General features: G+C 55.7%; 1 protein-coding gene across 2 annotated transcripts; it reads left to right on the top strand.

Annotated features, from left to right (window-relative positions):
• Positions 1 to 7,217: 7,217 nt before the first annotated feature.
• SDC3 (syndecan 3) lies at positions 7,218 to 43,291 on the top strand. Of its 2 annotated transcripts, none has more exons than XM_054691003.1 (5): positions 7,218 to 7,367; positions 32,784 to 32,901; positions 33,784 to 34,394; positions 36,211 to 36,502; positions 37,424 to 43,291. In XM_054691003.1, the coding sequence occupies exons 1-5, from the start codon at positions 7,230 to 7,232 to the stop codon at positions 37,588 to 37,590; spliced, it is 1,326 nt and encodes a 441-aa protein (XP_054546978.1). In that variant the 5' UTR covers positions 7,218 to 7,229; the 3' UTR covers positions 37,591 to 43,291. The 2 variants fall into 2 exon arrangements, with proteins under 2 accessions (XP_054546978.1, XP_054546979.1); XM_054691004.1 differs by lacking the exon at positions 7,218 to 7,367 and adding an exon at positions 25,699 to 25,803.
• The last annotated feature ends 24,671 nt before the right edge of the window (positions 43,292 to 67,962 follow it).

The raw sequence follows: 67,962 nt of genomic DNA, 5'->3' as shown, positions 1-67,962 counted from the left end.
TGCTAGGTTTGGGGTCCCTGGAATTTTCATCAGGGGTCTCCAACCTGGGATACCCCATCATAAAAAGGGTGAACTGATTCAGCCCCAGGCCAGCAGGCTCCACAGTGGCCGGCTGCCTGGTGCTCCCCCGGGGCCCTCCGCCCCCAGTGCACAGGGCTGCCAAGGGAAACAACAGGAAGGGCGCGACTTCTAGGCCAGGCCGCGCCGGACATGGTAGCTCCACCTTGCTCTTTCTAGGATCGCGCCATCCCTTTCTAGGACACTGGGCCGGGCCACAGGAGAGGCGCGTTGTCCCCGGGTGTTAGCCCGGATTCACCTGCTGTCAGCCCTGCCGTCCCGCAAGCAGAGCCCCCGAAGGCCTGGCGCCCCAGAGCCTGGCTGACCTCCCGCTGGCTGCCTCGAGGGAAAACACAAACCGGCCCCGCCCAGCTCTGGCTCCTGATGTGCGGGCGCCCATGTTTCGTGTCGCTTCTCTGCAAAGGCAACCAGTGCGCAGCACAAACACCGGCTTATCCGGGCGGACCGGCCGGCTGGGCCCGTTTCTCCTTTCTCCAGGGAGGCCTCCAGGGCCAGTGTCTGCCCCTGCCTACTCCTCCCGTTGCCAGTCTCTGGGAACTTCCCCAAGCTCCTGGGTGCCCAGGGTGGAGGCGTGAACTCTGAGTGGAGGCTGGTCTGGAGCGTGCCAGTCAGGGAACGACGGCAACACAGGCGCCAGCTGGGTCAGGACAGCGGGTCTTGCCCGGGACGGGGTGCCGGCCCGCACCACCTAGCTCGTGCTCCGGGGCCGCGGCGGGGCGTGGTCTGTCACCCCAGCTTCCAGAGGAGAAGAGTGACGCACCTGGGTTTGTCCCCAGAGTCCCCGGCCCCGCCCGTCTCCCTTCCCCTGCCATGCTGAGGAGGTTCGGGCGAGGCAAGCTGCCTGCTCAGGGCCACCGCGATGGTCAGGGACACAGCAGGGACCCCCTGCCTATTGCCCTCGCCCTGCCCTGGGCTGTCAGCTCCATCCACGGCAGGGTCTGCGCCCCTCGGGTCCAGAGCGGGGCCCGGCAGCCCCAGGGTGGGCTTGAGCTCGTCCCTAAGAAGCCCCAGGATCCCCCCAAACACAAGGCTCATATATCAAACCTCTCCCTGACACTTGTGCTCACGCAGATTCCAAGGCCTAAAGTGGGGGCTGGGGGGCCAGGGCTTCTCCGCATGCTCAGCACCCCCTTCCCTGCTCCGGGTCACCCTCCTCCGCCCCCTTTTTTGCTTGTCGCCCAGCTGGGCTGCTCTCCACCCAGGATGAGGTGAGAAAGAAAGTATTTTTAGAGAGGCTTTATTTTCTTCCAGGGAAATGACTCCACATGTACCATTTATTCCCAGGCCCGGCGTCCGTGGAAGGACTTCATGTGGCATCGCCCTCCTCCGGCCCCAGCTTCCCAGCTCCCCTCCTGCTTGCTCTCTCCTCAGCCTCCCCAGCCCTGCACGCCTGCCCCCCCCTCGCTGGCCGAGGGCCCCCAACACAGTCCAGCCCCATCTGCGCTGACCCCTGACAGGGCCCTGAAGAGGGTCTAGGTTGTACAGTAGGTCTCACCCCCAGAGCTTTTGTCATCAACAAGGCAGCTCGTCTGGCTGAAGAGGGTGGGTAAGAGGAAGCCCCCGGACAGGGAGGGAAGCTGCTGGGGTTCCAGTCCCAGCTCTGCCACCAACTGACTTGAGTGACCTCGAGCCCTTTTCTGGCCTGTTTTCTCACTAGTAAGATGGGCAGATGAATTGGGTGGAGTGGGAGAGCAATGTAAGACCCTGCACAATCTGTCCATCTAAGTTGTAGTGACCACCCCCCTAGAATATTCTGCTCCTCATCCATACACCTGACATTGCAGCCTGGATGTGTGGCTGAGGGGACTCAGCCTCAATGTGGCCACTTCAGAGCACGCACTTTCCAAGTTTCAGTGGTGACACCACCACCACCTTGAAGCCTTCCTAGATTTCCTCCATGCCACCTAAAACCTCACTGTGGTGTTACCCCTTCCTTGCCCAGCTTCTCCGCTGACTTAGCTAAACTCCAATGAGGGTATCAGGTTGGGCCGTGGGCTTGCATTCAGAGGCAGATTTGTTGTAAAATGAATGAAGCTTAAGCTTCAGTCTCCCTCATTTGCACAGCCCACTTCCCAGGCCTTGCTTCTACTTTTGTATCCCACACCCTTCAAACTGTATAAGCCTCAGGCCCCCAGAGCCAGGCCTATTCCTGTTTATAGAGCCCTCCTCTTCCCTCAAGCAGTGCCCCCCACCCCCGCCACACCCTGTCCAAACTCCTCACCCCTGCTGGCCTCGGTCCTGGACCAGACCTGACCCAGAGACTAGTCTCTGCACCTGTGGGTCCCACTTGGGGTCTCCTTCGCTTCTATTGTCCCCTCCTGCAAAACATTCAGTTCAAACAAAATCAGACTGACTCCCTTCCTCTCCCCCACACCTTCCCTGGGGATCTCCGCGGAACTCTTTGAGTTCCACAGTTTGCAAACCCCCAACTCACAGATCTAGGAGAGGCCAGAACTCAAATTCTGACTCCATGTGTGGCAGCCACGTACCTGGAGGGGTGTCACCCCATCTTGAAAGGACCCACTAACACACAGTGGGGCTCAGGAGAGCTCACGCATGGCCCTGTGAGATCCTCACACAGGCCAGGCCCCTTGGAAGGGCAGAGGGCTCCCCAAGGATGGAGACTCCCACAGATGGAGGCCAAGCCTTCCCACTGCCCCTGGCTCCTCCACAGGCCCTGCAGCTCTTCCAGCAGCCAGCATCTCCCTCTGTGGGGCCAGATCAGAAGTCCTCTTGCCAGAACCTGTTCTGGTTTCTGAGTTTTGGGGGTTACTCGGATATTCTCAGAAGCAAACCTGGACCCTGGCCTCCATCCTGAATCTTGGGCATGACTGGAAGTTGTGATGGGGGCGGGGCAGGGAGGAGGGTGGCCTGGGAAGACAGAGACTTGTTTCCCAGGCCTTGTGAGTGCCTTGAGCCAGAGACCTCCTTTAAGATCTAGAAGTTCTCCTGTGCCAGAGGGGGCGGCACAGCGGGGAGCTAGAAGTGAAGGCCTTCCTGGCTGTGAACTCAGGCAAGTTACCCAGCTCCTCCCAGCGCCAGTGTCTCCACCTTAAAGTAGGGCAAAGTCAAGAGCAAGAGCTCCCAAGTGTTAGCTTATTTAGCCTTCACCTCGGAGCCAGGTGGCTTGTGGTGTGCAGGTCACAGGACTGCAGCCAGGGCGACTGTCAAGGGCTCAGAGGATGCCTGCTAGTAGGAGGAGCCCTTCTAGAGCCTGGCTCTCACTGAGTGGCGTTGCTGAGTTCCAAAGGGCCAATCCGTAGCCAAACCTGTGGGCAGGGTAGGGAGGTGCAGGTGGAATCAAGTAAGGATTGCTAAGCACCTACTGTGTGCCAGACCTGGAGATGCAAGTCTGAACTAGGCAACTCAGGCACAGAGCTGCCGGCTGAGCCTTCCCCTCCGCCTTTGCCGCCCTGGCAGAGCCAGGAAGCGGGACCAAGGGCTGAGAGGGCTGACTGTGGTGGGGTGATGGGAGGTGAGGCCTGGGTGAGAGGTGAGCAGGGCAGGGTTATCTGGCTTCCAGGCTCCTCTGAGTTGGCCTGTGTCTGTGTGATAGTGTGAATCCTCTCACTGGCTCTCATTCATCAGACACTCCAGACACACCTTGAACATGGCACGACCATTTAATGTCATGAGCCTTGCTCAGCAGCAGAGCTAGCTTGGGCATGGCTCTTATTGTCCCTGTGCCTTGGTTTGTCGTTTGTAAAGTGGGGTGACCTCAGCGTGCTTTGCAGGGCAGTGCCTGGCATGCACGCAGTCTGGTTGAGCTCTGGGGTTACTGTCCTTGTGACAACTGAGGTGCTTCAGCTGCTGGGGAGACAGTAGAGACTGAACTTGGGGTGTGTGCGTCAGGATGGGGCATGTCCAGAGTGCTGGGTGGGCAGGGGTGAGTCCAGCTATGTCCAAGGGAGTCAGGAAGGCTTCCCGGAGGGATGGAGTGGCCCCTGGGAGTTGCGCTGGGAGGGGGCAGCGTCAGATGCCTGTGTGGGTGAGGGTGGCAGAGGTAAGGGGCTGGAGTGTGCTGGGTGTGGTTTGAGTGCACAGATAGGCCTGGGGAGGGCGACTAGATGGATACACTGTGTGCTGGCCAGGAGGTAAATGGTGCATCAGAGCGCCCCAGAGAAAGCCTAGCCAGAAGTGGGGGTGAGGATTGGGCAGCAGCTCCTCCTCTAGGCTTGGGTCTCCCTGTGACTGGTGCCTCTGCGGAGCAGTAGGTGGCGCTGCTGGCCTGCCCAGCCAAACATCCCCCTCTGCCCTCTGCCCAAGGCTGTCAGGGCAGAGCGGCTGCTGCTGCCAGAAGTCTCCAAACTGGCAGGAGCCTTCGGAAAGGTAGGCCTTGTTTGCTGCCCGTTTCATGCCCAGAGCCTGTCCTAGGATCTCCTTGATAGCTTGCGTCCCGAGCCTTGTATACCTCCTGAGACAGGGCACTCATTACCTGTCAGAGCACCCCCAGCCATCTGTGGCCAACTCTAGCTGTTCAAAAGTGACACCTGGCTAGTAACACCCACCCTAACCCTGTGCTTTGAGAGCTCCTCTGAAGCCACCTGTCCCCTGGGCCTGTGGCAGCCCCTCTGGGAGGGGACTCGATTCCTGCATCCCTTCCCTTATAAGCATTACCCTAGACACCTTGTGAATCCCCAGTACAATGTCAGGGAAGAGCTAGTTAAATCTTCAGAATCTGGCACCTGGTAGTGGGCCTGGCACACTCCAGGCACACACAGGAGAATGAGTGAATGAATCAATGAACAAATAAATGAACACTGTGTGGTCATTATCTCCTTATTACAGTTGGGGTGGGGGAGGTGTAGGAGGCTCAGAGAGGTCAAGTTATTCATCCAAGGTCACACAGCTCATCGCTGGTAGAAGTGAGATTTTAACCAAGGTAACTGCCCAACCCAGAGCCCACTGGGCCCCATACTCTTCAGCTCACACCCACTGGGTCCCCCCAGTCCCTGGGCCCCAACTTGGGGTGCCTACGGGTCAGAATTCCATAAGATTTGGGGATGGGATTTCCAGAGGCTGGGGACCTCAGAATCCCGGAGAGTTTTGAATCTCAGAGTTGGAATGTTTCCCTCTTTGCTCTCTGGGATCTCTGGTGCCCTGACAAGCAGAGGGCAGCTGGCCTGGCCCTACATATCCTTCAGGGATGGGACTCTCACTCCTTTTTTTCTTTTTTTTAAGATTTATTTATTTATGTATACAAGAAGTGGGGTGTAGGCCAGAGGTGTGGGGATGAGGGGGAGGTGAGAGGATTCACCAGAGACAGAGTGGGGAGCCAAACAAGCAGATTGACTGAAATACACTGCTGAGGGGAGCAGAGGGCGAGACAGGAGGGTCTGCTGCACCATGTGGGTAGCTCCCTGGCCGGCTGGGGATTGAACTGGTGCTGCAGTGGCTGGTGACAGCTTCATAGCGCTGTGTCTTTAACCCCTGCGCCACCAGGGACACCTTCTAATTATGTTGAGTGAAACTTTGTCCTCTGGACTTCCTTTCAAAGGACTGAAAACCAGTCCAGATCCTTCTCCAAACACCTCCACATCATGACTGGTACCCAGAGTTCCTCCCCACCCACCTCCAGCTCTTTCCCCTCCTGGCTCTGTTCGTCCTGGTTTCAGTTCCGTTTTTCTTAGGGGGATTGTGCCAGTTTCAGCTCAATTCAATTTCTATCTCTGGATGGCAGCCCCCACGCTGGGTGTGGGGATGTAGGGCTCAGGAGGAGAGAGGCCAAGGGCAAGGATGTCCACATGCCCCGGGCCCTCTTGGCCTCAGTTCCCCATCTTGTAAGTAGAGAGATTGACAGCACCTACTTCAAAGGGGCACTGAGAAGAAAGGAGATAACCAGTGCCTACTGTGCCACACCTGGCATGTGGTCAGGGCTTACTGTTTCTCCCTCTCCCCTTCAAACACCTGCGGGGGTGGGAGGATACGCTCAAAGGCATGGGAAACACAGTCATTGACTCAAGACATTTGTATTGCACACCCACTGTGTGTCAGGCCGGCTCACCCTCCGCTGGGCCCCTCCAGTTCTGTCCCTCATCTCTCCACCGGCCCATGGCTCAGACTTCCGAAAGGCTGGGGGCACAGCAGTGAACCACCATGTCCCTCCTCCACTGCTTGCCCTGGCGCCCAGGAGCCGGTGGTGGGGCCTGAAGGTGCAAGTGGAGCGCTTAGAATGGAAGATGCCGATAAGGGACAACACAGCGTCCACACAGGCCCTGCTTCCAGACCGCCTGCACGGGAAGGAGGGGTGCGCTCCACCGCGCCAGTCTCAGGGAGTTGGGGTGTCTCTCCTGCGGTCACACAGCCGGCGGGGCAGCCCTGCCACCCCGGGTCTGCGGCGTTGCCTCTGCAGACGCAGTGACGGGGCCGAGACGCCCACACCCCTCATGCGCCTAAGGGAGACCGAGGCCCGCGCTGGACCGAGGCCGCCCCGCCATCGCGTTCTGGCTGCCTCAGAGCGCGCGGACCCGCAGGAGCTCTGGCCCGGCCTGCAGCCAGGCTCGAGGAGCGGGTGGGGGGACGCCTGGGGGCGCGGTGTCGAGCAGCCCCAGGGAGCGAAGCCCGGCGCGACCACACAGACGCCGCCCGCCCCCTGAGATCCACGGACGCGCCGGGCCGGTCCCCGCGCTCGGGCGCGGGATCCCCCCCTGCCAGACCTCGCGGCGGCCGGCGGAGGCCCGAAGGCGGGGTCCCCGCGCTCCAGAGCGCGCTCGCGGCGCGGCCACCGGCCCCCTCCCGCGCGCCGCGCTGCTCCCGCGGCCCCCACTGCGGCGGGGCGGCGCGGGCCGGGGCCGGGGCGCGGGGCGCGGGGCGCGCGGGGGACCCGGAGCGCGGTCGGGGGCCGGGGCGGGCGCGCGGGGGGTCCCGGGGGCCGGGCGGCGGGCGGCGGGCGGCGGGCGGCGGGGGGCGCGCTCCGGCCCGCCCCGCCCCCGCGCCCCTCCTCCTGCTCCGCCCGCGCTGGGGGCGGCCCGGCGGCGGCGCACGCTTCCTGCGGGCGCGGCCGCTGTGGGCGCGGAGCTGCGAGGCGGAGCCGGCCGCGGAGCCGGAGCCCGAGCCGAGCCGCGCGTGGGTCCAGCCGCCGGGCCGCGCCGCCGCCGAGCAGCCGCCCCGCGCGCCGCGCCTCGGGAACAAAGGCGCCCGCCGCCGCCGCCATGAAGCCTGGGCCGCCGCACCGCGCCGGGGCCGCGCACGGGGCAGGCGCCGGGGCCGGGGCCGCCGCCGGGCCCGGGGCCCGCGGGCTGCTGCTGCCGCCGCTGCTGCTGCTGCTGCTGGCCGGGCGCGCCGCGGGGGTGAGTGTCGCGCGCCCGGACCCCGCGCCGCCCCCGGCCCCTCCCCCGGGCCTGGCGCCCCTCGGCTGCGCGCCCCCCCCGCCGCCTGCCTCCGGGGGCGCCCCCCTGGCCGGCCGCCTCGGGGGACGGGCGCCCCCGCTGCCGGGGCGCCTGGTTTGGGTGCCCGGTTTTCCCTGCCCCTGGGGACCCCTTCCCGGAGGGAGGCCAGGGCGGGAACCCGAGCGCGCGGGGCGTCAGCGCTGCGCCCCCGCCCCAGCGGCTCGGGGGAGCGGCCCCCTCCGGGGCGGAGCGGGGTCCCGGCCCCGCTCGAGAGGCCGGGGGGCCTGACGGCCGGCGGGGGGTCGCCGGGCGCGGGGCCCGGGCTGGGTGTGTCTTGGGTCTCCATCGAGCGTGGGTTTGGCTTCGTGGGTGTGCCCAGATCGCGGCCACTTTTAGGAAATCGGGTCGGTTCCCCCTGCTGGGGAGGGTGTGCATTCGGCTCTGCGCGAGGCCGGCGAAGGTAGTGGGGCTCCAGAGAGGGGGAGGGGTGAGGGTGACTTGTGTGAAGGTGACCCGAGAGGGTGAGTGAGGGTGACCCTGTGTGTGTCCACCTCAGTGAAGAATACTGGGACCTGTGGGGTGTGCGCCCATGAAGGACGAGGAGCGAGGACGTGCCCACCGCATGGGTGGGTGTGTGGTGGTGTCAGGTTGACCCAGTGTGCGTGGTGTGTACCCAGCCGAGGGACCGGGTGGGTGACTGCTGGCCATGGCTGCCTGTGCCTGCAGGGAGTGAGTGTGTGGGGGAGACACCTCTGTGGTGGGCGTGTGCTTGGCCCCGGGAGTGTGTGCGCCTGCGTGTGTGTAAGTGCATGCACGATGTGCATGCAGGTGCGTGGGTGATCCTGTGCAGAGGGCATGGACCCCTGAGGGGATCCGAGAGTGTGCAGGTGGAGGTGTGTGTGTATGAGGTGACCGCTGAGTGTCCCTTTGAGTGACCACAGCATCTGTAGGGTTAACCTGCCACCCAGCTTCATTAGGGGGAGCAGGGGCAGGTGGGTATAAGGAGGAGCCCCTTTGATGGCACTGAGTCCTAAGTGAGTTCCCCTGTGGGCATGTGTCCAGGCCTTCAGCTGAGGTCGGCTGAGGCTTCTAGGCTCATCCTCCGGGTTGGTTCCAGTGGCCATGCCTGCTGCCCCTTTCCTCAGGCTATAAGGACCCAGGCCTCTCAGGTGACCCGGTACACACCCTGCCCCGCAGGTCTCCCTGGGCCTGAGTGGCAGCCTGTATAACGGGAGGCAGGGGCTTGGAGGTTGCTTCTTGGACTGGGGAACTGCCCATCAGCCGTCCCCTTCTGTGGGCAGCGAGCTGGGGAGAGGGAGGGCGAAACCCCAGGTTCCACTGTGCCCGGCTGTCTGGATGCCTCAGTCCTGACTCTCCCTGAGGTGGGGAGAGGAAAGGGGTTTCCTGGGAGATCCAGCCCACCCTAGAGGCTGGGTCACTTTATCAGCTACACTGTAGTGGAAGACAGTCTTTGCAATCAAAGACTTGGAGATCACACAGCCTTGGGTTCAAATCCTGCTACCACTACTGATTCTTGGTGTGACCTGGGCCAGTGATGAGCCACTTGAGTCCCCACTTCTCTGCAGAATGGGACTGATGACACTGTCCTCAGAGATTAGACCAGATGATGTGTGATGTGAAAAGGGGCTTCGGTCTGGCAGGAACCTGAGCTGTGTGACCCTGGGCAAGTCACATCCCCTGCTGAGCAGCTCTTTCTTATTCATGAAACAAGGCTAATTCACGCCCCAGGAGGTGGTGGAAGGAACTCAGTGAGGGCATCATGAAAGGCCTGGTGTGCAGTAGGGCCTCAGGGAGGTGGTTGCCCCTTGGACCTGAGGTCCAGATAGAGTGGGTGGGGTTCAGACCCTACACGTGGTGGAGATAAAGCAAGCCTATGGTCTGGGCTCTGGGGTCTGGTCGCAGAGGCTCTTGGTAGGCTTCCCTTGGAGAAGGAGGGCAGGGCTCCAGAGCAGGTTGGGGAGTCCCTCTCCTGGCCTCATGCCCCCCCACAGAGGACAGACTGGGGAGGCAGAGGGCTAAGGGGTAGTGCCCATGCTACAGCAGAGGAGGAGGGTGATACCTGTGGCAGGAGGGACAGCCCAGGAGAGCCCCAACCAGGATGGCTCTAGGGGTGACCTCCATGTGGGGGTCCTCTGAGGACATCACTGGGATAGGCCGTGGCTGGCTCAGGGCAGGGGAGGGACAAGATAACCCCTAGGTCTGCCCACCAGCCTGAAAGGGAGCATGTGTACCTGGTGAGGGTGGGAGACCCAGGGTCTCAGTGGGGATAGTGGTCCCATTCATGCTGCAGATGGTGACTTGTGGTGTGTGTGTCTCTCTTGGCATTTGTTTTGAGGAATCTTCTCTTCTGAGAGATCAGGTGACTAGGACTCTGAGGGACAACTGCCTTCAGTGCTACCTTGGTCACCACCTACAAAGTCTTTAAGAGTATGGGAATCCTGGAAATTTTAGCTTGGAAACATGTTCTTTTAGAAGTTGGGTCTGGAAGGATTATAGGTGTCAGTCTTGTTTGAATATTCCCAGTGATGGGAGTTCACTGCTTTGTGGCTGTGTGACCTTGTGACAGTTACTTAACCTCTCTGTGCCTTCATTTCCACCTCTGTAAAATGGAAAGAATATGAGAATGAAAGCCATGCTATGGAAAGCTCTTAGCTCAGTGCCTGGTACATAGTAAGCGCTCAATACATGTTGATTTCTTGTTCTTTTGCAAGGTTGGAATTCTGTCCTTGGGAAGTGGTGGGGATCTCCTCTGGAAGCTTGAGGGAACCTGGGGGGAGAGAGGGGAAGTCAACTGGGTAATTCTTTTGAAGCCCCACCCTGGAAGTGGGGCTGCTGGTGGTCCCTGCTCCCCTATTTCAAGGTCCCTCCCTACTCCTCTCTCCTCTAGCTCTGGGTGACTGTGAGCCTTTTTTTAGAAGGACAAGATTGTCCTCACTGTAAGTATGAAAAGTTGGGGACCCTGGGACTGATCCTAGCCAGGTCCCAAAACAAACACCATAGGGCCTCTGGGGAGGGTCCCCTGCCGTGTGATTGTGCATGAGGGATTTTCTTTTGTTTCAGCTTCCTCATCTGTAAGATGGGAATAGTAGCAGTGCAGGCCTCATAGGGATGTCGTGAGAAGAAAATGAGCTCCGGGGGTGGACTGAGCACAGCCTGCCCCATAGAGAGTTCTTGGATAAGGCCTTTCTAGGAGGGGTTAGGGAAGGCTTCCTGGAGGAGGAGGTTTTGCTCTAAGGTACAGGGGCAAGGTGTAACTTGCCCTGACCCTTCACTCTCTTACCTGTCAACTGTGAACTTGCAGGACTGTTAAGGGTGCACAATATCTTCCAGGAAGAGTTGGGATTGGAATCCCCCTGTTTTCTGCTCCCTGGGGAGTAGCCTGGTATCTCCAGCTATGGATTTGGTGTGCTTTTTGTTCTCTAGTGCTAGAGATGGGTGTGGGATTGAGCTCTACTGGAGGAAAACAGTTAGGCTTTTTGAAAACAAATGGCTCCTTCCACCTCCTGGATTGGGATTTGGGGTCCCTGGGGCCCCAGGGCAGCTCTAGGCATGGGCTCTGGAAAAAACCTGGGTAGCAGAGGGGTCATTCTGAAGGGGAGACACAGCTCTCCCCAGAAATCAGGTCCTGGAAGCCTCTCTCCCACCTCTCCTATTGGAGCTGGGACCTCTCCCCCAAACTACTTGGGGAACAGAGATGGATCATTCCAGAAGGGACTACAAGAGGATTCCTGAAGGCTGGAGCAGACTGTAGGCAGCTGGGGTCAGGCAGTGGTGAAATCTTCACCCCCTGGCCTGGCGTGGCCTGAGGGCATGATTTGGGAGACAGCCTTCATCCTCCAGCTGCTGTTGCTGGATCCTGGCTTCCCAGCGTTTTGTATATTGGCTCGTTTAATCCCAGGATAATCTTTTATGGCAAGGATTATTAGAACCCCCATCTTACAGATGAGGAAACTGGGGCACAGAAAAGTTGAATGTCCCTCAAGGTCACACAGCTGGATTGGCCCAGGGCCTGGCAGACCAAGTCCACCCGCCCTTACTGTGTGACTTCCAACAAGTTACTTCAACCTTCTGGGGCCTCACTGGCCCCTGCTCCCTAAATTCTGCCCACATTACTATTACCTGTTTCATAAGTGCCTGCTTTTTACCAGGCTCTGGGCCAGGCATGTCCATATCTTACCTCATTTAATTCTCCCCCCTGACTTGGGGGTGGGTGACATTCTTCTCCAAGAATGCTCTTCCAAGCCTCATGGGGCTGTCCTCCGTGGAACCAGCTACTGGGGCGCTCATGGGAATGGATGGAGAGAGCTTGCTGACTGAAGGAGTGTCGGTGAGACTGTGCGTGTGGGGGGCTCTTGTCTGGGTCATGTGGTGATGCACAGGAGATGGGAAGCATCCAGACCCTCAGCTTGCGAGGAGTCTAAAAGGCCTCCATCTCCCTGGACTTGCTCTGAAAGTCTTGTGCATTGAGGCTCACTCCCTGCAACAGTGACCCTGCCTTTAACCCTCTCTGCCCAGTAGAGATTTGTGTGGAGTCCAAATCTAAGTTCCTGCTGCCCCATCCCTTAGTCCTGGCCTCTTACACCTAAGGCTCTTTCTGGCCTCAGTGACTGAGGCACAGAGACTGGGGGTGATTTGGTGAAAGTTGCACAGCAGTCAGGAGCCATATCAGAAATTGTTTTTTTGTTTTTTTTTTTGCTAGAGGCTGAGCTCCCTGGGGCAGGCTCTGTGGCTGCCTTATTCTCCATGAAGCCCTAGAGCCCACTTTGTGCCTGGCCCAGAACTGAGTGGTCTGAATGAATGAGAAGTGAATGAATGAACGAGGAGGAAGCCAGGACTTGGAGCTTTGGTGCCCAGGCCGAGGCTTTGTGTTCTCTCCCGTGGAGGTGGGCTGGGGACAGTGAGGCTGGCAGAGTCCTGCTGGGTCAAAGACGTGTGCCAGCGGGCTGGGAGGCGCCAGGGGCCTCATGGGTTGGGCCTGTGGTCTGAGAGCCAAGGTGTGGCCACCACCGTGTCTGGGTGGGACAGAGCGCTGTGGCTCCAGGCTCCTGCCCAGCTGCCAGGAGCCCTGTGATTTTGCATCTGGGGGCAGGGTTTGCCAAGCCAGGAGCTGTCTTGGGCTTCGCCTCTTGCTCTCTCTCCCATCAGGGAGTAAGGACTGGGCTGGCCTGGAACCAGTTTGTCTTGCTGCCCCTCCAGGCCTCTGTGCCCCAAAACATTCCACCACATTCTGGGAACATCAGACCTGGCCTGGTAAATATTTGTGGACTGACAGCCCACACCCCCTTGCCTTGGCTTCCAGCCTCTTAAAGATTCTAGGAGGCTGGGTAGCCTCCACTTCCCGCCCCTTCCTCCAGAGCAGGCCCTGGCCAGAGGGGCGGCCTCTCCCTTCCCCCACTGACCAGGCCTAGTCTCAGCGCCAAACAGGAAGCAGTGATTACAGGGGGTGACTGAGCACAGTGGCTGAGGGCCCGGCTGGGGGATGGGTGGGGATGGCCCTGACAGATGATCTGGCCCCTTCTCTGAGTGTGGCGGCAGCGAATGCCTGTGCTGACTTTTCCTACCCGGCACGGAGTGAGCGCTCCTCCAAGCCCAGCTGGTTGGTGGCTGCCTGCTCCCCACCACTGGGTCTCCACCTGGGCCTTGGTGCACGTCTATTTTGGGGTCTCCAAGCCTGAGGGTGTAATTTGAGGTAGTTGAAGGGCCGGGGACTCTCGAGCCAGTGGAACCAAGGGTGAAATCCTGATTCTGAGAATTTCTTCCTATGTGACCTTGGCAAGTTCACTTAACTCTTTGAAGCCTCGATTTCTTCTTCTTTAAAATGGAACAAAGAAAACCTTTGCCTCAGAGTTTGACAATGAGCAACATGCAGTGGCCGAGCACCTGCTGGGTGGGCTGCTCCTGCAGATGGGGCTTTTTCCCATTTACCTCTTGGGGGTCACTCTTTTCCTGCCCCTCTCTTAGTCTCATTGAAGAATTGCTTTTGGGGGTCGGGGTTAAAGTTTTCCCTTGGAGAGTGTGGAAACCAAGTCTGAGTGATCGTGGATGACCCAAGGCAGAAGCCTCAGGGTGGGGCGGCCCTGAGGGGAGCACTGAGGCCAGGACTTTGCAGCTGGAGCAGGCAGGATTTGGGTCAGATTAGAGGAAGCACTTTCCAGTGGCACAGCCTGCAATCTTTGAAGAGAATCTGGAGCCCCAGAGATGGCCTGGGGCTTTGCCCAAGCTTGAGGCAGGTTTCCAGCTGTAGGTGGTCTCACTGAGCCTCTGACTACTCTGAGGCTGATGGCTTTCCCATCATTTTGGAGACGGCTCAGAGATGTTAAGACACCTGCCACAGCTCACACAGCTCAACTCCTTCCCACCCCACCCCAACCCTGCCCCAACTTGCCCCTGCTCTGAGAGTAGCGAGCAGGGTCTGGGCTAGTCTGGGACCAGCTGATCTGTCCACCTGGTGGAGATCAGTGCTCAGTTGCTCCCACTGCTATGCTGGGGTTCAGTCAGCCCCCGTGACGACTTTGTCATCACCCTGCCCTTCAGAACTGGGGTTTTCTAAAATGAGTAGGTGTGGGGGTAAAATGCTAGTTAGGGCCTTCACCCTGGTTCTGAGATGGGTCAGTTCATACCAGGCTCCCCTAGAGCTTCCTGCCCTGCCAACCAGAACCCCCTCCATTCTGCCCCACCCCTAGCCCTGCTCACCAGCCCAGACTTTAATAAGGGTAATTTAGAATCAATCACCAGCGGGATCTGGGAAATCTAATTGCAGCAAACTGATTGCCAATTCGATTGCGGGCACCAGGGGGCTGTGGGTGGCTCATTAAGCCTGCCCCCTCCCTGGGCTGGGGTTTGGGGGTTGCTGAGCAGACGAGGCTCCTGGAGAGCTGGGGGGCTGTTACACTGGAAGCAGGGGAAGGATATTTTTGCTTCTTGGGGTGCCTAACAAAGTACACCCTGCCACATACACCCTCCAGGGTCCGAAGCTGGGGTGTGGCTGCCCTTCACTCACACCCTGTGAGTGGGCTCCACTTCCTGGGAACCAGGTTGCTGTTGAGGGCGGGGTGGGGGAATCTGCATCTGCCCTCAAGACCCCGCCTGGTTCAGGGAGTGGGGTCGGCTCCGAGCCTAGTGTGCGCTGTACACCAGGCACAGCTCTGGTGCGTAGCTCTGAGTGCGCAGCCTGCTTTATCTCAGCTCTCACCATGACCCCTGAGGAAGGTGTTGGTGCCCCTTTCACAGATGGGGACACAGAGTCCCAAGGCTAACCTTGTGCCAGCCTGCAGCTTGCCAGCATTTGGAGTCTGCTTCTGGGGATGCTGGTTGTCAGGGCCACCGAGCGGCCCGAGGGGCACATGGCTGTGCGTGCTCACGCAGGGGAAACCTTTTGATGAACTGACTCAGTCATTCTGTAAATAGCCCCAGCTGTTTGCTGGCCCCAGAATGGGGCTGCGCTTTGTAGGTGTGTTCCTTGTGTGTCCTGCGTCCTGTCCGCCAGCTGGGCTCAGGTAGGTGTGTGTTTGTGGCAGGTGTGTTGTGCCTGTGGGAGGTTGCAGGGGGGGGCATTGAAGAGAAACAGGAGGGAGCCCTGCCACCCCTTCTGAGGCAGGTTTCAACCCTAGCTCTGCCACAGAAGCTGGTAAACCTGGGCAAAGACTCCTCGACTCAGCCTCAGCCTCCTCTTCTGTCAAATGGGCCCACCCGGCCTGGCTCACTGGGCAGGGGTGGGGAGCAGTGCTGCGTGAGGTGCAGCTAGTGAAAAGGAAGCTGCTGCTGGAGAGAGTTACTGTTTTGCTTATTTTAATAATTAGATTTTCCCTAAATTTGCTGCATCCTGCTGCTGACTTGTTGAGTGACCGTGGGCCACTCCTTCCTGCCCCTGCCTGCACTGCCACATCTGTAACTTTGGGGCGACGGGCCTGGGGGCCTGGCTGGGAGGGCAGCAGGCCTGTGTGTCTCTGGGGCTCCTCCTGGGCCAGGGTGGGGCCGCCCCTCTCCCTTGTGCAGCTGCTCCTCCAGGCCTCGGGGACACCGTCAGGCAAATCCCCGCCAGCTGGGTGGTGAGTCCGTTTCTTGGTCAAACAAGGAGCCCCGCGCAGTCCAGAATCTGGGGCTTTGTTCCCACTCTCCTGCTGACCTGCCAGTTTCCAGCCGCCATTACAGGCGGCCCGTCTGTTTCTGGCCTGTGTGCTAGGGACCCCTGAGAGGGCTCAACTTGGTTCTTGACCTCAAGAAGCTCCAGTTAGGTGAGGGCGGGAACCAGCACCCGAGAGGTGTTGAAGGGGTCCGTTGGAGGAATGAAAGGTTGGATCTGACTTTGGAGAACCGGGAGGGTGGGGAGGGCCCCATGAGGAGGCAGCACATCCCCAGGCAGAGGGATCAGGGCGGGCACAGGCTCAGAGGTGGGAAAGGGTGTGATGTACTAGGGAGCTAAGTGTTGCTTGGAGACTTTCGTGTCTTGCGTTTAAGATATTCGCTGGGTGCCCACTTCCATGCCATGGGGTATTCTGGCGCTCAATGGTGGAACCCAGCCTCCTCCCTTTGCCCCCTGCACCTGCCCTGCCATCACCCAAGACTCTTGGTGTTTTTGGGGGCTCAGGGCACAGTCAGCATCTCCCTCGACTTCATGTCCATCCATGCGCTGTTCCTTCTCCCTGGACTGTCCCCTTCTGCGTGAACTCCTACTCATCCTCCGCAGCCCGGCACAGACGTCCCCTCATCGGGGATTCCTTTACCCTCCCCTCTTGCCAACTCCCAAGCCCCTCCTCAGCCTCTCTGTGCTTGAGGGTTCTTTGCCAGGGCTGCTCTGTGTCTGGTTCCCCGCAGAGTCAAGTCGTTACCACCTCCGAGTCCCCACTTGGATACTGGTTGCAGCAACAGCTCCATCCTGACATCATCTCCCTTTTCAGCCCTCACTCACCCTTGTTATTTTGCTTCATTTCCCAAATTCTGACATCCTACATTATTTCCTTTTCATGCTTTCACACATCCTCACAGTTTCACTTCTGGTTCTCCCCTGTTGCCACACCTTATCCTTTTCTCCCTGTTCCCTGCTCATGTGACCCCCAAGTGTGGAGGAGAGGAGGGTGGGGACTGGCAGCAGGGAGCTGTGGGGTGGAGGAGGACGCAGAAGGGGACTTTCCCCTTCTAGAAGGTGGGCATACTGGACTCATTCTTGGTCATAAGGGATCCCCTCCACCCTGCCTCCCTCCCCTCCCTCCTGCCCGCCCTCTCCTCTGTCTGCTCCCTGCTCTTCTTTCCCTGCTTGCTCCCACCCTTCTCTCTCCCTTCCCCTGCTGCGGCTCCCCAGAGGTCTCTGCTCCCCTCCCTGGCTCAGTGGGCCGGGACCCAAGGGATCCCCTGGGGGATAGGCGTCTCAGGGACTGAGGGGATGGGTAGGGTCTGGGTAGACCCTTTATTCCTTCCCCTTTTGCCTAGACCCTCCCCCCATGCCCTTCATCTGCCCCTCCAGAAATATGGCTCTAGGGCCGAGAGCTGCAGGAAGTGAGCCCAAAGGCTGATGGATGGAGCTTGGCTGTTCAGGGTCCCCCAGGACGGTGGCCTCTGGGAGGCCTCTGGAAGCTGGGCCCTGGCTTGGCTGAATCCTGCTCATGTGATGTGGGGAAGCTTGGAGACTTGCTGGGAACTGTCTCAGACCCAGAAGGAGGGGTTCCAGCTCAGTGTTTGGGGGTGCTCTGCAAGGTTGTGGTTAAGCCCAGGGGGAACATTTTCCTATGTGGAGCTAAGATTACATTTCAGTTTAGGACTCTGGGTAGGGTTGGGGTTTGTGTGTGGATTTGTGAGTGTGTGTGCGTGTGAGTGCGTGTGCATGCGTGTGATGGAGTCATCTGGGTATCTGTGGAGGGAAGTGCCTTTGTAACCCATTCCTTTGTCTTCAGCTGTTTGAGTGGTTCATGTGTGAGGCCAGGCCAGGCCAGATGGGATCAGGAGTCCCCACACTGCTGTCTCTCCCCTCCTCTTAGCCATAGATGGCCTCCCCCAATACTGTGGGTGCCTGTGGATATTAGCAGCTCCTGGGAGAATAGTGGAGGCAGTTGGGAGACCCTCTCCCTACCTCAGGAGGGTCGGGACACGTGCAGCATAAAAATGCACACTGCGTGGGCCCATTTGTGTGCGTGAAGGAGCGTGCAGACCTGAGCTCACACCGTGTCCCGTATGCTTGCACGGAGATAGACCCGAGCACACCTGAACACACTTGGGCACCCAGAGGCAGGTGTCGTCTCATGTGTCCTCATGCCACATGCAGAGCCCGTGCACACACACAGCACACCGACCCACACGGCACCTGAGACGTCCTGCAGGGTGTACCTGCAAGTGCACCCAGAAATACTTCCAAATGTGCTTGCACACATGACCCTGCCAGCCTGTACACACACACACACACACACACGAGTTTGTGCACACCAGTACTCAGAGCTGCCAGAAATGTGCCCGTCCTTAATCCTAGCTCTTAATCCCAGAGTCTGGGAGCCCAGGCCAGAGGGGCAGCTGGTTATCTGGCTCCTTAGGGGTGATTAAAGCAAGGGCAGGAGGGGGTACCGGGGAGGGGGACCCGGGGCCTTGTCTTCTGTCTGACCTCCGGGCACACTGCAAGTTAAAACTTGGGTTCCTTCAGAGATTCTGTTACATGTCACTGACCGCACCTGGGGTACCAACGTGCTGGGGAGAAGGGCGAGGCGTGTGCCGGGTCAGAGGCTGGGGAGGCAGCCCCTTCATGTCGCCCCCTGCCCGGTGTGGGACCTGAGTTGAGTCTTCAGCGGGGGCACTCCCGGGGTCTCTGGGAACCTGGTCTTTGGACTAAGTGGGATAATGGGGCCGGCTGGTGATGCCCAGGAAGCAGGGTGAGTGGGGTGGGGGGGGGGGTGCTGCCAGCAGGGAATGAAGCTGAGCTGGGCTGCAAATGCCGGGGCCCCGGGGGCATGGGGAAGCACACAGGGCGATGATGGTGCTGCCATATCCCGGGCGTGTTCTGGGTGGGGGTCAGGGCTGCCGAGTGGCTGCAGCAGCTGGAGAGCTGCCCTGCCCGGGGCCAGCAGTGCTCCTGCGGAGGCGTGCGCTGAGGTCTTGAGAGGGTGCTCCTGGCGGGAGGGCTGGGTGATGGGGACAGCTGGTGGCGGGACTGTCGCTAGCCTGCTGTGGAGGGAGCGACAGCCCACACTACCAGGGCACTCTCGCGGTACCCGGAGTCCCCCCATCCCGTCCCTCTCCTACCCCCACCTCCCTCTGTCTCAGGCCGGGTTAGGTATGGGTCTTTAAGGGGGCCCTGTGCTAAATGGTGGGGAGAGGGTGGTGTGGACAGCAGCTCTGACTGGACCTCCCTGTCAGCTGCCCGGTAGGCGTGGGGCCTAGGGCCCCACAGCTGGCTCCCAGGCACCAGCCTCCACGCAGCCCACCATGACTCGTGACCAATGGTGGTAACTGTGGGGTGCAGTGGCATGAGGAACCTCTTTCCTGATGTCTGGCTCTGCGCCCTGCTTTTCCAGTGCAGGCCCTTCTCCTGACGGGCTCTCTCTGCTGCAGTTCCCAGGCGGGGCCGCTTGGGACTCCTTACCCAGACCTCCTGGGACCCTGCTTCGGCCTGGGGGCTGGAGTTCCCCTGGCGGGGCTCCCTACAGGGAGGGGTGTGCGGGTGTGTGTGGGGGCTCTGGTGGCAGGAGCCCAGGGCTGCTGCTGCGCCTGCTGCAGTCTCAGGCCGCAGGCCAGCTGAGACCCAAAGCGCTGTTTGTTCAGGGAAGTCACTTCCAAGTCAAGTGCGAGGAGAGGAGGGCTCGCCTCCCCCTTCGGGCCCCTAGGTCACCGGTGGGTGTTAGGCCTCTGAGCTCTGGGGAGGACTCTGCTGGAAGGTAGCGCCCATGGCAGTGCCTGGGAATGGCCTGCAGGGGGCTGGGGGAGAGCAGAAGAGGCTCTGGGGCTTTTGGTCTCCCTGTGCCCTGTAGCTGGGATTGAGGGCTGAGGGATCGGGTCAAGTTCTTGGCTTCCTCTCCTCGGGATCCTTCGTGCCCCTTGCAGTGCTGTGAGATCACACCCCCCCTACTCCCCACACCTTTCAGTGACCAGATGAGGGGCCAGGGGTGAACTAGAGGCAGCAGACTAAGGGGTTCAGGCTTAACATCTAATTCCATCTGGGAGGGGTGTTGGGGGACTGAGCACCTGTCTTACAAGGCCTGGCAGCTCGTGCCTCAGCCCAGCCCTCGGGACAGAGGGGCCTCTCTGCAGAGACTGGGGAACGGAAACCGGCTGGGGCTCCACGGCTGCCAGCTGGGCTGGGCGGAGGCTGGTGCCTGGGAACTAAGCAGAGGTGGGGCGGGGCTGAGGAGTGGGCTGTGGAGATATGTGTGTCCTCATCACTTCCCTAGGCTGCCGGGGGAGACGGTGCAGGGGATAGATAGACTTGTCTTCACATCAAGAGGTGCTTCACCACTGAGCCCCGGACATGCCTGCCCCCTTCCCTGGCAGGGGCTTATCCTCGTGGTGGGGGCATAGCAGAGTCACTGAGGGCTAAAGCTAGAGACGCTGGGGTGGAGAGAGCAGATACTCTGGCCAAACCTGCCCCTTCAGGTGGGCCCACCTGACAAAGTGGACATTGGCAAGCCCAGAGGAGGCTGTTGCTCTCCCACTGTGGTCTGCAGAGTCAGTGTTTGTTCTTCTGGAGGTGGGAACTAGGAGGCATCCCCTGGGCTAGATTGAGGGATGGGTAGCTGGGAGAAGGGGTGAGCAGGGATACGGCTCACCTCTCCTGAGTATTTGAATTAGAAAGTCAGAAAATAACAATTGTTGGTGTGGATGTGGAGAAATCAGGTCCCTGGAACACAACTGGTGGGAATGGAAAATGGTGCCGCCACTTTGGGAAGCAGGCAGTTCCTCCGAAGGCTCTGCTGTGTGACCCTAAGCAAGTTTCTCACCCTCTGTGATCCTTGATCTCGCATACATTCATTTTTTTTTAACAAGAGCTTTATTGAGATTTCACTTACCACATAATTCACCCCTCTAAAGAGTGTAATTCAGTTTTTATAGTTCATCCAATTCAATTTAGTGTGTTTACAAAGTTGTGTGACCATCACCACTTCTACACGTTTTTATCACACTCAAAAGAAACCCTATACCTATTAGCAGTCACTTCTATTTCTCCCCAACTTCCCAGTCCTAGACAATCAACCTGCTACAAATTTGTTTATCCTGAACATTTCATATAAGTGGAGTCATACAATATGTGGCCCAATATGTGGCCTTTTGTGACGAACTCCTTTCCTTTAGTGGAATATTGTGGTAGGATGTGTCAGTACTTCATTTGTTGTTGTTGAATACTATTCCATTGTATGGGCATACCACATCTTATCCATTTATTACCTGATAGACTCTCATGTTGCTTTTTGGATCTTATGGATAATGTTGCGTGTGTGTGTGTGTGTGTGTGTGTGTACATGTATTTTCATTTCTCTTGGAGGAGAATGACTGGATCATTCTAGCTGTTTAACCTTTGGAGGAACTGCCTGCTTCCCAAAGTGGCTGCACCATTTTCCATTCCCACCAGTTGTGTTCAAGGGATCTGTTTTCTCCACATCCACACCAATACTTGTTATTTTCTGACTTTCTAATTGCATCCATCCTTGCCGCCATTCACCCCTCAGGTATTTACAGAATGTCTATTTTTGACAAGGCAGGGTGCTTGCTGCAAAACTGGGAAGAAAATTTATCTCTCAAAGAGCTGTTTGGAAGAGTCAGTGGCACAGTATCTATAAGCCCGCCAGGTGCCTAGTGACAGGAGATAAAGGTTGTCAACGGAGAAGCTGGGGATGGTCAGGAATCACAGGGGTCCCCTGAGAGCAGAGGAAAAGAAAAAAGTCAGCTGCATGCTGACCACCCACCTGTGCTAGCCTGTGCTTCAGGTCTCGGGTCCCCTGGGTGATGTTCCATTTGCAAATGGGAGAACTTAGGCTCAAGCCAGGGAGCTTGTCCCAAGGTCGCCTGATGGAGAAGTGGCCAGGCTATGAGGCGAAAGCTTTATTTGCAACACCTCATGTAAGCCTCCCAATGTCGGTGCTATTGTTTTGTCCATTTTATAACAAAGAAACAGGCTCAGAGAGGTAGACTTACCTGCCCAGGGTCACAGAGCCAGTGCTTGGATTTGGCCTAAGCAGTCTGACTTCAGTGGCCCTTTTCATGGCAAGACCCTGCCTACCTTTCAGGAATCAGGAGATGAGGTGCGGGCTTGGGGTTCAGTTCAACCCACCCATGTCTCTGTGTCACCTGGGAATGACGGTGGCCTTGGAAGCAAGGGCAGCCTTAAGGCAGATCTCTGGAAACTCTGCTAGTCTCACCTCCAATTTTTTGGTCTGTTTCTTTGCTCTTTGTCTTAGTTTCCCATCTGGGTGGTGGTGGTGGTGGCCCCAGAGGCCCCTGTGAAGTAGGCCTTCTGAATCTGGCTCATTCTGTGCCTTGAAGTGGAGTGGCTCAGGAGCCAGAGGGATAGTCGGGGCGGGGAGTGGGGTGGGGGGACGCATCTCCATTGCATGTGAGTTCCTGCTGGTTATAAATAGCCTCGCAGACAGGAGGGGGACCACAGCCCAACTCCTCAGGCAGCTGAGCTTGGAAACACATGCACACACACCCCAGTGCTGTGTTTGGGCAATGTATGCTGCCATGTACCTGGGAAGCTTTGGGGAGATTGTCAGAGCCATGCAGTGTCCCAGGACAGCTGCAGGGGTCACACTCCAGCAAGGTCTGTTGGGTTCCCTGGAGTAGGACTAGGGCTTAGCCTATCAGTCTCTGGAGCCCCCCTCACCTGGCTTCAGGTGGCCCCCAAGATCAGGCCAAGGATCTCTGTGCCTTTCCGGCTGGCCCTTCTTTAGGGCATGGCAACCAGGGGCCTTAGCTCCCATTCCCACTTGCCTTGCCCCCCCTCAACTCCATCCTGACTCCCAGTTCCCTGTGACCTCCACCAAACTTGCTTGGCCTCTCTGAAGCCCTGGGGGCCCGTCTCACCTGCCTCTGTCAGAAGGGTGCTGAGTAGGTGCTCAGTAAATACGATTTTCCTCCTGGCCCAGGCTGGGTGTGAATAGCTGGAATTGTAGGCTCCATAGAGGAGCCTGCTGATCTGCACATTTTTGCATATGATTTGTATACTCATTTTAGGATAAAATGCTGAGATAGGTCTCAGTTTCTCTTCCCTCCTCCTGACTCAGTTGGAGTCCTCCTGGTTTTATAGATGGGGAGACTGAGCCAGAGGCTCTGTCTGAAGCCACACAGCAATTGGGGGCAGAGGTATGTGTGTGTGGGGGGTGATGTGTGCCACTGTTCCAGAAATAATCTGGGTCCTGGCAAAGCAGGACAGGCCCGGAAGACCCGGTCACTGCCCCCAGGAGCTATAGGCAGGGACACAGACAGACAGGAAGTAAATAAACAAGCTATTTTCAGGTAGGCAGTGGTGAGCCCTGAGGACAGTGGTGGGGTTTAGGTGGGTTTAGTGGTCAGGGAGGGCCTCTCTGAGGAGATGACCTTTGAGCAGGGACACGGTGCCACGTGCCAGCACCCACTTGCTGTCTAGTGGCTGCTCAGCATATCCCAGATGGCACCCCTGTTCATGGCAGGGCATCCTGAAGCCCTGTGAGGTGAAGGGACTTGACCAGGGCCTCTGCTTGGAGGTGGGATGCCAGAAAGGAATATCCAGCCCCATTCAGTTTCTCCTCAAAGAGTTGTGGGCCCAGGAGCGGTGGGCCCTGGCGGGTTTGTTGGTAGGGATGGTTGCAGAGCCCGGGGACTCAATCCCAGAGGTACCTGCTGGTGAGTCATGGGTGGTGGGTGTGGCTGTTCCCCTGAGTCGGCCACCTGTCGTGGCTTGTCCTGCATGTCCCCTTACTCCCAGACACTCAGTCAACTGTCTGTCTGCAGAGTGTGTGTGTGTGTGGAGGGGGTAGATGCTGATGCTTGCCCTATGCTTGAGGAGCTTCCAAGTGAGGGAGGCTGGTGAGGCCTGGGGGTAAGGATGCTCCCAGAATAAAGAGCATGGTCCTTGGGGGGCAGCTAATTATGGGATCCACCCTGGCCCCAGTGCTGTGTGAATTTGGGTCAGTGCTTTACCCCTCTGAATTTTGGTTTGCCTCTCTGTGAAATGGGGAGTATTATCTTGCTGGTAAGATGTTTGTAAAGAGAATGAGGCAGTACACTTCTGGAGGGCCTGGCACGTAGTGGGTGCTCCTTCTTGGGAGCTGTGACCCTTGTTCATGGTAAGCGAAAGGCCCAAACCCCCTCTGGAAAACTTCCTAGTGAGTGACTGTTGTACAGGCTGGAGCTCTGCCTACATTCTCAGGGGTTCACCGAGCCCAGCATCTGGAGGCCATCCTGCTGTGTCCCCCAGATGGCTCACAGCCCTGATCACCTCATCTGTGAAAGGGGACAGTGGTACCTGCTCAGGGAGGCTGAGTTGCATTAGTGAGACCCATAGAAGGGCCCAGGGAGAGATGAGCGCATGGTTGGTGACCCCCCCGCTCCCAGTAAGTGACAGCACGGTGGAGGCAGCGTCCCCAGGAAGGGCTTTCTGCATTGGGCCAGGTGACTGGTCAGCAAGGGGAGGCTGTTTGAGCTCACTGGGCTGCATGACACATAACCTGTTCAGCTGCTCATGGGAACCCACTGGTCTAGACTAGCAGCTGGCACACAGTAGGTGCTTAGTAAATACTGCTTGAGCAGACTAGCCAGCTGAGTAGCTGCTGGCCGGGCCGAGATGGGGAAAAGTGTTCCAGGAAGCAGGAACAGCATGTGCAAGATCTTCAAGTGTCCTCCCTCTCAGAACCGAAAGGGCCTCAGTGTGGGGGGTGGGGGGGCTTGGGCATGGGCAGCTGGGAGCTGGAAGTGGGACCTTGCCTCAGTGGGTGGCCTTGCTTTTAGACACATCTTGGGGACAGGAACAAATGAACAGTGTGAGACAGGGTGGCCGAGAGGGTGATGCTGGAGGGCAGGTGGCTCGTGCTGATGGTGTGGTGATGGAGGGGTCCCCACCCCGAGGAGGGGCTGGCTTCCCGGGGCTGGGCTGTCATCCTTCATCCCAGCGCAGGTGACAGAGTGGGCAGCTGTAGGGTAACTGGCCTGCCCTCCCCCCTACCCGCAACTGGGACAGCCAGGAGCTGGGCTGGTGGAAAAGTGGCAGGCGGGCCAGGCGTCTGGGGGTCAGTGCCAAGAGGGAGCCTGCCAGGCTAGCCTGTCTGCAGTAAGGCGCTGGGGTGCCAGGCCCTGCCAGCTACCTCTGAGGCTTTTGTGTTCATTTCCTTTCTGCTGGCCCCTGTTTCCTCAGAAGTCCCAATGGGGTGTCAGTCAGCAGAATTTGGGGCCAGGGAGTTTAGCAGATGAGAATGGCAAGATGGGGACTCAGAAAGAATGTGTTATTTCTGATAATAAAAGAGCTCCGAGTTTATCATAGAAAATTGGGAAAATGCAGGAAGGTTTTGAGGAAAAAAATGACAAGCTGCCTGAAATCACACTGCCCAGAGAGCGCCTCTGATAACTGTTCGTGGAATTCAGTGTGGAAATCCACTCTGGTAGCGAGTTAATTAAAATGTGATCAAATTCAATTGGGGGGGAACCTATTTTTTAGTCATAATGATAATAGTATTAATAGCCAGTATTTATCGAGCAATTCATTAATGTGTAGGCACGTGGGGTCTCTTCAAGGGAACCCCATGTGGTCGGTGTTATTATCTTTATTTACCAGGAGAACCAGGTGCAGGGAGTTAAGTGCCTGCCCAGAGCCACCCAGGTGCTGAGAGGCAGGCCGGGGCTGCGTGCCTCCTGACAGCCCAAGTGTCCATCCCCCCACGTCCTCAGATATTCTTTGAAATAAGAAAAATAAAGGGCTCCTGTTATGCACGGCTGTCTACCTGGGTAGGCGCGAGGATTGTGAGGATCACGTCCTGACAGCTGCCTACTGGTCCCGAGCCTCCCTCCCTAGGCCCCTGGAGCTGGGAATGTCAGTTATGTCCACTTTTCCCTTTTATAAATGACCGTGCCTTGGCATTCTTTGACCCGAGGGCTGAATTCTTGGACGCCCAGAGTGTCAGAACCAGAAAAGCGCGTCGAGCGTCAGCTGGACTGTTCATTCCACATGTGGAGCAGTGAGTGGGGAGGAGGGAGGAGGGGCTCCTCTGGGCCAGGAACCTCCCATGGGGTCAAGGCAGGTGGGTGTGTATGGAGGAGGGGGCTCCGGGGAGGGTGGGGTGGGAGCACAGCGGCGGGCCCTGGAGAAGGTGGTGGAGGGGCAGCTGGGGGCTCTGCTGCCAGGATATCCTTGGCAGAGCATTTGGCCGAGGTGGGATGGGCCCAAGGATTGTCTCCTGCCCTTTGAGCTCTCTGGGGTGTTCTCATGGAAGATCTAGAGGTGGGTGTTTAGAATAAGGATGGTGGGAGCGTGTGAGTGTGTAAGCGAAGTGTGGGCTCGTCAGAGGGTCTTTCAGTGACAATGTGTGTGTGGCTTTGCTGATTTTGTGTGTGTGGGTGGGGTGGACTACCAAGGTCGGCCTGGGCCTTCTCTGTCCTTCTTGCTCTGCTCCTCCCCCAGGCCTTCCTGCTCTTTGGACTTGGGCTTCTGGCCCCTTCCCCAGCAGATGCTGTGCTCACGCCCCTCCCCCCTCCCCGCAGACAGTGAATGTGGCTGGGGCTGGTTCCCAGCCAGGGCAGCTGTGGATGGTAGGGGGTGGAGACCCAGACCGACCAAGTCAGCCCCTTTACTGGTCCAGGCTCCATTGTGTGGCCACTTGGCCGTCCTGCGGCCCAGAGCCTGGCCCTGGCCCACATTCCTGCGGTGACACTCTGGGTCTCCGGGTTGGAGCTGGTGAGCGTGAGGGGCACTGGGTTCTCACAGCACTGAAGGCTTTTTGGGGACTGGCAAGGACAGAGCCTAGAGGGATCGGAGGGTTCTGCTGAGACTACCCTACTTCAGGAGCTGTCCTTAAGTTGCTGTGTCTTTGGACAAATCACTTTCCCTCTCTGAGTGCTACCCGTTAGGTCATTCTCCATCACTCATGCCCCTTATAGAGGGTGGGATATTGCGGATCTCTCCCCGCTGTGGGCCTGGGGTCCAGATCTGTAGGAAGGGGGAGTTGAACTTGGTGATTGCTCAGGCTAGTTTAACCTTCAGGTGAGCCCTGAGGAGGAAGCATGTGCTTGGGGAATGCCAAGGGGTGCTGGGAAGTGCTGACTGCTGGGAGCAGGGGTACTTTGGGGCATTATCTCACAGATGCTCACAGTGCTTTACTATACATCATTATTGTCCCCACTTAACCAGGACTCAGAGAGGCCAAGTAACTTGCCCAGTATCACCCAGCAGGTCAGCAGAGCTGGACTTGATCCCAAGACTGAACCTAAAGCCGGGCTCCCAGCCCCTGCTCACACTGCCTCTGGTCTCCTGGAGAGTAGGACTTGAGTCTCGCTAATGTGGGGAAGGAAGCTCGGGCAGAATTAATTACACTTGATTTTATTCTTAGCTTTTGCAGCATGATTAGGGCAGTGCAGGGGTGCTGGGTCCTGGCCCCCTGCCAGCTGACCTAATTTGTGTGTCTGTGTGTTTCTGCAACTCGTCCTTTCTTCCCCCTCATCCAGCCTCTCTTTGTCTCTGCACGTTCCCCTGCTGTGTGGCCTTGGCAAGGCCACTTAACCTCTCTGGGCATTAATAGCCTCATCTGTAGCTTGAGTGGAATCATCCCAAAACCACTTCCTTCATGGGGATGGTGAAGCTTAAATGCGATTGTCTTATAGAAGTATTTATAACTAACAAGAAAGGCTACATTTATTCAGCTTTCGGTGTTGAGTCCTGTGCTCAGCCCATTGCATCCCCTAATTTGATATTCATAACAGCACTGAGCCATCATCATCATCACCCCCATTTTACAGATGAGGAAACTGAGGTGCCCAGGGATTCCATGGGCTCTGGTGTCTGACAGGGAGTAAGGGGAGGAGCTGATTCATCCTGTGAATGTATCTTTCCTATCCTGTTTCTCTGGGAGGGCTACTGTGGGGGTGGGCATGAGAGACCCCAGACTTCTGGTCTTGGAAGGAAGCTGCGGGCTGGAAGGAGATGCCCTGGCATCTGGAGTAATTGGGAGAGGAGGTGGAGGTCACTTACCTGACATCCGGTGCCATGGAACCCTTGTCCTGCTCGCTGCTCTGGAACCCCACAAGAGGATCTGGTGGTAGGTGGCAAGTTAGGGGCACCCTCTGGTCACTGCTGGGTCCTCTGGTCCCTTCAGGGTTGGGAGCCTCAGGTGTCTCTTTGGGGCAAAGCTGTGGGTCAGCTCAGGGTGGGGTGCTGGCAAGGGGGTGTTGGGGAGGTGGCAGGGGGTATGTCAGGCTGTGGGGAAGGGCGCCTTGGCTCACCCTGCATCGTGTGTATGCTGCTATGTTCCAGGAGGTAGAGTGTGCACGTGGGGGCTGGGGTGCAGGTGTTGGGGGCCTGCTGGTGGGTTGTGCAGAGCGGGGCCGTGTATGGAGCTGTGGTGCCTAATCAGGGCGTGTGGGCGGCGTGCGAGGGGGAGTGGGGGTAGGTATTTGGGAGCAGGTGGCGTGTGCGCCTGTGCTGGTGAGTGGGTGGCTCGTAGGGATGACTGGGTAGTTCTGAACTGAGGTCATGTGGGGGGCTGTGGGTCACAGGTGCAGGATGAGCAGTGGCTTGGGGGGAGCCCAGAATGTTGGAGCAAGGGTTCCAGGGACTGAGGGACTAAGCTTACATCTCAGTTCTAAACCCCAGCCCAGTGCCCACACCTATGAGCAGGGAGCCCGAAACCTGGGGCAGCTGTGGGGCAGATTACGGGTGTCCCACACCTGACCTGGGGCAGGCCCTCTGTTGTGGTGGTGGGTGGAGGTCCCTGCACCCCCTGAGAGCTGTCACAACTCCCCTGGGGAGCTCAGACCTCCAGCAGCTGCTCCCGAGCCTCCACTGGGGTGTCTGCGCCCGGGTTTGGTGGTGTGGCGGGGGGAGAGTAGAGGCTCAGGCCTGGGTAGTGAGCACACTCCCCCGGCTGCACCTTCTGTCTGGGGGGATATGGCTCTGAGAAAAGGGGGTTTACAAGTAGTGAGGGTGTGTTGGAGTCCGAGGCTGTCCCTGTGGCGGGGAATGTGGGCAGCGGTGTGTGATTTAGTCCATGTGCTTGTTCGGGGCACACGTGTGTGTGTGTGGTGGTGACGTGTGTGCCAGATTTTGCTGAGGCCATCTGTGGGGTGTGTTCTGAGAAGAGGGGTGCTGTTATGTGTGAATACCTTATGTGAGGGTACGTGTATGTGTGTGTGTGTGTGAGTGTGAGTGTGTGTGTGTGTGTGTGTGTGAGTGCGAAAGCACCCAGGCCTGTAGTACTGGGTGAGAGTGATGGTTGGGTGGGGTGGATGCTCTGTGGGCTGAGCTGGCCACGCAGGTGGGCAGTGTGGCTGTCACTGGGCTGGGGGTGTGTGTGCAGTGCTGTGGTTTTGAGGACGTGGCTGTGTGTGTACTGAGTTGTGTGTGCACGAGGACGTGTGTGTCGGGCGTGTGGAGGTGTCTATCATCAGTTCAGGGGGCGACCAGCAGGTCCTGGGGCATTTGGATTCAGATCTCCTTTAAGGGAATGGCTTGAATAATTATGCTAATTATGCATGGGATTATGCAAACGACAGGTCATTTGGGGGTCAAAGGCTATTCATCACTGTCTTCCTAGGGCCCTTGTGACTTCTGAGGCTTTCCCTGCTGCCTCTGGGCCTCACTCCTTGCCCCCACCTTTTCTCTGCCTACTCCGTCCCCTTGGGACCTGCAGCTACCAGCCCCTTGAAGAGATCCTGACTGCACCCCACTGAACCCTGGTCCCCCAGCTGTGCCAGAGCTGGCACTTAGTGGCTGGGGGGACGGCACTGGGCATCCTGCACCCCACTCCTCCCCCATAGGTCAAAGGTGTCTGGGCTTCCACTGAACTTCCCAGGGTGAGCTCGGGGTGACTGGGCTATTGGTCACCCCTTCCTCTGCCCATCTTGGGGCAGCTTATTACTTGGAAAGAATGTTCTCTTGGATGAGGTTTGGAAAATCACCGAAGTGGCCCCTTCCCCAGCTTTGTCTGAGGCACATGAGGCTAAATTAAGATGTGAGAGAATTCTCTCCCTCTGCCTCCCACTCTCGCCTTCTCTCCTTTGCTCGCGCGCTGAGTCCTCGCTGCACTCCCCTCCCTGTCCCCTCCTGGGCCCCTCTGCACCCCTGTCTTCTCTCTGTCCCTGCTGCTTCATCCGGTGTCTCTGCCCCCCCATCCCTGTTACCCTCTGTTCTTCCCTGATCTCTCCCTCTCCTGCCCCCCCCCACCATCTCTATGGGGAGCTGGAGCTCCTGGTCTTTAGCATGGAGAAGATGGTCGTCATGGTAACGGTTGTCATGTCAATGGCTACTGCACTAGGGATGAATAGTATCTAGGTGAGAGCTACCTGAGTGGAGGCTGATGGGTTCACAGGAAGCTCCCTGCTTGTTTCTGAACCTCAGAGCTGCAGTGTGTGCCCCCACCCAGCACCTGCCTGCCCCCCCCCGCCCCATGCATGCGCCTTGCACCCAAAGGCGTGCTGGCACATGACGCCTCTCTGTGGCTGCCTTTAGGTGAGTGTATGTGCTGGGTCTGTTCTCTCTGTGTCTCTGGGTGTGTCATTTCAAGGGTGTGTGGCTTTGGGGAGGGTCTTTGGATTTGTGCAGGCTTTTCTGGGAGCAGGGTATTAGGGATTGGCAGTAGCACTGATCCCTGAGGAAGCATGAGGGGACTTCCTATTATAACCCCCCTGTTTTACCCTAGTTTGGGGGTCCCCAGGGACCACAGATTTCTTAGAACCCCTCCACCCAGCTCAAGGCCTCCGCTACTTCCTGGTGCCTAGAAGGGAAGAAAGACATTGAAGGGGCCCTGCCCAGGCACAGGAGCCTGGCCCCGGCCCCTGTTCCGTCCCATCCTGCGGAGCGGCCCCAAGCCAGAGCCGCGTGTCTCTCTAGCTGCCGCCTGAGAACTGAGCAGAAAGTCTCCAACAGATGCAGGCTTGGCCAGCCGAGGCTGTGGAGGCCAGAATTCAGGGAACCGTCTAGCTCCCTCACTCCAGGTCCCAAGGCCTTGTTCTGGGCAGATGGGACCAGGGGAAAGTTGGACTATAGCTGCTTTGAGCTTATGGAATGTCTAAAATGGAGGAAGACCCAGCAATTAGTCACAGGAGCAATTACACTAATTGTTCCTCTCCATGATTCACGGGTACCAAGTAAATACTGATTAATTCATTACTTGGAGAGAGAGAGACAAAGAGAGACAGAGAGAGACACAGAGAGAGAGAGAGTGTCTGTGAGAGAGTGTGGGGGGCGGGCGGGGAGAGAGAGAGAGACCGGGACTGGGTGGATCTCCTGGCTCTCTGCCCTGGCCTCCCGCCCTGACTGGCCTGGAGCAGGTGGTTGAAGCTGGGGGGCGGGAAGCCAAGATTGGAATCCTCTCTCCAGCTCTCTCTGAACTCCAGAAGGGACCCTAGCGGAGGCTGAGTGGAGCTCAGAATGCAATGCTGACCCAGCCCCTCCTGCTCACACCCCTTCTGTGGTGCCCCACGACAAATCTCAGACTCTGTCTCAGACTTGCTGAAGCGCGGAGTTCAGCTTTTACAATATTCTGATGCACAGGATGAAAAATCATCAGTTTCCAAGACAAAGTCATCCGCCAGACACAGATGGGGGCATCCCAGCCTCAGCCCCGGCCCCCCTGCCTTACCTCTGCTGCAGGAATAATTCACACCTTCCAGCTCCTTGCTTTAACGAATGCTTCCTGGACATTTACTGTGGCACGCCTGCTCCCGCTGCCATGGTTTGGAGGGGATGGGCAGTCACAGAACCAGTATACGCCCAAGCAGGCACAGCTCACCAGGATGACGGATGTGAATTCAGAAACAAGATGCTCCGAAGATCCATGTGGGAGGGCAGATCCCCGTAGGAGGGCGATGGGAAGAGAGTTGGAGGATGAGGGCATGGGGAGGGAGAGTGGCCCTGGTGGAGGGAACAGCGTGAGTGAAAGAGGCGAGGAGGTCAGACATATTCCAGAAACAGAAAGGGGCCCGGGGTAGGGGCGGAGAGGCTGGGTGGCTGTGGCGGGTGACTGTTAGTGCTGTGATTGAGGCGGTTCAGGGGGACCCTGGATGAGGCTGGAGGGCAGGCAGGGCCGGCCAGAGCACAGGCTACACTTCCTCACTTTGGAGCCTTTGCTTGTTCTGTCTGTCTGTCTGAGATGCCTTTCTTTCTTTCAGTTGTTTAAGAGCCAGGTGCTAATCGTTCAGCTCAAACCAGCAGTCAGTGTCACCTTCCTCCAGAAAATTCTTGGGGGGGACTGTGGCTGGGCTCAGTTGGGAAACAGGCATGAGGAGGAGCAGGGTGAGCCTGCCCCTCTTGGGGGGCCAGTGCTGGCTGTCACCAGGGGTGCAGTAGAGAGGGGCGGTCTCAACCCAGGAGCCCAGCTCCCATCCTTCCCAGGTTCTGGCTAGACGGGGTTCTTGGGCCTGGTGAGGTGGACCCTGGGAGAAGCTCCTCTCCCCCTCCTGACCTGCCAGGGAACCTCATGGCTGAGCGGAAGTGGCATTCTGGCCCTGAGTTCATGCCAGGATACTTTGGGAGGAGGGGAGGGGAGGGAACTGACTTCTTGTTTTGGGGGTGCCTGCACACTTCTGTTCCTTTTCGCCACCCCTCTCATCCAAGTTACTTCCCTCTCCAGAGCCCCAGACCTCCCCAGCATCATGTCTGTCTGACTGCCCTGCCTGGGTTTTGAGGTGTGAGTCTTCGGGCGCCCCAAGCAGAGTCTGAATCTCAATGTGTCACGTGCTCTCTGGTGACCTGGGGCTGATGACCCCTCCTCGCCTGAGTCTAGTGCTCCGTTTGTGGGGCTGATGAACTGACCATACCGAGGGAGGCATGCAGCCTGTGCTGAGCACCTGCTGTGTGCCAGTGCGCTCGGCCTTGCTGGTATATTCTTGCACCGCCACCCAGGCAGGCGGTTCTGTTTGCTTAATGGTAGTGAGTAAACAGGCCTGGAGAGTCTCAGTAACACCCCAGGTCACCTGTTTCATAAGTGATGAAGCTGGGACTCAAATCCAGCATCTGGCTCTATACCTGGTTCTCCCACCCGGCGGTTCTGATCAGGGGATGGACCAGGGTCCCCAGTGGTGGCTGTTGGGCAGGAAGATGGGGCCGCTACCCCAGTCCCTGTGAGATCTGGCCCCGCTCGCCATATGTAGGCCACGCCAGTGCGATTCCTGTGTGGTCTGGGCCTATGGCGTGTCTGTCGTCCCTCTGGGCATGTCCAGGCTGATGGCCTCAGAAGCCAAGCCCTGGGTCTCTGATTTGATCCTCCCCAGACTCAGCGCTGGCGCAGCGAGAACTTTGAGAGGCCCGTGGACCTTGAAGGCTCTGGGGACGACGACTCCTTCCCCGATGATGAACTGGATGATCTCTACTCGGGGTCGGGCTCAGGCTGTAAGTCCTCCCCTCCCCCTTGCCAAGCCCTCTGCTTCCAATATTCCACCCAAGGCTTTGATCACCCAGTGCAGAAACCCCCACGGCTGGTGGGCCGATGGGCCTGGGGAGCTCGGGCAGAGTCAGGGAGCTAAGCAGGAGAAGGACAGACCATCCTCAGCTCCCAAGCTCTTTCTCTGTCTCTGTGCACTTCCTGGGCCTCCCTGCACACCTCTGACCTGGGTGGGGAACACAGTTTTGACACCATTCCCACCCCTCGGAGGGAGGAACTTAGCAGTCATGTCTCAGTTTAGCGGCAAGTCTTCAGCAGAAACGATTGATTAAATTGGCTCAATTGGTTCCCTCTGGCCCAATCAGCTGCGGCCAGCGGCAGGGTGAGGGCAGTGATAGAAACGAGGGGGGTTGGTTTCTGGCCCAGCTTCTCCCTCTAGTCTTCTACTTGTGCCTCCAGGAGAGCCCTTCATGTACCTGTCACACTGTACTCATGGGAAGAATCATCCAGCTCTGACTCTTTTCCTAGGATGCCCCTCTCCTGCTGTTCCTGTCCTCCTCTGTCCTAGTATCCAGCAGGATTCACAGCCAGTAGGGCCTTAGTTTATGGCCTGGATTCAACCTGCGAGAAGCTCCAGGCCTGACTAGGCTGGAATAGTCAGGGAGGACTTCCTGGAAGAGGTGGTGCCCTAGGAATTTTTGGCTAGGCAGAGCAGATGGGGAACACTCACTAGCCATTAGCCACCTGGTAACCACATCTTGTCCTGGGGAAATGGTGTAACAGGTGAAGGGTGGGGCCCCCCAATCTTAATGGCCATTCCTTGCCTGGGAACTTCATGCCCCTCATAGTCACCCAACTCTCTAGCTCGTTCCTCTCCCCCATCTCCTCAGACTTCGAGCAGGAGTCAGGCATTGAAACAGCTGTGCGGTTCAACCCAGATGTGGCCCTGGCAGTGTCCACCACCCCTGCTGTGCTGCCCACCATGGACATCCAACCAGTGGGCACCCCATTTGAAGAACTCCCCTCTGAGAGCCCCACCCCGGAGCCAGCCACCAGCCCCCCTGTGGTGACAGAGGTCGCAGAAGAGCCAAGCCAGAGAGCCACCACCATCTCCATTCCCACGGCCACCACTGCTGCCACGACCACAGGAGCCCCGACCATGGCCACAGTGCCTGCCACCGTGGCCACTGCTGCCCCCAGTGTCCCTGCGGCAGCCCCCACCACGGCCACCACCTCTGTCATAAGGACCACCGGCACATGGAGGCTTCTGCCTCTTCCCCTGACCACTGCAGCCACAGCCCGGGCCACCACCCCAGCGGCACCCTCGCCTCCCACCACAGAGGCCTTGGACACAGAGGCCCCAACACCCAAGCTGGTGAGCACAGCTACCTCCAGGCCAAGAGCCCTGCCCAGACCAGCTACCAGCGAAGAGCCTGACATCCCTGAGAAGAGCACCCTGCCGCTGGGGACCACTGCCCCTGGACCTACAGAGGTGGCTCAGGTGAGCAGTTTGGGAGAGGCCAGGCAGTGAGAGCAGAGGGCCTGGGCAGGGAGGAGAGCGCTGGGCAGGAGGGAGGTCAGGGAGCCAGCAGGGATGGGGAGAGGCGTGTGGCTGGAAGGCCAAGTCTGGATGTGAGTCCTAGGATGAGGACAGTGGCCAAGACTGACGGGTTGGAAGAGGGACCAGGCCTTTAGGGAACTGAGACTTGACTTGGGGGGGGAGTGTTGGTCATGGGGGTGGGGGTGCTAGGGGCCTGGGTTCTGGTGAACCCCATGGACTCAGGAGCCAGGCACTCCAATTGGAATTCGCTGCCACTTCTTGTCCATCTGATTTTAGAATCCCTTCTCTGCCTCTGCTTCCTTCTCTGCGAAAAGGAGAAAATGAGAGGCTGCAAGTCCTCGTGTTGTGAGAATTAGTCTCCTGACCGGCCCAGGTGTTTAGAACAGTGCCCGGCAGTCCCAAACTCAAAAGTTTCAGTACTGTTATTGTCATCATTGTGGTGGTTGATACTTTTACTAGTCTCTTACTAAGAGCTGGACTGTGGGGACAGACAGCCTTTAGCTCACCCTTGAGGTGGGCTGCCTGGGTGACAGCGCAGAGCAAAACACCATACCTGTGCCACCTCTCATCCTCATGGCCACCCGTGGGTGACACTGCTGTCACTCTCCTTTTACGTAGGAGGCCACTTGCCCAAGGCTTCACAGCCCACTGTGGTCAGCCAGAGTCAGGATTTGAACCCAGCAGTGGGCCCCAGAGGCCAGAGCGTGTGTGATTGGGTTTTATGGGTGGGGGCTAGGGATAGACGGGACCAGACTGAGGAGGTCAAGAATGTCAGGGATGGATGGGATCAAAGACACGGGAGGTGTCACCTGTTCCCTGCTGGGTACAGTGGGTGAGATGGGGACATGGTGATATCGATTGGGGTGTGGAGCCCTTTGCAGCTGGGGCTCACAGAAGGGTCTCTCAGGCTGTGGAACTGTCTTGGGCCAGGCGCGGTGGCTCCTCTCCCTGGTCAGCCCCAGCAGGCCCTGCCCTTGGCTCTGCTGAGCAGAGGGAACCGCCTGGTCTTCTACAGAACTTGGCCAAGCAGGGAAGGCAAACAGTGGGGGACCTGGTGCCCAGATTCCTGGTGTGGCTTCTGTGCAGGCCTCTCCTCGCTCCAGACACCAGGCCCACCAGCTACACCTCTGCCCTGATCCCAGCTCTGGTTCTGCCTCCACACGGTGGGAGTCATTGAGATTTGGGGTCATTGGGCTAGTTCCTTGGACACCTGACCCCAAGGGACATCATTCTCTGCAGTGGTGTTCTTGGGATGCCCTCCAGGCTAAGGGACTCATCCCTGCCACAGGCAGGTGGACAGGGGATAGGTCCAAGTTATAACAGCTGCCCCAAAACAGCTTCTCAGGGAAAACCCCCAAGGCTTATTAATAAGTCGTCTGGAGCAGCAAGGCTAGAGACAGGATGCGGACAGGAATTGACCAGGTGAAAACAGTGTAGGGTTGGTTAGAAATACAGAGCATGAAGTTGGATAATCCGAGTTTCAGTCCTGCTTCTGTTAATTACTAGTGGTGCGCTCTTGGGCAAGTCACTTCCTGCCTCTGGTCCATGTCCTACTCTGTAAATTGGGGGTGACAGTGCCTCCTTCATGGAGATGTTGTAAGGGTAAAATATACAGAATGTGCTTTGCACAGTGTCTGGCACATGCGAGTGCTTGGTGAATGGGTCCCACTGGGCAAGGCGAATGGTGGTTATGGGCTGCTTGCATGACTGTGGCTGCTGGCATCCGGCTTCTGGGCTCATGTTACCCTCCTTACAGACCCCAACTCCGGAGTCCTTCCTGACCACGTTCCGGGATGAACCTGAGGTGCCAGTGAGTGGGGGTCCAAGTGGGGACTTTGAGCTACCAGAGGAAGAAACCACACAGCCAGACACAGCCAATGAGGTGGTGGCCGTGGGTGGAGCCACAGCCAAGCCCTCACCTCCACCCGGAGTGCTGCCCAAGGGTGCCCCCCCAGGCCCGGGCCTCCTCGACAATGCCATCGACTCAGGCAGCTCGGCTGCTCAGCTGCCTCAGAAGAGCATCCTGGAGCGGAAGGAGGTTCTCGTAGGTGAGACTCGGGGTCTGGGCCCAGAGGGATCTGGGAGGGCTGCAGAGGGAGGCAGCTGGGCTGACCTTCAGTTGGGCTTCTAGGAACGCAGAAGGGAGGTCAAGGTGTGGGCTTCCTGGAAGGGAAAGCTGGGAACTCACCCTTGGGGCCCACCCTCTGCCTCTCCTCTTCCCCCACCCCAAGACTGACCCTGACTTCATTTGCACTTCTAGCACTTTCCTCAGTGCCCTCTGACCCCTCCTCAGACTGTGACCTTGATTACCGGTCACTCTCATTGACTCCTTATGGATCTCACACCCTGGATCCTAATCTCTGACCCCATCCTTTGGCTTGACCTACCCCCACCCTTGACCTAGCTCCTGAAGACCAGCCCTGGCCACTTTCCTTGAAGAGTCCCTGGACTCATAGTCCAAACACTGCTCCCCACTTAGGACCTGTGTGTCCTGGGTTAAGCCGTTCACCTCTCCAGACTCCCTGTTCCTCATCTATAGAATGGGGGTAGTCATTTTGCACATAATCAGTCCTTGCTGCACATCTGTTAACTCTTCTGTAGTTGGGATGTGTCATAATTTCGTTGACAATCTTTTCTAATGGTGTAGAAAACACTGGATCATCTTCTGACTGACGGCCTCCTGTGTTTGATGAGGACCATAGGTGGCATGAGGTCCTGTGTGAGGATTTGATGAGTTAGTGCCAGGGCACAGGAAGGGAGCCAGGCTGCAGCGAGGGCCTATGAATGGCAGCCAGTGTTGGTCATGTTAGAATTGACTCCACTTTGCCCCCAGTCTCAGATGCAGAACTGCCAGTCCTCTGCCCACTCTTGCCCCCCCCCCCGATCCCAGGGCTCTACTGGCCTCTGCTGAGGCTCTGAACTGTCCCTCCCTGCCTCTGGACTGTGACCTCTGCCCTCTTCCTCCACAGCTGTGATTGTGGGCGGGGTGGTGGGCGCCCTCTTCGCCGCCTTCCTGGTCACTCTGCTCATCTACCGCATGAAGAAGAAGGACGAGGGCAGCTATACGCTGGAAGAGCCCAAGCAGGCGAGCGTCACGTACCAGAAGCCTGACAAGCAGGAGGAGTTCTATGCCTAGCGGAGCCACAGTGCCTCCCTGTAGCCTCAGCACCGCCCTTCTGCCCAGTCCCCTGCCTGGGACGGCCCCACCAGCCCTGGCTTGGGACTGGGTCTATGGGGAGCCTGGCCCCAGTTCATCTCTGCCCACCCTCAAGGTCTGCCCAGGCTGTGCCCTTAGGAGCTCATCTCATTCCCACTCCTGCCCTCACTCCCAGCCCCACCCTGCTTTCCTCCTAGCAGCCTAGGGCTTCAGGACCTCAAGTGAGATGGGCAGGAGGAAGGAAGCTCCTGATTGGCTGGTAGAAGAAGGGGTGGGGCTTGCGAAGGGCTTGAGGCCCAACCTGCTCCCTGCTGGGCTGACTGAGGTCTCCTTTTGGGAACAGAGAGGCTTGGGCTGATTGGTAGGACAAGCATTTGGCAAGCTCAGCCCTTGAAGTCATCAAGACACCGCTTGCTCCTCTTCAGGGCTCCTCTCTGCCTGAGTGAGATGGTACTCCTTGTCACCAGTTTTGTCCTGGTCCCACCAGGATTGTGGGTTCATTCTCCAACTCCCACCCCCACCCAATGCACAGTCACCTCTTTTCCAGTCTGCCCCTGAGGAATCAGCTTCCTGGGTGCTCTGGCCACTGGTCAGGGGGAGCTGGGTTGCTCTGCCCTCCCTCTTCGTAGTGGATTCTGTACAGACACCATCTCCCACAAGGTCACCCACAAAGACAGAAGCATGCAATGGCAAAACCATACACAATCCTGCCCACCCAGCCAATCAAGACATATTACGGACACGTGCATTCTTCCAAAGATGTTTATTCCCATGAATTTCTCACATACCCCTAACGCTTATGACAATGCAAGTCACTAGTCATCGTCACCCAGTGACGGTGTGACCTGCCTCCCTTCTGTCCTTCCTCCCCACCCCCACACCCTGGCACCACTCTCGTCTCCAGCTTTCAGGCTCACTGGGGAGGGTAGGATTGAGCGGGAACAATCAGCCCATATTGGGTCCCGAGTTGCCCGGTCACACTCAGCCCCTCACCACGACGCCCACACCAACTGCATTGCCACTGCCCAATGTGTCAGCCCGAACCCCATGTGGATGCACAATCTCACACTGGAGGAGGACAGGTGGGCACAGTGTGGTGTGGTGGGGCATTGCCACAAGTCCCCTCAGGGCACTGCTCACTGCACGCGCGCTGGCCTCCCCTGCCTGCTCCCCTACCCTCTGTAGCCCACCAAGGGCTTGAGTTGGGGCCAGCCCCCCACTGAGAAACGCAGGCTGGTTCCTGGAGTTGGGCCCCCGGGATGTGGAGGGGGTTGGGTCTCCCGGGACCAGAGGGCTGGGTGGGGAGTGGCATGCGGTCTGGCTCCTGGCCCCCACTTCCCCTCCTGCTCTGAGCTAGGGGGCCGACTCTGCCTCCCAGGACACGTCTCCAAAGTGCCTGCGAGGGTGGGCCCTGCCGCCGGGCCCTCTGTACCCTCTCCCATCGGCCTTGCCAGGCCCACCTCAGCCCCACCCTGGGGTTCCCCCAGGCCCTCCCCATGGACCCCTGCCTGCTCGTTTGGCCAAACAACCTGGCGGTTCTCTTGGCTGGCTGGATGGCTCGGTTGCTGGAAGCACCATCCAGGTGCACTGCCCAGGCCCAGGGCTGTGGATGAGGGATTAGAACAGGTGGGGTGGGGGTGTACAGGCCCCAGCCCCTCTCCCTTCTTTGTTACCCTTGTAAGTGGGGCCACTTCAGTAGATATTTTAAGTGTGGGGTCACAAATCTTCCTTGGGGGAGGTTGTGTTTGTTGGGGGGCTCTTGTAGCCAAGGAATGTGGTCTGAGTTGTGGTTGGCTGGTGCTTACACCCCTACCCCTCACCCACAACCCCAACCCAATCAGGAACCCTGTTTTTTGTTTTTTTTTTTTTCTGTTCCCTTTTCAAGACTTCCTGGCAACAGACTTCTGCAGGGTGAGGGGTGGCGGTGCCCCAGGCGCTGAGGGCAAGGTTGCAGGGAGCTCCCCACAGCCTGTTTTTTCCACCATCCTGCTTCTGGGCTGGGGTTCCATTTTTTAGATCCCAAAGGATCTCAGCAGAGCCCGGAGGCTTGGAGGAGCCCAACTGGTCCCAGCCCCGCTGTTGAGAGGGTCGGAGTGGGGGAGAGGCATCCTGACCCACAGTGTTAGAGGTGCCCTCACCTGTGACCCCGGAACACTGGGGCACCCAGGGCAGAGAAGGCAAAAGTCCCAGCCTCCCTCTTCCGGCTCCCTGGTGGGCTGCTGCCTTGGGCGGCAGCTCTGGTGAGAAGGCCTGGGCAGGCCAAGGCTGAGAAACCAGGAGCATGGAGGAGATGGGGTGTGGATCCCCTAGGAAGCTGGGCTGGGTTGGAGTCCCAGCAGTGGGTGCAGCCTTTACCTGGGACTGGAGCTCGAAGTGGGGGCGGGGTCCAGCATAGCACAGATCAGGGTTTAGGCTGGCTGGTGAGGGCTGGGAGTGGCTTGTGTCGTCCAGCCTCGCCTCAGTAGGCCCAACCTCCCACATCCCGAGTTGGTTCAGGCCTTGGGATTCTTGTCTCTTCTCAGTATCATTTGAGAGAAGAGGCCAGGCGTGTCCAACATGGTGCCCTGGACTCTAGACAAATGTCCAGGTTTTATCCTGATGAAATTTGACAGCCCAAATCCACCCCTGCCAGCCACACTTGGGCAAGACAACCCACAAGAGGTTGGTTAAAAGGAGCTGGAGCTCCTAGGTACATTGGATGCAGCCCGATTCCAAAGGAGAGGGAGACTCTGTGGCTTGAGAACCTCTTGGGGAGTTGGGGGCTGCGCCCACCCCCTGGCTATGACTTCTAGAGCCCAGGCTCTGTCTCTGTGGGGGCCGGAAGGGGCGCCTCTCCTGAAAGGCTGGTCACCTTGATTGCTGGAGGCGATGCGTGGCATCCAGGGCTGGTCAGAAGTCTGCAGGCAGTGGCTTGGGATGCTAGGGCCAGACCCCCTGGGGTTGGCAAAGCCACCTGTCCAGGCCTCCAGGCTGGGGCCCGGGCACAGGGGACAGACCCATCTCTGCCTCTGGAGCAGTTGTGGCCGCCACCTCCTCCTCGGCCCTCCTGAATTTCTTCTGACAGCCAGCCACCAGTCTGGACTTGCCTCCTCAGGCCTCCTGCCTGTAAATAGAAGCCCACAAACTGTGTACAGATTTACAGAGACGCCGAGACTGGGTCAGGAGTCGCCGTCCAAGGGCTGATGACCCCAGCACCCCAGGCGCCCCCGGCGGCCCGGTGCGGCAGCCCCAGCGTGGCAAATGCATGTAAATACTCCGTAGGCAGCGCGGCTCCAGAGAGCCCCCGAAGACAGTGTCCCTCCCGTGTGTCCTTTCTCCTGTACAGAGCCCCCCGAGGACCCGGCCGGAGGTGGGCGGGAGCTTGTCCTTCCCTCCCCTCGGCCTCCCCTGTGCCCCTCCCCCCGTAACCTGTGTATTAACCACGACTGTCCTGAGTTCATGGCCAAACTCGGAACAAGGAAAAGCGGAGGAAAAAGACTGGAAAAAGAGACCGAGGCCCTGCCCCTCGCGGGGCCTCGCCTGTCCCAGCCTCGTGAAGGGACTGTTTGGGTTTTTGTTTGTTTTGTTTTTGTTTTTGTTTTTTTAACACTTCCCGTGCTGTGCCCATTTATAATAAGAGGAAATAAAATTCAGCTGAAATGACGCGCTGTGGCCAGAGTATGAGATGAACATGGAGGTCATGGGGGTGGGGGCAGCCCACGGTCCCCTTTGGACCTCAGCCACCTTCCCTTTTAAAATAAATTGAGAACCAAGCAAAGAAAATTGACCAGCAACCCCTCGCGGGGACCATTATGGTCAAAGCTGCCGTGGTGGAGAGTGTTCGGGAAACCACGTTGCTGACTGCGGCCGGGCCGGGCGGGCGCGGCGGTCGGGCAGGGGCCAGGCCGCGGTGGCGCTGGGAGCCCTGCGGTCCGCTCCCAGAGGACGGACTCTGGTTTCAGGCCACAACGAGAACCTGGGGACCGCAGAGTGCTGGAATCGGGCCGAGGCAGGATGGCTTTGGAGTCTGATAGGCTTGATTCCAAACCCAGGAGGCAGTTCCAAGCTTGGACTCTGGAGAAGCCACTTGGCCTCTGTGAGCCTCACTTTTCTCCCCTGTAAAGTGGAGTAACAACATCATCCCCTAAGTGGAGTCGGGCAAGGATGGCGTGAGGAAGAGCAGCACCCTCCTGGCGCAGCTTCGGCTCACAGGCTCTTCCGTGGCGGTGTCAGAACAGAATGGAACCCGGGCGTTCCAGGGTCCAAAAGCAGACTGACAGGATAACTCCTCGTAGGACTGGGAGGGCCTGAGGCCCAGGCCTCCACGCGGAAACCCTCCTTTGGGGCCTCAGGGGCTTCCCTGCCCCTGGTTGCACACCTGTGGCGGAATGGACGTGTCCTGGGGACTGCGGTCCCTCTGCTTGTTAAGCTCTCAAGTCAGCCGAAAAATCGAGGATTTCCCTCCTATAGCCCTCGTCTTTCTCTGGGGGCACGTGGGAAAACCCTGAGGCACGAGTGTGCCCTTAAGGATGCCCCTCCAAGGAAACCTCTCCATTTCCTCCAGAAACTGCTCCTTTTGGTGTGTGGTTGTCACACCGGGTCCTGATGATTCTGGGCTGGGTCAGAGTCTAAGGTCCTCAGGATTTGGGGCAAGAACTGCCCCTCCTCCCTCTCTTTATTAGTTTCCCGCACACCCACTCTGCCAGGACCTGGGAAACAAGAGGCCACCAAGATGGACCCAGCACCTGCTTGCAGGGCACTTAGTCCACTGGGGAGCTAGACTGTAGCCAGAGTGGTGACGATGTATGACAACAGTCTGGTGGGGGGAATCTTTCCTCAATCACCACCTCCAGCCCCCCAGGTATCCCCCTCCCTGCTAGACAGGTCAGGGTCAGGCCCAAGGCCTGGGCCCTCATGCTACGTGTTCTCTGAGGCTCCATCCACTCAGCTAGAAGGTGGGGTGAAGCGGCCAGACCTGCTGTCTCAACCGGACAAACGGTGCTGCGGCCTGGGCCTCTGGGAAGCTGCTGTGATGGGCAGGGGCTGGGTCTGTCTTGGTGTCTTTCCGTGTTCAAGGCCCAGCTCACGGCATGGCCCCTCTTCCAGGAAACTTTAGGAAGAGAATTCTACCCTCTGCTGAGTGCCCGTAGCCGGCCGTTCTCCCACCCTCCTCAGACCCCACCCCCTTCTCCGCTGGCTTCTAGAGATGTGCTTCCACATGTTAGTCTCAGCTTGGGAGAGCAGAGAGTGATGCTGGAGCCAAGTGGAGCCAGCTGTTTGCCCTCGGGACCTTGTTCTACCTCTCTGAGCCTTAGCTTCCTCATACACAAGGCTGTTGTGGGGATTAAATGGGACGAAACAGGCACACCTCAGAGATATTGGGGGTTCGGTTCCATACCACTGCAATAAAGCCAGTATCTCAATCAAGCGAGTCATGTGAGCGTTTTGGTTTCCCAGTGCATATAAAAGTTATGTTTATATTATACTGTAGTCTATTAATGTGCAATAGCATCGTGTCTAAAAAAGCAATGTACATACCTTAACTTGAAAGTACTTTATTGCTTAGAAATGTTAATAACATGGTGGAAAAAATGGCGCTGATACACTTGCTGGAAGCAGGGTTGTCACAAACCTTCAATTTGTAAAAAGTGCAATATCTTTGAAGTGCAATAAAGTGACTCGCAAGACAATGAGGTGTGCCTGTATATTGAAAGCAGCAAGCATGGAGCTTGGCATATGTGACAGCCGAGAGCAGGGCTTGAATCCCTCCCTGTGTAGTGTCAGCCTTCATATCCCAACTCTACCACTGACCTTGGGCTATGCGACCTTGGGACGGTTCTTCACACTCTCAGTGTTCAATTTCCTCATTGTCAAAGGGGGCAGAGTTGGTACCTGCCTCCTGCATAGCGCTTAGAGCTGTGTGACCATAAGTAGGTACTGTATAAGCGTGGGCTATTATTGGTTACTATTACTGTTACCACTATTTGCAGGGCCCAGCCTGCCGCCTGGGACTGGATGAATAACAGTTTGGTAGAAATCTGAGTGTTGGTGTCAGCTCTGATGTGACCTGTGCCTTAGTCACAGGACGAAAACTCAGACAACTGGGCTGCACAGACGGACTGGGCACTGCTGGGAGTCGCTCATTTCTCTCTGGGCCCTTTGGCCACGGGATGAGCAGCAAAACAGAGGGAAAGGAGGAAGAATAGCTTATTGTTTCCTGCAGCCCAGGAGGTCACAGGCGCCTGCCCAAGCCACCCAGAACAGAGCATGCTCAGCTGCTGCAGGCCGCCCACCCTGACTGCCAGCCTGCGGGTGGGCTCAGGGCAGACTAGGGGTCCAGGCTTCCCACTGCCAGAATTGCGAGCCTTACCCAGACACAGGGTGCAAGGCAGCTGGGGAGGGACCCATGCAGGGGCTCATCTCACATGGTCTCATCAACCTCATGCAGTTCCCGCCTCCTGGCTGATCTCAGGCAGCAGAAGCCTAGGTGTTTTTTTTTTTTTTAAATATTTATTTATGCATACAAGAGCTGGGGTACAGGCCGGAGGTGTGGGGGGGTGAGAGGATTCACCAGAGACAGTGGGAAGCATAACAGGCAGATTGCTGAAGTACATGTCTGAGGGGAGCAGTGGGTAAGTCAGGAGAGGTCTGCTGTGCCATGTGGGTAACTCCCTGGCCGGGGATGGAACTCGTGCTGCAGAGGCTGTGGACAGCTTCATAGGCTGCGTCTTAACCCCTTGCGCCATCCGGGAGGCCCAGAAGCCCAGGCTTCTCCAGAGTAGGCACTGTGGCGTTCCAGCTAAGTCTCTGCCTAAGGTCAGCGTTATTCCAGCTTTCCTCATCCTGCTACGAGCATGGACAGGTTTTGAAGCTGTTCAGAACCTCTCAGTGTCCTCATCAGAAACACAGAAGCCACAGAGGACGGAAAGACTGAAAAGACACATCAGCACATGTCATTTGTGGTATGCCTCCCAGTTGTCAGTGCCCACTCATAAATATTACCTCACTTAATTCTTTTTTTTTAACATTTTTTTTTATAGAGGCATGTTTATTTATTTATTTTATCTATTTATTTAGTTTTGTTTGTTTGTTATACATGCACTGGATACAGTCAGAAGTGCGGGAGGGTGAGAGAATTCACCAGAGCCAGAGCGGGGAGCAGAGCAGGCAGAAGGACCGAAGTACACTGCTGAGGGGAGCAGCGGGTGGCAGGAGAGGTCTGCGCGCCATGTGGGACCCTCCTCTGGTGGCCGGGGAGCAGCCGGGGATCGAAACGGCGTCGCAGAGGCCGCGGGCAGCTTGGCAACCCAGCGCTCAACCGCTGCGCCACTGGGGAGGCCCTCACTTAATTCTTGGAGAGAGTGGTGACACCCATTTGACAGATGAGGACATTGACCCATGGACAAAATCCACATTGTGGGTTTTTCAGTTAATAAATTATAAGGAAGGAGAAAGAGATGGACAGGAGGTTTATAGATAAAAGACATGCTAACTTAGCGATGTGGGCATTTGATTCAGACAAAACTCATTCTGAGACAAGTGAAAATTTGAACATGGAGTAAATATTTGTTATAATCCAATCATCAGTATTGTTAGATGTTATAATGGCCTCAAACTTAAGCTTTTCAGAAAGGGTCCTTGCCTTTATACCAGCTGAAATATTTGTAGGTGAAGTGATAGGATGCCTGGGATGGGCTTAAAAATAATATGGGAGGGCCTCCCTGGTGGCGCACCAGTTGAGCGCTGGGTTGCGAAGCTGCCCGCAGCCTCTGCAGCGCCGGTTCGATCCCCGGCTGCTCCCCGGCCACCAGAGGAGGGTCCCGCATGGCTCACAGACCTCTCCTGCCGCCCGCTGCTCCCCTCAGCAGTGTACTTCGGTCCTTCTGCCTGCTCTGCTCCCCGCTCTGGCTCTGGTGAATTCTCTCACCCTCCCGCGCTTCTGACTGTGCCCAGTGCTTGTATAAATAAACAAATCTTTAAAAAAAAGAAAAGAAACTTCTACACTAAGAACTAAATCCTCTCCACCCCCAAACTTAAAAAAAAATATGGGCGGAGTGGGTGCAAGAATGGAGGAAATAAGTTGGGACTTGATAACTGTCGAAGCTGAGTATCATTAGATGATTCTAAGTTTAAAATTCTTCATAATAAAATGTTTACAAAAGTGGAATTGATTCCCAGGGAGCATGGGGACTTGCCAGGGGTCTCCCCCTCTGCCCCAGTAAATGCAGGGCTTGTCTTAAGTTTCCAAGCCTGGGGCTCCTGCCCAGCACCCCCCCCACCTGCCTCGTGCTTAATGCCATGTTCCCCAGCTTTATGGAGAGGCGGAGGACTCCATCTCCTCCCCTCTTTATAGGGACCATTCTTGTGATGAAATAATTCACATGAAATTGTGAGAAGTGATGCAGCCTCGGCTGCTCTCCTCCAGCTGTGTCTGCCTTTTGCCAGACAGAGTCATGGAAATGGCCCTTCCCCAGTGAGCGGTGTGTCATGGTCACCACGCACAGTCTAAGGGGCTCCTCGGCCTGGCTCAAGTCTGTCCACGTCTGTCCTGGATGGTGGGCTGATGGGGGAGCACTCCCACTTAGAAGGATATTGAGTTTGATTCCTCCCCGTCCCTATTTCCAAGACTTGGGTCAAGTTTAGACCTTTATTAGGTCCTGCTGAAAATGCTCAAATAGAGCCTTACTGGCCATTGCAGGCTGTGAGGAAAGGGCAGGGGCTTTGGGATGGAAGGAACACATCTGAGCTTCACATCTGTTCGAGCCATTGGAGACTGTGCTTTATTTAACCATATTCTAACAATTACTGGACATATGGGCTGTATAATAAATAATGCTCTCTTTTCCCAAAGATAAGGCATCCTGGGCCTCCCCGGTGGCGCAGCGGTTGAGCGCTGGGTTGTGAAGCTGCCCGCAGCCTCTGCTGCGCCGGTTCGATCCCCGGCCACCAGGCGAGGGTCCCACATGGCGCGCAGACCTCTCCTGCCGCCCGCTGCTCCCCTCAGCGGTGTACTTCGGTCCTTCTGTCTGTTCTGTTCCCCGCTCTGGCTCTGCTGAATCCTTACACCCTCCCGCACTTCTGACTGTACCCAGTGCTTGTATAAATAAATAAATCTTAAAAAAAAAAGATAAGGCATACAGGTTTCTAGAATGAAAAATTGACATAAAAAGCACAGCTTTGGTATTATTTTTAGGCTTGTAGATAAATCTGAATCAAACACTGGTGTCACGCATTGCGATTGACCAGCTGCAGTTGTTAGAAAGCCCCTGCACACTGCTGGGGCTGCCACTCCTGTTCTGACCCAGACAGATCTGGCTTCTGTCTGATGTGAGTCAGGTGGTTCAATGGTGCTGGGGGGTGCAGGTATGGACATAGCCTCTGGGAGTATGGAGGCTGGAACAAATAACTTTGGGACTTCCAGGGGGAGGACATATTTGAGTTTTGAAGGCTCTGCAGGAGTTCTCCGGGAAGAGAAGAAATGCAAGGGAGGGGGAGTGAGAAAATCACGTGGCATGTTTGGGAATGAATGAAGTCAAGTGAGGCAGGAGTGTTGAGTTGACGAGGGCAGGGGAACAGGAGAGTAGCTGGGCCTTGGATGTCATGCTGCATGGCTTGGAGTTTACCTTATAAGCAATGGTGAGGGGTGCCATGGACCTTTTCGGGGAATACTATGGTCAGATTTGTGGTTTGTAAACATGGTTCTGTGGCAACCTGCCAGGAGGTAGGTCGCAGGGTGACCAATATCCTACCTGCACTGTAAGTTCCTTGGGGGAGTAACAGTCAGTGACTCTGGAGTCTGGTATTTCTCATAACATCTGTCAGGAGTGGGATATGAAACGAGTGCTCAACAAATGCCTGCTGTGTGAAAGCCATGTGTGCCTGCTTACAGGTGGATTCTGTTGATAGGAACACCCAGAGCCTGAGTTCCCCGGCGCTGTCCATGGTGCTAAAGTATATGCTAAGGCTGCAAACCCAGTGGTCTCCCTGGTGGCAGCTTCTGTGTGTGTGTGTGTGTGTGTGTGTGTGTGTGTGTGTGTGTGTGTGTGTGTGTGTGTGTAGAATGAGGTGGAGCTGCTCTAGCCTCACCTCATCTGATCAAGCCTTGGTGAATGGAGCTGAAGCATGAAATGAAGCCAGACAGAAGAATGGAAACAGTTGGGAATGGCTTTGAATGTCATGTTTGGGAGTCTAGGTCTATACAGAGACAGTGATGCAGTTACATTTGTATTCCACAAATATCATACTGGTGGTAGCAGGGAGGATAGACTGGAAGGAGAGGAGACTCTGCAATCTTGGAGTATCACTTTACCACCTGATGCCGGGCAACTTGGCTTTGGAGAGAGAGGAAATCAGGGAGAGTGAGCGTAGCCCGGTGGGTCTTCTGGAGGAGCTGGGGTTGGAGTTTGAGGTGGCTGTTGAAGGATTCATAGAGGGAGAGAGGGTAAAGCCAGGCAGGGTAACATCAAGAGCAAAGGTCGAGGGCCTCCCCGGTGGCGCAGCTGTTGAGCGCTGGGTTGCGAAGCTGCCCGCAGCCTCTGCAGTGCTGGTTCCATCCCTGGCTGCTCCCCGGCCACCAGAGGAGGGTCCCACATGGCGCGCAGACCCCTCCTGCCACCTGCTGCTCCCCTCAGCGGTGTACTTCGGTCCTTCTGCCTCTTCTGCTCCCCGCTCTGACTCTGGTGAATTCTCTCACCCTCCCGCGCTTCTGACTGTACCCAGTGCTTGTATAAACAAATAAACAAACAAACAAATAAATAAATCTTAAAAAAAAAAGAGCAAAGGTCGAGAGGGCAGAATAATTGGTGCTAAGAGAGTGAAGAGATGCCTGCATTTCTTTCCCTCTTACCCCCCTTGCTAGAGCCCTTCTGAGCAGGGAGAGGGCTTGCTCTGGGCCTGAACTCAAGCTACATTTCTGGGTGTTGGTGACTGAAGGAGGGGGTGGCCTGCAGTCTCAAAGGTCCTTCCATTGTGTGTGAGGCTGAGCCAGGGCTACGGGGGCGGGTCCATGGAGCCCTTTGTGTGCGAGGCGTCCAGCAAGCACTCCAGCAGCCTCCACAGTCCCTGCTGACCTTGCGTTCCCAGCCACCCCATAGAGACAGGTTGTTCCGCCTCAGCTGGCCCTGATGTCATAGCTGAGGGGGGTGGGGAATGGGCAAGAACAGGGGGTGGACATTGGTGACCTTCAAGGCTGACCAATGGTTGACAAATTGCATCTTGCCCTGGAGGCTCAATGAATCACCAATTTATGAAACACTTTAACACCATGATTCTGCAACCTTCCAGCATCTGAGAATCCCAGAGTAACAGAATCATTTTAGCATCATGGAATATTTCCTAACAGACCCTGTAGGAATCATAGAATCCTATAGATTTTTTAACAGAATTTTAAAAATCATAGACTCCTTCAATAACTTCCTTTTAGGGTGGCAGCGAGGGCAAAGCGAGACATTGCCTGGTAAGCACAGAGCGCTGTACACCCGAACACTGTACCTGTGGCCTGAGGGCCAGCTGTGGTCTCTGATTTTAAGAGGACTCAGGCCTTGATACTGATGTGACTTGCCCCAGGAAACACAACTAAGAATACTGATGACTGCTTTATAACAAATATTTACTCCGTGTTCAAATTTCCACTTGTCTCAAAATGAGTTTCAATTTGTCTGTGTGGTCTTGAGCAAGTGGCTGAGTCTCTGTGGGCCCCGTCTCCCCACCTTTAAAGAGGAACGGCATTCCCCTGCCTGCGTCCATCCTAGGGAGTGGCATGGCAGGCTCTGAGGTCACACAGCCCGTGGGCCACAGGTCTTGGTTTTGTTTTTCAGGGCAAATAACATCACTGTGTGGGGCCCATGACCTCATTAGTGCACCAGGGAGAATAGGCAAGAATCAGGGCCCAGAATGGCCATGCTGATTGAATGAGCTAATGTTCTTTAAGGCGGTATGATGTGATTTGGAACAAGTCTTGTAACTTCCAGGTGCCTCAGTTTTGTCAGCTGCAAAATAGGCACAGTGGGAACACCCATTTAGGCTGATTGGGCCGCTCCAAGTGGAGCACTTAGCACGGCGCTTCGGAAGTGTTCACTATCACTGTTTTTTATTTATTTATTTATTTATTTATTTAATTTATACAAGCACTGGGTACAGTCAGAAGCGCGGGAGGGTGAGAGAATTCACCAGAGCCAGTGCGGGGAACAGAGCAGGCAGACTGACGAAGTACACTGCTGAGGGGAGCAGCGGGAGACAGGAGAGGTCTGCGCGCCATGTGGGACCCTTGCCTGCGGCCGGGGATCGAAGTGGCGCTGCAGAGGCTGTGGGCAGCTTTACAACCCAGCGCTCAACCGCTGTGCCACCAGGGGAGGCCCCACTATCACTGTTTTAACGTAAGGCTCAATCATTGTGAGCAATGATTATTAGTGGTCAGCAAGGAGCTCAGAAAGTGCTACACCCCCCGGTGTGTGAGGGTGTGTGTGTGTGCGCGTGCATGAGCATGTATGTGCTTGATGATGCTTATTAAAAGCAGAGACTGCAGCCCAGTGTTGAGCTGTGCGCCTGGAATAGCTGCTTCTCCTGGCAGCCTCCCTGGGGACTAGAGTGTAATGAGTGTTTACGGAACCCCCTGCCAGGCTGAGATGAGAGGCGCTGAGGAGGAAGCTTCAGAGCCAGGCGGCGGCTGGGAGCCCAGTGTTATTATATTAACGAGCATCAGGGTGATGATTACCATTAACGAGATTATTCACCAGGCCTCGTGCCCATGCCAGGCAGCAGACAGGCTTTCTCTGCCCTGTCCCTCCTGCCTCTGTCTTGGGAGAAGGAGGGGGATTCCTGGTGCCAGGCACGACATGGAGTCTACTGTGTTCTGGCCTGGCCACATCTCTCCAGGCCCCTGAGCTTAGGTATCAGCAGCCCCACTTTACAAGGATGAGAAAACAGAGGCTCAGGGAGTGTGGGCTGGGGGTCCTCAGGCCTTCCTGAGCCCAGAGCACAGGGGTTTTCTCTTGATGCTACCTGCAAACATTCCTAGCGGAGCGAGCCCTGGTTGGCACTGCAGGTGGACTAGCCCTGCCATCACTGCTCGCGGAGGCACTATTGTTACCCCTGTCCACAGCAGGGAAATCGAGGCACAGCCTGGGTGAGTAACTTGCCATCCATGTCACAATACCTTCTGCCTCCCGCGGGCAAGATGAAGGCAGGGTTCACAAATGCTTGATTATTCTGTGCGGAGCTGACTGACGGAGGACTCTGTAGATTGAGGACCTGCGGGTAGTTTTCTCCTCGTCCCTCACCCCTCAGCTCTGGGCACAAACTCTTAGTGCCACCTGCCAGGCGGAGCTGAGGCTGCATCTGCCCACGTATGCCACAAACATGAGCCTGACCTTCGACGAGGGAACGCAACGTGATACTCTCCTACAGGTTAGTTCATTCACCTTTCACTGACCCGCCGGCGTGTCAAGCACTGGGCCAGGCCCTGGCTCCAGGTGAGACAGGCCGACCGCCTGTGGCGCTTTCGGACTTACCGGCAGTCAGTGCAGGCACGTTATTTAATTCCAGGGGAGACTGGGCCTGTGGGACATGCAATGGGCTTGTCACTGGAGGGGCTGCCCTTGGCTTGGGGTCACAGGGATGTGGGGACAGGGACTGAGTCAGGAACGACCTCTCTTAGGAAGTGACATTTAAGCTGAGACACAAGGACTGGGTTGAGTTGAGGGGTCACAGGGGGCAGGGCACTTGTCAGGCAGAGCAGTGGAGCCTGCGGAGGAGGGGCCCCCGGGGAGTCCTGCCTGCTCATCAGCGCCAGGTGCCTCGGGTTCAGGCATTCGCTCCATCAGTCATCATTCATCAGCTGAACGTTTCTAATTTGGATATTTCACTTTCTTTTTCCCTCCCTCCTCCTCCCTGCTTCCCGTCCCTTTCCTTCCTGCATCCACATGCCCTGATGCCCGTCTCAGGCTTCGTGTTGGGCGGGGGGCACAGAACTGAATCAGTTGTGGCCCCTGCCCTGGAGTTGCTTCCAGTCTGGATGGGCCTCACAGTCATCAGTGGACCCTGTGGCGCTTACGCCAGACTGGGCCAGGGGGTGAGGAGCTGGAGGTAGGCAGGGGAGGCAGGCAGAGGTGCAAAGGTGGGGGTGGCTGTGAAGGACTCTGAAAGCCAGGCTGTGGCCGAGCTCATTCAGAGTCCCCTCACATCCATCCTCCCGTCTTCCCTGGTAATAAGACATGGCTGCTTGGAAGGAGACTACATGTCCCACCTTCTTAGCGGCTGAGGGGTCATGAGACTGATGTGGCCAATAGGATAGGAGCAGAAGTCAGCAGTGTCAGGATCGTCTCTTAAAGGGTACTGCTCTGCCCGCCCCTCTTCCTCTCCCCCTCCCATTGGTTGGCAGGTGACGAGCCCTTGTGGTCTCATCTTGGGGTGCATGGATGAGGGCAATAGCCTGGGAATGATGGAGCAACGAGATGAAAAGAAACTGGGTCCGTGATGCCAAGGAACACCAGCCACTGGAGAATTTATGTGTGAATTACTTTATGAGGGATAAACAAAGTCTTATTTAAATGAGTGTTATTTGGGGTGTCTGCTTTAGCAGCTACATTCCAGCTAATAGTCTCACTAAAGGCTATTATCTCCTAGGGCACAGAAAGTCATCCGAGAGCTGTGGGGAAGGTTGTGATGGCAAATTTGCATTTTTGGAAGATCTGTCTGGCTGTGGAAGCAAGATGGGCTGGAGGGGAGCATAAGGGGAGACGGGAAGAGCAGAGAGAGGGGACTGGTGCTTTAGAGTGGGGCAGAGCAGTCCTGCCCTATGCATTCCTGCTCACGGAGGGAATGCCAGCTTGCTCCCCCAGGCCTGGGGGTCAGTCCTGGGAAGCCTGACCTTCAGCTGTCACTGGAGTCCTAGGACAGTCCTTCTAGGGGGCATGGGCAGTGCAGAGCTGAGAGTAGGAGGCAGGAGAGCGGTGGGTGGGGCAGCGCCCATGGTGGGCACAGGACCTGGGGTGATGGAGGGAGGACAGATGGGAGACAGAACGAAAGGAGACCCTCTAGTCAGGTCTCCTGGTGGCAGGTGGCAGAAACCCAACCAGAACCCACGGCCAAGGGACTTAATTGGCTGTCATTCCCGGGGAGGATGGGGCGCTGCCAGCTCAGGTGCAGCTGAGTCAGAGTCCGACACTGGCGGGTGTCCCTCTCTTTACTCTGCCTCTCTCTGCTGGCCGCATCCTCTCCACACTGGGTGGACATAGCCACAGGCAGCTTGGGGGTCACCTCTTTTTAGTTTGCAAAGCAGGAGACCGAGAGCCTCTTTCTTCCAGGGGAGCCACACACAAATCCCAGAGAAGGAGACCCGCTGACCAGGGCTCACCTGTCCACCCATGGTGAACCACTGCTCAAGGGCATGGGGCCTATGCTGGCTGGGCCTGGGTTTCCTGTCCAGTCTGGGGCCCAGGGCCTGCGAGTCTTGGGACTGCCACCCACACATGGTAAAGGAGAGGGCATTTTCCTAAGGAAGAAAAACCTTTTTGTCGCCTGAAGACTAGGGGCAGGCTGTTGGAGTGGACAGCAGCCATCAACCATGACACAGACAGGGAGGGAGAGGACGCCTGCTCGGGGATGTCAGGCAGTGATGGGACAGGGAGGGGTGGGGGTGTCTAGTGCAGGAGAGGCTGACGGGCGTGGGCAGGATGAGCTCTCTGCCCTTCTCGGCAGCAGTGAGCACGCAGCTAAATGTGCCCGCCCAGCTGGTCTCAGGACGATTGGTCTTACTGAGATTGTTCGAAAAGAACAGAAACCAAACCACTTCCTATGACAGCAGATGGACAGGGAAGGGCCGGGTTCCTTTATTTACAGCACGCAGCCACTTCCTTTGGGAAGCCCTCCCTGACCCCACCCTGGGTTTGCAGAGCTGGCCGTTCCCTCCTCTGGGCCTGTGCTCCTGCTGTTGCTCACTGACCAGCACGGCCCCTCAACCTTGTGAGGGACTCATGGGTTTGTGTCCCTCTGCACGGTAAGCCTTTCGAAGGCACATCTCTGCCCCCTCTTAGTTAGCGCCCCTCCCCATCTCTAGGGTCCTACTAGCTCGTGGGTGTCCACACGCCTCTCTGAGTACGTCTTCCTGTGAAGCTGTGCTTGTGCGTGTCTGGTGTGGTGTGTGCCTAGGTACACATGGACACCTGCGTGCACATGAGACTGGATGTGGAGTGTGTCTGGATGGGGTTCTCTATGGGGATTTGTGCATCGCTGTGTATATAGGGTTGGGGCACCACTTCCCTCTGGGACTTGGTGACCTTGAGATGAACACACACAAGTTACAGGCACCCACACAGGCCACAGAGAGGTCCAGGCTCACACAAGCCCAGGCACACATGTGTCAACATGCACAGACACATGACCAGGCACACAGCTCCATGCACACATGCACAGCAACACAGGCACGCGAACACACACACACATTATGTATATGCACATATGGAGAGATATCTGTGTGTGTGCGTGTGTGTATACACACGCCCCGTGACCCTGCCCAGGGGTATCCTCAGGAAGGAAGTCTGGGAGCCCTGGCCCCAGCCAGGAGGGCTGGGATGGATTCTGGGGCTTCCCCTCCCCAGATGGACATGTCTTCCTGTGCCCCAGCAGTGGCCGAGAGCCAACCCTGCCCTGTGACTCCCATTTCCACCCAAGGGGTCACGCCTCTGACAGCAGGACAGGGGGCTGACCTTGCAGGACACCAATCCTGGAAAACACAGAGGTGACGGGAGAAGGAGTTCTCCCCTGCCTGTCTTTCCTCTCTGAGGACACCCTTTGAGCACTCTCCAGCGACCGCCCCTTCGAACCACAAAGACAGGGATTTCCATCAAGCTGCGGCTGGTGCAGGGCCTATGCCAGGTGCTGTGGTGGTTCCCACAGGGCTAGGGTATGGCCAGCCTTTAGTGGGGGGGGATGTTGACCTTGACCTAGCTGGCAAGGTTGGTTCAGGGCTGTACCCCCAGTTCTTAGCATGGTGTCTGGAACATAGTAGATGCTCAATAAATGTATGTGGAAGGAATTAGTAGAGGCGGTGTTATTATCTCCACCTGACAGACACAGACCTGAGGTTCAGCGAATCTGTTGGTTCAAGGTCGTACAGCAACCAAGTGGCAGAGACAGGATTTGAGCCCAGGAACTGTCAGCGTGTCAAGCCCCAGCTTGTCCCACTGACATCCAGGTTTACTCAAAATGAACTGTGAGCCCATGGCCCAGGGCCCTGGAGGCTTTCCATGCACATGGTCCCTATTTACTCTGACTCGGTTTCCTCGTCTGTGCAATGGGTTTGGTGCGAGGATACCAGGTCTGAAGGATGTGAAGTCACAAACTGAATGCATAAGCAATGTCACTTTCTTTATCACTGGACTGGATTTGTGTGTGAGCCCCCACTTCACTGAGTGTAGCAGAAACATAATCTCACTTATTTGGGGACTGCCCCCTGGGTGTCCTGTCTAGGTTGGGGACAGAGGGAGAGGAGTGAGTGTTCATAGCGGCAGGTGCTGGGGCAGGGGCTTGTCATCAGCCCGCACAGGACCCGTGTCCTCCTTCCTGCCTAGCCTTTGAGGTACATCCTCAGATGTCACCGCTCTGCTGCCCTCCCCAGCTGCCCCTCCTGGGGCACAGGGCTTCTCCTGCCCTGGTATGAGCGCCAAGTCCACCTCCACCCCTGCCTCGCATGTCTCTTAACCTCAGTCTTCTTACCTATAAAACGGAGATTAAAAAGCCTCCTGCCTCACGGGTGTGGAGGTCATCAGGCCGCTGAAGGGTCAAGCTCTAGGCTCTTTTAGTGTCCAGAGGGCCTGAAGGAAGATATGTCCGGTGCTGAGGATGCTGAGTTCTAGTCCTGGCCAGCCTTCTCATCAGCCCCGTGACCTTGGCAGGTGACCTTCCTCTCCTGCGCTGGTTTCCTCACTTGGAAAGTGGGTGTGAGACTCTTGGGCCTGAGATGAAGGGGGAGCAGGAAAGCGCTTTGCAGGCAGCATAGCGGGCCACAAAGAGCTGCTTTTGTTGGCACCTCCTTCACCCACTGGGCACAGGGAGGCAACACAGGGAAGGTTGCCCCAGACGCAGCTGTGGATGCAGCAGCCCTGGATTCCCTTTGGCATAGGACAGGAATGGAATGGAACAGGCATCCTCGCTGCCCAGGTCACCTACTCTGGCTGGCCCCAGGAAATCAGCTGACTCTTTCCTCTCACATCCCCCTCCCAGCCCAGAAGCAGATTTGCTGCCTGTCAACAGCACAGCCTAACCTCTGTGAGCCACTGTCAGGGCCACGGGGCCTAAGACAGCATCCAGCATCCCTCATTTTACAAGGGGGGCTGCTGAGGCCCAGACAAGGGAAGGCGCCGCAGGTCACACAGCGCCAGGCACGGGCAGAAGCAGAACTCAGGGCTCTTGACTCACAAGCTCAGCAGCAGCAGCGTCGGTGATAGATGCTGGCCCTGATTTTGTGTCAGAATCGCGTGCACCTGCAATGGCAGCTCACCCAGTCCTCACAGCCAGCCTCAAGGGTAGATACTTGATTGTCCCTATTTTATAGATGAGGAAATGCAGGCACAGGGTTGTCAAATATCTTGCTCCAGGTCACAAAACTAGTAGGTAGTGGCGTCAGGACTTACACCAGGCCGTCAGAGCTGCACAAAGTCCCCTTGTTTTTGGAAAGGGAAAACTGAGGCCTAGAGTGGTGAAGGGGCAGGCCCCAAACCACACATGTTAGTACAGGCAGGGACTGCTGTGCCCCCCCGCCCTCCCCGGGCCCCTCCTCATCTGCATCACAAGACCCAGGTTTTCTTCACGGAGCAGTGTGCCCAGTCAAAAAGTCAAAAGTTCCCATCCTCCCTAGTATATTGGCATGCCTGGGGCCCAGTGTAACCCATGGAATCCAAGCAGACTCACTAGGCAGGGCTTTCAGAAGCGTCTCCCAAGGGTCACCTGTCAAGAACCCAGACAAGATGCTGGTGCAGGAGCAGTTTACAGTATTGTCGCTGGTATTTTATATTGATGCAATTATACATACAATTGTAGGTAAAAATTCTCCAGACTTCAGGTACTATGGGAGGACCCTATCTCCTTGCATGGAAGAGAGCAATTCTGTTTGTCCACTGCCCAAAGGCCGCCATCTTGTACAATTCTCATTTAAAGGTGGGGAGAGTGAGGTTCAGAGGTGATGGCTGACTCCAGCTGAGGCCAGTGGGAGCAGGGACAAGAGGCCCCAAAGCACCTGGACAGAGACACACATGAGGACGTGCACGGGAGCTGCACAAAACGGGAGAGAAGACCCAGTCACTATGTTCTAGATCCTGAACCAGGGGATTGTGCTGGGAAACAGATACAGGCCCTGCTTTCAGAGTGACTCAAACACAGGACACCCCAGAGAAAGTGCTTCTCCCCTCTCCCTAGTGGAGCCAGATGCAGACTGTGGGAAGCGCCTTGGCCTGAGGGTTGTGGCCCGATTCCCAGCTTCTACCCTGCACTGCCTTGCTGTGTAGACCACAGCAGTCTTGGCCCTCTCTGGATCTCTGGGGGTAGCAGGTGGGGGACGCAGGTTCCCAGGACTCTGTTCTCTCTGACATGCAGGGAGTCTGGTGGAACAAGAATGATATCTTTTCTGAATGTACCTGTGCATTTCTTAAGAGCTTTGATGTGGCTGTCTGCCTTTTCAGCCAGAGGCATCAGGGTCTTAGAGAGGAATAGAACTGGGGCTCAAGAGTACAAAAGGAAGGAATTGATGTTCAGCTTTTAACTGAATAGGATCCTGCAGTCCTTAGGCAGATAATGGTCTTGAAAGCCAGGCTTTGTTGAGAGAGGGGAAAGGCTTTCTAAGTCCTCAAAGTCCTCTTTGCATATCAAGAGCCCAGCCTGGCTGCCTGGGAGATCACTGGAGAAGCGTGGAGAGCATGAAGGAGATGAGGAGGGAATTCCCAGCATGCCAGGAGGGAGTGGGAGGTTCTGCCATCACGGGAGGGGGAAGGCTCGGGATTCTGGTGAGGAAGGACTTGGGTGAGAACATGCTGGAGTCTCAGGGAGAGACCCCCCCCACCCCCCACCCCTGCCTCGTCATCCCCAGCTCAGCCTGTAGAGAGGCTGAGGCCGCTAGAGACTCTAGACAAGGACGTAGGCCACAGGTGCTGACAGCCCACTCTGCGGCTAATAAAACCATGGTCGACACACCTTCAGAGGGAACAGTGGGTGTAGCTAAGTATCTTTTAAGCTTATCTTCACAAAAGCAACAGAGCACGTGACACGTGGCTATGAGTTGTACAGCTCTATGCAACCTGACGTGGAACGAGGAAGACAGGAAAAAGGGCGATTCAGACCACATTCAGAAGTAAGGGTCTACCTACCAGGAAGAGCTGGCCCTTTAGAAAGGGTCTCTCCTCACACTGGCTGCTTTGTAACGATCCAATGGATTTCAACCAAGTCTGTGTTCTTTGCCCTTAGAATGCTCCTTCGCCAATGAAATTTAAGCCCTTTGTTACTGACCTGTTCCATTCTGTGTTCTTGCCAGTTGACTTGCAAATAAGCCCTTTCTTCTATCAAAATGTCAGGGCCATAATATTGGCCTTATGTGCGTTGGGCTGTGGGTCCCTTGGCTCAGTATCACTTTTTTTTTTTTAAGATTTATTTATTTACTTATGCATGCAAGAGCTGGCGTACAGGCCAGAATGAGGGGGGGGGGAGAGGTTTCACCGGAGACAGAGTGGGGAGCAGAACAGGCAGACTGACTGAAGTTCACTGCTGAGGGGAGCAGCGGGCGAGACAGGAGAGGTCTGCTGTGCCATGTGGGTAGCTCCCTGGCCGGCTGGGGATCGAACTCGTGCTGCAGAGGCTGCGGATTGCTGCATAGTGCAGTGCTTAACCCCTTGCGCCACCAGGGAGCCCCAGCTCAGTATCACTTATTCAGTGTGGGTGAGGGGTTGAGGATGTGGTGTTGAAAACACAACATGGGTGGGAGGGTCTGGTTCCTTGAGGCTGAATTGCTGGGTCCCTGTGCTTGTGTGAAGTGAGCAGGAAGTGAAAAATTCCAGCATGTCCCCAAGATCCCCAGTATCAAGAGACCAACAGACAAGGCACCTGTGACCAGGGGCGACAGGGGCTCCTGGAGGTGCTGCAGTGGAAGTTGGCTCAGGCCCAGGTCTGGGGGGCCAGTCAGAAGCAGGAAAATTCTCTGCATACGTGCCGGCATGGGCAGGTGGGTAATTTATAGACAGGAGACCCCATTCCGCTGCTTCCAGGAAGCCTGGTCGTCTTTCCCCATCCACCTCTATCCTTGCTGCCATATTTGAAAGGAGACATGGGAAGGGGGAATCCCTGAAACACTGAGCATTTACCCCAAAGCAACTGGCTAACTCCCCTAGAGAACACATTAGGCAGAAAAAGGACAGAGTCCTGTTGAATGGGCAATGAACTTGTCAGCTGAGAGTCCCCTCGTCCCCTGGGCCCTCCCCACCAAGGGATGAGCTTTCAAGCGTGAGAAGAGATCACTTGTGAGAAGTCGAAGAAAGCTACCTTTGCTTTCCCTTTGTGCCTCTGAATTAGAGGGCAGTGTTGAGCTGTCTATAACAAAGGAAGTTTCTCTGCAATTTTAGTTCATGCTGCCCTCTCTCTGCTCAAGTTTTGCTCTGCCGGTTCTGTGGCTGGAGGCTGGCGGTGGGGGCAGGTGCTCACGGGCTTGTCATGTATGTTGTCTTGTTTGAGAGTGTTAAGGATGGCCACTGTATTTGGGGGCAACCATCACTCAGAGGGGGTAAGCAATTTGTTTAAGGTCACACAGCAAGTTGGTAACAGCTGAGATTCGAACTTGGATCTTTAGATTCCTAAAGTCACATGCTTCTTGCTTGCACAGTTGTGGGGAGTGGGGGGGGGGCGCCACAACCATGTGATTGATGATGTTACAAGGTCATGATCTACTGGGGGACCCTGCCAGCATGTGACAGGAGACATTCACAGTGATTATTCAGGGGCCGCTTGGGAACTGCCTGCTGCCTTCCAGGCGTGCCATGGTAGTGGCTTCTGAGCCATCGCTCTTCCTACAGAGCATGAGGAGCCAGATGAGAAGTCTCAAACACTCCTGGCAACATGATGTGCAAGGAAGAATCATGCATCTTGCTCAATTAAGATGTTGGAAGAGAAGAGAGTTTAATTGTATCACAATTACCTTTATTCATCAAACTCAGAGTGAAGTGTGTTTATGAAGTGTCTCAGGAGAGCTGTGTGGAGCTAGGCATGGTCCAGGCTCTGACAGCTGCCACAGGAGAGAAGGCCAAGCTGTGTGGGCAGCCGAGGAGGACCCCTCCAGGCCTAGGGGATGAGTAGGGTGAGAGGGTGAGGTCTGGCTCCCCCCTGCTGAGGATTTGTGGGGAGCTTCACGTCTGTCGTGTCCCCTCCTTGCTTCAGCTTCTATCTACAAAAAATGGGGAAGGAAAGAGAAGCTGAGACTCATCAAGCACCTACTCTGTGCCTGATGCTATGCCCAGCCTTTTCACACATGTTGAGATAGTGCTTAATCCTCAAAACAAGCCTTCACCAAGATGTTACTTCCTCCAGGAAGCCTTCCGAGAGCCCTCAAGTTGGGTCAGATGACTCTATCTCTACTCCCTGCATCTTAGTGGGATATTTAGAGTCCTGGGGAATGAACTGTTTGTCTCTGCCTGGACTGTGAGCTCTGCAAAGGCCAAGATGATTTTTGACTCATGTTGGTATTCCTAGCACCTGGGACAGACCTCCAGTAAATGCTCCAAAAATGTCAAATCAATGAGTGACAGATGAGGAATCTCGGTTCTCTTAGAGGGCTCAATAACTTGCCCAAAGACACAAAATTCTCAGAGTCAGGAATCCATGCATTTGACTGAGATGTTCATACTAGTGAGAGCATTCAAGTGCTCTGAAAAGTAAATAGGACCAAGGATAGGCAGGAGGCCCTGGTGTTATCGTTGCGTGGTCTCGTGCCCACAATGTCGAGAGAGGACAACGAGATGCATAAGAATAAATGTTCAGTAAATGAAAGAATTAATGAGCTGATCTCATGTCAGGCACTGTTGTACAGGCTGCTGATGCCAGCATCCATGACACAATATCTCTGATTCCAAGAAAGACCCAGTCCGGTGGGGGAGACGGATCTGGAAAGACATGTGACAAGTATTGTAAATGCAGAATTTCCCTGCTGTGTGTGCTTTGACCCAGGGGAACCAGGAAGGTTTCCTAGAGTAACTGACATTTTGGGTGAGTCTTAAAGGATAGGGGGATGGTTGGAGCTTAAGATGGGGGCAGAGGAGGGCAGAATGGGAGGATTGATGAACCAGGGAGAGTAGCTGGTGCAGAGGCACAGGGTGAGGAAGAGTTTGGCTCGGCTGGATGACCTGTGTCTGTCCAGAGGGCACTGAAAGCTGGATAGGGAAGTTATGACCCTGAACTGATCCAGCCCAGCTGGCTGACTCAGCTCTGCGGGTTTCAAAGGCCTTGGCCACCACGTACCCTGCCAGATTGCGTGGTGAGAGAAAGGAGGAAGCAATCTTGGTTTGCTCAGTTTCCTCTAACCCCTTGTGACCCCTGTGACTGGTTCCAAGGAACAATGCCTTGGGGCAACTTTGCACAGCAGGATGGACAAGGGGCATGGGCTGTCCTTCTGGACAGATTCCTCTGCACGCATGTGTTGGCTGGGGCCTGCCCACAGTCCGTGCGTGCCCAGTTTTGGGTGAGCTTGCGGGACCCCAGGAGGGCTTGGCTTTTGTTGTGGATTTACTGGGGCTGGGCATGGATTGGGCACTTTCATACATGATCTTCGCTCCTCACTGCAGCCCCAAGGTGGCTCATGGTTATCCCCGTTTTTTGATGAGAAGGCTGGTGCTCAGGTAGGTTAGGAGGCTGGCCTGTGGGCATCTAGTTCATAAAGGCCAGGGCCAGGATTTGGTCCTAGGGCTCTGCCAGGCTGCCTTCTAACCTCCCTGAGCTACTTCTTTTTTCTTTTTAAAAAGATTTTTAAAATTAATTTATGCATACAAGAATTGGGGTATAGGCCAGAGGTGCAGGGGGTGAGAGGATTCACCAGAGACAGAGTGGGGAGCAGAACAGGTGGATCTACTGAGATACACTGCTGAGGGGAGCAGTGGGTGAGACAGGAGAGGTCTGCTGAGTCACTTGGGTAGCTTCCTGGATGGGGATCGCACTCATGCTGCAGTGGCTGGCGATAGCTTGATAGCACTGAGACTTTAACCCACCACCAGGGAGGCCCCCGATGAGCTTCTTTACAGACCAAATATTTCTCTGACAAAGTAAGCTTCTGCATCAAAGGGTCAGGTGGGCACAGGCCGTTCCAGCCAGGTGACAGGTACTGAAGGCAAGTGTTGGTCCTGACAGGTGGACCCAGGGCACATGAAGCAGGGAGCACATCTGAGGAAAGTGCCGAAAAAGTTCAGTTCTCCAGTTCTGACCTTGCTTGCTCTGGAGTGAGTTCAGAGAGAGATGGTACTACTACTGATGCTCCTTTATATTTAACTACATAAATATCCGTACATTCAGCCAGCCGTCTCCATGTCTGTCCACCCATCCACCCTCATCCATCCATCCATCCACCCATTTGTCCATCCATCCACCTACCCACCCACCCACTTGTCCATCCATCCATCCATCCCCCACCCCAAACATATACCAGTCCAATGAGAAGCCTTGAGGACTCAGACCGTGTCTGCTCTCCACTTCTCAGAGCACCCTCCTTTGTCCCCCATTGTATTGCCTCAAGCTGCAGCATCTTTCCGCATCTCATCCTCACACACCAGTGTTCAAAGGTCAGAGAGAACACCCCCTATTTGTGTTCCTTTAATGAGGAAAACTTTCCAGAGGATCCCCAGTAGACCTCCTCATGTCTCTGGGGTCAGAATTGCATCACAGGCTATTCCTATTTCCCTGGCAAGGGAAAAGCCACTGCACGATGGCCTTGAACTAAACAAGACATGTTGCCAGGAGTTGGGGGTGTGTGTGGAATCTCCTCCTAAACTGCCAGGGATTTGAATAGAATTAGATTCCCTTAGCAAGAAAGGCAGAAGAGGCAGTGGCTGTTGAATTGGCAAATGTGTCATCCCTTCCATCCATCTTTTCATTCACTCATCATGCACACAGCACTCCATCCATCCGTGTGCCCCTCATTTGCCCATCCATGCAGCTGCTCATCTATCAGACTTTCATTGATGCCCACTGTGAGCCGGGCCCTGTGCTCTCCAGCTGCTTGGAACTCACAGGAGAAAGATCTCGTTAGGGAGAAATATGGAGTTTCCCATAATACCTCTGATAACCGCTTTATTTAGTCACAGTAAGAATAATATCTGAAGCTCGTGCTGTGCATTGCAGTTTGCAAAGATCTCCCAGGACCACTCCTTCATTCCACACACGTTTATTGAGCATCGGCCACATGCCAGGCACAGCTTTTTAGTTTTACAAAGTGCTTTTTCCTACATTTGTCAGAAAGAGCCCTCAAAGTCGGACATCAAATGCTTTCTGGAGACGGGGATGAAACACACCTTGAACCTGCCTCAGAGCTAAGGTGGGGCGTCCTCTGGGGTCAAGGGTGTTGGAGGGCTCCTCTGGGATAGGGAGTGTTTTCCCGAGACAGGGCAGGACCTTTCCATAACCATGTAGCATTTTCTAGAGCTGGTAATAGGGCTTGTTCAGAGCCAGGGTGGTGCTTCGCAGCCCACCTGCAGGGGTCCACTGGGCCAGCGCTGTGTAGCTGTCCTTTGTTCAGCACCAGCCCCGAGGGCACACGTCTTTTCTCTGTCAAACTGGAAAGTGGCCCTGGCCAGCCCTCCAGGGACTGTGGAGTTGATAGATGTAAATTTGTCTTTGACACAGATGCTTCCATTTTAGTCAGGCCTGCTCCTGCCCAACCCCCTCACTTGCCAATAGGCCCAAAGTCTGTGACTGGTCCGTGCTACCATCCTAGTATCCAAACAAAACTCATGATTCCATGTTGCATGTCCTGGCGCCCCCTCTGGTCAGGCAGTAGCGGGAGGTATGTACGCCTGTAATAACAACCACTTCCATTCATGCATCAGTGAGAAAACGGGTCTCACCTCCCAAGTGATCAAATTTTCAGTCTCCCAGATGGGGAAAATACCTTACATCAGTATGGGATGTTGAGATAATTAGGCTGTCATCAGGACATACTAGGATATTAGGAGTGTCTGTTTTTCCAAACATTCTTACCTTTCTTGTCCCCTAAAATCTTTGACTGAAATTATTGGCTTACAGAGGAACACCATCAGTCAGAAGACCAGGGCCTAGTTTAGAGTATGGCTTGGTGTCCTCCATGCCCAGGGTCTGGAAATCCTTCATATCTGTGTCCTTGAGCTGTGATTACTGCAGACCTAGAGTCTTCCTCACTCAGAGACTCAGTCTTCCTCACCCAGGGACTCAGAGTCCATTCTTGGGGGCCTCAATGGCAGGGTGATGCCGAGGATCGCATACCTGACCTCCCAAATTCATGTTCCATGATATAACATCGACAACTTGAAGTAGGCCATGGTGGGAATATTTACACCATGGAAACTGGGGAACACCACCCATCAGCAACTCCCTTCTCCCACAAAGAGCCTGTTGTTACACATTCCGTTGAACACTCTTGGGTTCTGAAAGTGCAGATTTAGAATTAAAGTCCTCATTGGACAAATGGAGACAATGCAGCCTGTCCTGTGTTGGAAGATCCCCAGCAGAGCAGAAGCCTCAAATGCATGTGAGACACAGGACTGAAAGTTGGGGGTAAGCAAGCCCTGGCTTGTTTGGGGCTGACTCTGCCTAATGGGGCACCCTAGGAAGCCCTCAAGTTTCCACATTATAAAATCAAGGGTTAAAAGTGATGATGGCAACTAATGCTCACAGGAGTTCTGACATGCATTTTATGAGGTGAACCTTGACCTTCAGAAAGCTGCCCGAAGCCTGTCCTCTGAGCAGGGGGAGCCGAGTCATTTCTCAGTGTCTGTAAGACATCCATCAACATCTTGTTGGAGGGTTAGGTGATAATCTGACGGTACAAATTAAGCGGCGTAGCCAAGGACCCGGGAATGGAGGATTCCTCCTGGCTAATCAATCCTCTCCCCTTGAGATTTCCCAGGCATCAATACATGCAAAGATGAAAAGCAAATGGAAAATTAAAGTGACGTGGGAGCAGGGAAGGCAGCCTTCTCTCTCTAAGAAGGACAGCCTTTCTCATCACACGGACTGAATCCGTGCTGGGAAGCAACACTTTGGGCACTACCTGATGTTCCCAGCCTGTTCAGACTCCTAACCGGTGCATTAAAATATCTCAAAAACACAGTTAAACACTCAGATGACAACCTGTCAAGGATATCTCTCTAAAAGAAAAGCATCTGACACGGGAAGCAATATAAAAATGGTTTACTATTTAAAAAATATTTTTAGATGACCCAGTTATTTAACCCTGCACGAGCAGTGTGTGGCTGGGTCTGTGTGCATCAGCATTCCGGTGTGGAAGGGGAGGAAGCCTTGCTTCAGCGCCACAAAGGGCGTGTGGTGCAGTGTAAATAAGCAGTAGCCGGAAGGGTTCAAGACGCGGGAGTCCATCTAAGTTGGTCCTGGGCTGGGAGTGCCACCAGCTGTCAGTCAGAAGCAAGGAAAATCATCAAGCAAAAAAACCTGGTTTCCCGGGGACAACAGCCAAGATTCACCTGTAGCACACACTGTCCCTCCCACCTGGGCTTCTGCACAGAGTAAGCGCGTCCAGCTGCAGGCATGTGTGTGGTAATTACCATATATTTTCTACTTGTTTAGTATTTGAGGCACCAGCTTTTTTTTCAGTGAGCCATTCAGATGTGAGGATTCAACTAGTGAGAAATAATTGCAAAGACTTACATTTCAATCAATATTTAATTTATTAAACTTATAGATCTTAGAACCTAGCTCTTTCTTTAGCAGTTACTCCCAACTTATGGATCTTGATATTTTATTTATGAACTGAGTACATTTTTATTTTAAATGCAAGATCATATTTACTTGTTCATTGATTCATATTCAATTAACTCATAAATTTGATAGATTAAATTCCCATAAACTTTTAACACCATTCACACATTTAATTAAGCAAATTCCTTTAGATATTTCAAACTACAATTACAAATTCAATTTATCTGATTCAAACACTTGAAACATCTGACAAGGGAGACTTACAAATGTGATGAACAAATTATTCCTAAGTATTTAAACAACATCTATAAATCTAATCAGACAAAATCAGTTGCTCAGATTTTTTCAAACATTGTAAAATAAAATCAAGTTGAACATACAGGAAACCAAACAATGATTACAAAGTTTACTACTGCAACTGTAAACACAACTTATACAAAAGTGGGACTATGGGGGCCCATTTCTTTATTGCCTGGCTAAAGGAACAACTGTGAGAGAATCTATACATTTCTCATCCCCATCAAGATGAAATGTCCTTCCTCAAAGTTAAGAAGACTCAGGTCAGGTGATTTTATTTAGTGAGATCCTGAAGACTGGGCCCAGGGACACCTGTCAAAGATCCTCAAGGTCAACTGTTCTGGGTAGACTTCCAGGCGTCTGATGGCCTGGCCTCCATCCTGTGCTGAGATCCGATGGGCCAGGTCATCAGTGCTTTGTCAACCCTTGCCGGTTAGCTGGAACTCTTAACCAATAAGTTTCAATTTCATGCATTTTAGTTTCTTTCCTGGAAAGGATGGCTATCTAAACGCAGTTAGGGGGATTCCATGCCACCAAATTTCACTTCCTTTTCACAAAACGATCACTTGTGCAACTTTTTACATTAAAACCCAGTGTGCGAAAGTCTCTTGCTTGTTTTTTTTTTTTTAATAAGGTAGCTTTTTTTTTTTTTAGATTTATTTATTTATGTATACAAGAGCTGGGGTGCAGGCCAGAGATGCAGGGGGTGAGAGGATTCACCAGAGACAGAGTGGGGAGCAGAACAGGTGGATCTACTGAGATACACTGCTGAGGGGAGCAGCAGGCGAGACAGGAGAGGTCTGCTGCTGCACCATGTGGGTTGCTCCCTGACCAGGAATAGAACTCGAACTTGTGCTGCAGTTGCTGTGGATAGCTTCATAGCGCTGAGACTTAACCGTTGTGCCACCAGGGAGGCCCTATTTTTCTTTTTCTTGAGTCAGTATTGCTAAACTATATTTTTCTGGGGATTTGTCCATTTCATTTCAAACTTATCGGGCATGAAATTTTTCATTTTCTCCTCTTTTTGAGATTGGTCGTGTCTGCAGTGATAACTCCCTCCCTTCTTTTCAATGTTTTTGTCATTCCTGTTCTGTGTTATTCTTGGTCCGTGTCCTCAGGGCCAAGTGGCTTCCGTGATCACTTTCTCTCTGGGTTCTTATATTTCCTTCCGACTCATCCCGGTCATTTCTTATTATCTTGTCAGCTCTTCATTACTTTGAAGAAGTACCTTTTAAAATTTTATCAAGCGGCTTTGTTTTTAATGAAGGGGCTGGTCTTGAAAACCAAGGCCTCAGTTTTCGGAAGTTCACAGTCACTCAAGAGGGCTCATTTACCCTTGCACCAACAAGCAGCAACCCCATTGTTGTATGCCAGCTGCCTTCCTGAGGTGGACCCCAGCCCCACCTCTGTGCTCTAGCTCTTAGCCTGGAAGCTTGCATTTCTCAAGTGCTGTCCTGACCACTCTGCAACCCTAGTAGAAAAACTCAATTTCCCTTCTGGGCACTCATCAAGCCTACCCCTCACCTCTTCCCTCTGACAGTTGGGATACAACAACACACCCAACCACCAGAGGCCCCGAGGCTAAACCTCTAAGGATAAGCCCTTCTGCTTTGGGCCTGTGGAATCATTCAAAACATCTAATCCATGGGAAACCCAAGCCTATGAACCCTCTCCTGCTCGCCACATCTAAGCTGCCACCTGCTTCCCAGCCGCTGCTACTTTCCCCAGGGCAGCCCCACGTCGCCCAGGTGGTGGCCTTCCCTGGTTTGGTGCTAAGTCATAAAGATTTTAGCCTTTCCTCTAGCATTGTGCAGTGGCCTGCTGGCCTCAGTGCCTAACAAACATGCAGGCAGTAACTCCGCCCCTCCTTCAAGTTGCTTCAAAGTCACTGTCACTACCAGCCTGGATTCCACAAATCGCACCCCTCCCGCCTCTACTCTACATCCTGCCAGAATCCAGCTGTTGGACTGACCTTTATGTGTCGTCAGTCAGGTCCCCTCCCTGTCCCCTCCCACCCCTCAGTGACAAGATGCTCTTGTCATTGAAATCAGACTGAAGCCCAAATTCCTTCCTATGGTTTCAAAGACCCTGCCTGACTCCACCCCTATCCACTTCTCTGCTCACCGCCCCCCTGTTTACCAAACTTCATGCTTT

The sequence above is a fragment of the Talpa occidentalis genome, unplaced genomic scaffold (assembly GCF_014898055.3).
Source record: "Talpa occidentalis isolate TD23 unplaced genomic scaffold, MPIMG_talOcc4v2.1 talOcc4.9, whole genome shotgun sequence".
NCBI classification, from domain to species: Eukaryota; Metazoa; Chordata; class Mammalia; order Eulipotyphla; family Talpidae; genus Talpa; species Talpa occidentalis.
This window is presented reverse-complemented; position numbering and strand designations above follow the sequence as displayed.

Bases quoted from the DNA above. Each gene is read 5' to 3' on its own strand.
- SDC3 (XM_054691003.1), top strand. From the start codon at position 7,230: ATGAAGCCTGGGCCGCCGCACCGCGCCGGGGCCGCGCACGGGGCAGGC. The intron at 32,902-33,783 runs GTAAGTCCTCCC...CCATCTCCTCAG, and splicing joins CTCGGGGTCGGGCTCAGGCT to ACTTCGAGCAGGAGTCAGGC. The intron at 34,395-36,210 runs GTGAGCAGTTTG...CCCTCCTTACAG, and splicing joins GACCTACAGAGGTGGCTCAG to ACCCCAACTCCGGAGTCCTT.